At 38.3% G+C, this 72,089-nt stretch overlaps 1 protein-coding gene across 1 annotated transcript; it reads left to right on the top strand.

Annotated features, from left to right (window-relative positions):
• The first annotated feature begins 19,914 nt into the window (after positions 1-19,914).
• On the top strand, positions 19,915-69,540 carry LOC149812793 (alpha-mannosidase I MNS5-like). Its single transcript, XM_089990692.1, has 15 exons — positions 19,915-20,126; positions 23,487-23,529; positions 23,642-23,707; positions 23,811-23,872; positions 27,553-27,652; positions 27,907-28,089; positions 40,047-40,095; positions 40,173-40,352; positions 62,959-63,079; positions 64,719-64,800; positions 64,900-64,985; positions 66,011-66,111; positions 66,344-66,485; positions 66,695-66,845; positions 68,948-69,540. Exons 1-15 carry the CDS (start codon positions 19,978-19,980, stop codon positions 69,176-69,178), a joined length of 1,746 nt encoding a protein of 581 aa, XP_089846818.1. The 5' UTR covers positions 19,915-19,977; the 3' UTR covers positions 69,179-69,540.
• The last annotated feature ends 2,549 nt before the right edge of the window (positions 69,541-72,089 follow it).

The raw sequence follows: 72,089 nt of genomic DNA, 5'->3' as shown, positions 1-72,089 counted from the left end.
TTCAACATTAAATCCAAGATCAAAGCTGTGTGTGTGTGTGTGTAAGCATGTAAGTACTCAACTAACCTAGATTACCAAACTGCCCCAAGTTGGCATCCTCTAAATGTGAGAGAGTTTTTCATATTTTCCATCAAAGGGCTTAACCATGCAAATTACAAACCAGAAATACGTGTTTCTTTGCAAAGTTATTTTCCAATCAGAATGACAATTATTTGTCACCAGCAATTGCAATGGGCAGTTGCACAACGCACCAGAAATGAAAAGTAAACAATAAAAGCAAAGTTTGTGTTCTTGATGTAATATGTATAGAAACATAAATGCATCAGTCGTTTATTTCACTTTTACAGAAGAATAAGGAGCAGATGCTCTAGCAGTAGAGTGACTGCTGCTCTCAACCCCACATTCTCTTCCAGTCTTTGCTCTCAAAGATAGCAACGCCATCTTGGATTTTGCAACATTGACATGCTTTCCTGATGTGCAGCCATGGTCCACAGGAAACCTATGCTTCAAACATGTTTTCTTCTCACATGTCTTGCAGGTGACAGCATTGGAGAAGGTCAGCACCTCCTTGCATCCTTTTAATGGACACTTGGGCTTCTGCTTCAAGCGCGGATCACAACTCCTTGATGCCTTGTGTTTGTCCAGCACCATCTTCATTATCTCCACCCTGTCGTCGCTATTGTCGTCACCATCACAATTGGTTTTCTTCTTGTCTCCCTTTACCTCAATAGATGTTGAACACACATCACATACTACCACCACCCTGCTATTGTGCTCTGCTCTTGGGCATTTGTGGGATCTATAGCTCCTGTGTTCTAAACAAAAGACCTGTTGGACAAAATGGCACAATCTTACTGTTATTATGTGATTCATAACTTAAAGGTTAATTGATTACATGAAATTATGTATTACAATAAGTTGAGTTGAATATCTTGATGAATTTGATTTCGAGTCATCTATAGAAATCTTTTAGTTGATTCTGACCACCTGCCATGTGGATAATTTGCTATTCTATTGCATCAAATTAACCGTTTAGGACAGATTAAGCATAGGAATTACTCGTGAGAAAAAGCAAGCCATAGTCTGTGATCCTTTGTATTGGGTAGAAACCAAAGTTTTCTTATTTTTGACCAAGGTCATGGTTGGACAGATGCCCTTTCAAAGTCCTAACTCCACCTTTGTACTGTCTATCCATGTTTCATGACGCAAGATGGAATTACAGCTTCAACTTCTGCTAATTCGGCCAAATTGGTGGAAAGACAATGAACGCTTAGACATACGCCTGCTGTGATTCCACCAACTTGGCTGAAACCATTACCTAGAATTACAACTAGGAGAAACAAAAATTAGTCCTGTTTGGGAATTGGATTTGGGAGGAAGATGGGGATTCACTAAATCTCCAACACCCCACCTTGTTTGGCATACCAGATTTGGGAGATGGGAGGGGGAAATGGCCTCCCTTTTCAAATTAATTTCAACTGTCTTCACGAGTATGTAGTTGACAAATTCCTTACCATCACCCCTCGCATGTCCCTCCCAACAAGACTTCAGTCTTAAGCAATTCTGTGACTCCATACCTGAGCAATTCAAATAGGACCTGGAATTCTCTAGAAGTATTTTCTCCAAAAGAAAGAAAATGCAAAATTTCTAAAATTTATTCTCCATGACAGAAAAACAAGATATTGGTTTCTCCAAAAAAAATCTCTGATCAGAAACTCCCCATAAATAAGTTTCTCAACAACATAATTGGTTATGATATCAAAATATGTATAGCCAACTTGATCTTGACTCACCCAAGCCATCATAATAGACCAAAAAACAGGGCCCACCACCAATCTACAAACCTGACCCATCACCTATATCAATGGGCTTCAATCCTGGCCCTCAAATTTGAGGGTGGTGCTACAGGGGTGGGCTTGGTTTATGAGAAGAGATTGATTCTGTTTTAGATATGATTAAAAACATCAAAATATAGATGGGTTTCTGTTGGTATCATATAACAAGAGAAGATAGGATAAAAAATTTACCTTTTTGCATCCATTACAATTGAATGGGAGGAAATCTAGTTCATGGCATTCATCAAATTGGCAGTGCCTCCCCACATCAAGAAGATCTCTTCCTCCATCTCCCATCTTGTGTTTCTTCGATCTAATTGGAACAGATTCTCTTCTCTTGTTGAAGTTCCTTATACGTAAAAGAATGCTAGAAATGTGATTGGGAGGAGTTATTTATGGGTTAGCTATCTTGAGCAGCAAGTCAAATTGAGATGAGTTTACTTTTGAGAGACGGATTTCTTTGAAATTTCATACAAACGGCGCCCTGTTCAGGAAAATTCTAGAAAAACACGGTCTAATCCGTGAAGGGATAAAACCAATGAAAACGACATCGGAATTAGGGGTGTCAATGGGTCGGTTTGACCCAGACCCGACCCGTACCAAACCCTATAAGGTTAGGGTTCGGTAATAAATAGGAAGGTTTGAATAGCCACAATGGTTAGCTGAGCTAGCGCCCATGTTCTTCTTTGACAAAGCCTGATACTTCCAATACTTGCAAAAAAAAAAAAACCTGAAGGTAATGAAATTAGCTAGCAAATGGAGTATGATAGACATTGCTGTCCAGTTGAAGAAAAACAGCAATCACTCAGGGGGCGTTTGTTACACTCTCACCAAAAGGAAGCCTCTTTCCTTTGAAAGAGCTGTTTTGGAGGGAAAGTACTTTCCTATGAGGGAGGCACAAACCCATTTTGACTGAAAATCTGCGTTTTTGCATTTATTATGTAGGTCCCACCACATAATTCTTTCTCATGGACATGCTTGTTTTAAGCTTTGTAAGAAAATGGTTCTATTTCCCATGAAAGAGAACCTCCTTCATAAGAAAGAGCATGAAACAAATGTCCCCTTACAAATGTTTTAATTCAATTGGGATTTGTTTAGGAAGATCTGGGAAGAATAGTAAATATTTTGGCCTCTACTCTTTCTTTTTTTTTTTGAAGGCAAGCTGGGGTTAGGTGGATCCCTACCAGAACAACAGCTGCCCCATGTAACAGAGGGATTCGATCCTAGGCCTTCAATTTGACAGAGGACCCCGCTTACCACATGGGATACCACATCGATGGTGGCTTCTACTCTTGTCTGGACCCTCACATGATATTACGTTTGAACTCACAAGCCTATAATTTTTGGTGAATGACAGCAAGCCCTTTTTCTCTTTTTCCTTTTGTAGGGCGTGATGGGGGACAAAAGTTTGGGAAGGTCCAAAATACAGTATATATTATGCAGCCATTGACCTTTTAAATAACTCTAAAAGTGTCTAACTTACATTTTTATCTTCACTCTCACATTCCACATAATTAGACAAGCTTGAGATGGAATGATGGATTAGCTTATCTTATTTGTCATCTATAGATCGGTTTTTATAAAAATTGGTTTCTTTCTTAAATAGATTAGCCCACGGTTTGGTTTTAATTCGCAAGAAATGTGACCAAGTTCATGAACTCTGGTGTTTTCAATGCTAAACTTGGTATTTAATCTTGTTCACAAAGGGTCCACACACTTGGTTAGATGGTCAACTTAAATCATTCAAGTTGGAGGACATTGTGAGTTCGATACTTAGGATGTGCTCCCTTGCTGCAAGGTGAAGCCAACGAGAAACTGACCTTGATGACCAATGGATAGTATGACAAGCAGGCTGATGAAACAGAGAACAATGCTTTGCTGCTGACTTAACTTCCATATTAAACAAACCTACCTTATGAGCTCATTTGCATTACAACAAAAAAAAAGTACCACTAACTGCTGTTTTTATTCACAACTCACGCTAAGCGTCTATCAAGCTTGAACGAAAATGTATGCATATTAAGACATTTGTTTTGTCTGGTAAAAACATTTGTTTTGCTTGATTTTGTACTAAAATAATTATTTTGCCTAGTAAAAGCATTTGTTTTTACTGGCAAAATAAATGTTTTAATTCACATGTTGAGCATCCATCGTGTGTGAGTGAAAACACGTGTATTAAAACATTTGTCTTGGTTAATTTCCTATTAAAACATTTGTTTAGCCTGGTAAAAACATTTGTTTTGCATGGTTTCATAATAAAATATTTATTTTGCCTGATAAAAATATTTCTTTAGACTGACTTCGTATTAAAACTTATGTTTTGCCTGATGAAATCATTTGGTTTTCCTGGCTTCATATTAAAACATTTGTTTTCCTGCTAAGAACATTTGTTTTTAGCAGAAAAACAAATGTTTTAATGTGTGTTGAGCGTCTATCATGCATTAGTGAAAATTTGGTTTTACATTCTTATCCAAAAAAAGAAAGAAAGAATAAATCTATCTCATATCGTTTGGCACATCTACAATGCTTTTGGTGTCAAGGTACCGGTCTCTGTTAGTATCCACCATGAAAGTTTAAGAAATTATAACAAGCTTTTCCTCTTGCTCGTTTGACTTGATATCAGTCATCTTTCCATCTCAACATTGTCTTGCATATTGGTTAAACTTGCCACATACATAGTAGTTGATTTTTTTTATCGGTTCATTTTTTTATTATCATGAAATTCTTTTTATTTTTCTATGATTTTATTATTTTGCCACCTTTGTTACTAATCATATTAACTTTAGGAAAAACTCATTTAGGTCTCAAATTCATGAAGACGAGTTTCCTCTTCAATTCATATGTCCTTAAGAAGACCACCTAAAGTGATTTTCTCATTCTTATGTTTAATGTGATTCATATTTAAAAAAAAAAATTAGATAGTTTCTTAATGATGATTGCAACTTGAAACTCATCATCAAGATAGATACTTTCTTCTCTGATCTTATAAGCCAATATTGCATCCCGTGAATTTGAACAAGTATAGACTTATCATCTGCAATAAAAAAATTAACATATTGATCTATGAGAAACCTCTTATTGCTAGCATCTTCTACGTTGTACTTGATCTTCAAAGTGTTTCACAACTCTTTAGCTAACTCCAAAGAAAAATACGAGTCAAAGAGTGAATTAGCTAAGTGTCAAAATGTGACCTTTACATCAGTAGTTGTTTGTGTGTCATTCTCTCTCTCTATATATATACATATATATTTCTTCTGTTATTATGTCTCAACCTCTCAACCGGCAATAGTGGCACAGGGATTCTTGAGGATATAATCGATGTGTAGCTTGAACAACAAGAAGGAGACCTTTGATTGCCATCATTTAAAGTTGGATCCATCAAAGTAATCAAGCTTTTGTAGGTCATGCGCCAACAAATTGATGAAGATGGAGTTAGATGTTGAACCAGAGGCCATATTGAAGTTCTAAAATTGTTGAAACATGGTAGCTAAAAACAAGAATTTGAAAAACCGAGATCCCAAGCTTAGAGGTACATTCTTAAGAATGTTATCTTTAGAACTTCAATCACTCCACTTCAAGATTTTCAAATATGCGAAGTGGGTTTGTGCATGATTAAGTCGTCTGGATATAACTGGGCTTGGACCTCAAGAGTGTTACTACTTCGCAAGACCAGGTGACCTCTCTCACACATGAACTTGCAACCCAAACGAGAGCCAAAAGGATAAAAAGTAAGAATGTTTTAGAATAAGAAAATCTAATAATCAAAAGGTCAAAAAATGAAGGGTTTTATAACTTAGGAAGGCCAACAACGTTTTGGGCGATAAATGAGATTGAATTGCCATAAATCCAATGTTTTAAACAATGAACAAAAACAATTATGAACGGCCACTCATCTTTGACCAACGATTAAAGACCTCCAAAACCACCAAACAGTCACAAAAGCTCATAAACATCTTTAAATACTCTTAAACATACCAAATCAATTCGAGAAACTAAAAGTCAAAGTTGGTTTGATCAAAAAGTCAAGGTGGGCTTGGTTTGATCAAAACAAACCTAGGCACCTTTGAATGTGCATCGCACTGCTGTGAGTGTGCGAAGTGTGCCATCAAATCGCTTCAAGTGCTCTTATGTACGTACGCATGCACATATGTGTGATTGGCACATTCACTCCTGCATGTACCCCAAGACACAAGGGTTTTCAAAGTATTAAAAATAAAGAAAAAACTCTAATTAAACCATCAAAAATTTCTCTCTTAGATTTTTTTTAATATTTACACGGAGAAACCACCCTCAGAAACAAACACATAGCCGCATTGTCTTTGTTTGTCGTACTTACGGTCACTGTCCTGGCAGCATAAAACTTTGTACTTACGGTCTCTTCCTCTTAAATACGAGACTAAACACTTTTCAAAGGTATTTTGGTAAAACACAACAAATGAACTAAAACTTTATAAAGAATAAGTGGTATGTACATTCTCATCATAGAAAATAATTTATTTTGATAGTTTTTTCAACACATATGTGATGTTAGATTGACTCCAAACAACTAGTGCCTATGAGTTTCGACTCAATGATACTTATGAATGTGTGTACCGAAGACTTAACCTTCTTTTAACTATCATTGGATCTCTTTTCAATAGGAATGCTAGGTCAACTCTAGTTTGTAAGCAAGTCTTATTCACGTGGTATGGTAAATTAAAATATAATATCCACATTTTAAAAGGCTCCAAGTGGTCCTAGTTAACAAAAACATCAAGTCGTTCATAGATTGTAAGTTTTATGTTTTTTTTCATATTTATTGATAGAAGCCCTAGTTGGGTAGGGACACAAATGGTTCAGATCTCGAATAGCCAAATACATTGAAGAGTCTGATTCGGATCGGGTCAGAACAGTCAAAAATCAAAAAGCCTCCATCTAGGGATGGCAGTGGACCGGGGGACAACAGAGCTCCGCCCTACCTCGCCCCGTTTGGACCGGGGATGAAGGGCATGAAACAGAGATGGAGGTGGGGATGAAGGTTAAAATCTATCCCCGTGTGGGGATGGAGACGGGGATGGACTTACACTTTCACCCGCCCCGCCCCGTCCCCGTTTCAATCCCCGCCTTGCCCCGCCCCCGTCTCAATCCCCACCTTGCCCCGCCCCACCCCGCTTCGTCTCGTCCCGTCCCCAATCCTTCAAGGGATGACTATAAACCAAGGGAAAATGGAGCCCCGCCCCGCCCCACCCCCGTTTGGACCGGGGATGGAGGACATGAAACAGGGATGGAGGTGAGGGTGGAGGTTAAAATCCATCCCCGTGCAGGGATGGAGGTTCAAAATTTTTAAATGGGGAGGGGGTGGAGACCTTGTCCCCTGCCTCCACCCCGGTCCACTGCCATCCCTACCTCCATCCCAGACGCGGTCCCTTTGCTTTCATATTTGAGAGAGATTGACGCTCTGCCATATGACCCACCTTCAAGCAGTCAACACTCACTGACCCACTTTATCCACCACCGCAATGCTGCTTCGACATAAAGGCAAGGGACACCTAGCTCACTTTAACATCCTTCAAGCCAACCCACCTAGCCAGGTCTACAAGCCCTTGTGGGCTTGAGTCTTAATGAATGATGGTTGGTTTGGATTGATCCATTAAGCCTAGGGATCTAAACGATTTAAATTTGAATCGAATGCGGTCAGTACCATATCTGACTAATCCTATGTGGGCTAAACTTACGAATTTGAATTCAAAAAACTCATACCAGATTTGCTTTTCACATATTCGAATTCAGATATTTGATGGATTTGGTAGCAAAAAATCAAAGTCATATCCACATTCGATTATAGATGGATATGGTTTTGGGTTAGCAAGTGCAACTAAACATAATCAAATTTGGTCCGATATCAGATAAAATCTGATTGATTGACATCCCTAGTCAAGCCGAAATGTTGAGTTAGACAAATAGTTGCTAAGCATCATGATTGAGTCTAGGGATGCAAATGGGTTGGATCCAAGATGGAGGTTTTTGCAAATTTTGGTTGTTCTGGATCTGACTGGATTAGACTCTCCCATGTATTTAGCTGCTCCTGATGCGAGCCATTTGCATCCCTAATTGAGCCTTCAGCTGGTTAACTTCATGGCCGGAAAAGTCACTTGGTCAGCTGCTAATTCAGCAAAGTCAACTAAGATTAAACACCTAATGAGTCAAAAGTCAAAGGTAACCAATTTTTTGTTAAGACTTGGTTGGGTTTCCACACCACTTGACTTTGCCCAATTTATAACATGACTCAACTAAGTCTTGCTAAAACATAATGCCTATGTAATAGGGATTCTTCAACTTGCCCTCGAGTCGTGACCCTCTATATGCTATTTTGAATAGAAAATTGCACAAAAAATGGTGTCTCGTGTCCTTTTACCTGTGTCCTTGTAACATGGCATAATGCACACGCCTCATCTGGGTTTTGAGTTTTGACAAAGACATTGACCCTTCCCAAGTTGACTAAGGCCAGTTTAAGATTTTTAGTGATTTTCATTTTTCATTTATAATATGAGGTTAATTAACTTTTAATTTTTCTCTTATATATGCACTTATTAATGTGATGTGCTCAAGTCAATGGGTCATGTTCCCACCCAATCCATTGAGATAGGGATATAAATGGTTTGAATTTGGATCAGATGTGGTGAATACCATATCTGACTAATCAGATGTTGGTTAAACAAATTCAAATTCAAATTCGGATTCAGATCGAGAAAAGCTCATACCATCAGCTTTTTTACAACGGATTTGGATATCCGTCAAATTCAGATATTTGTTGGATTCAGTAACAAAATGTCAAAACCATATCCTCATCCTATTATAACCAGATATGGTTTTGGCTTACTAAATGCAAGAATTAAATTTGGTTGGATATCAGATAAAATCTATGTAAAGAGAGTGTTATGGAGGTTAAAAGAGAGTGTTATAGAAATCTAAGTAAGAGTCATGATAATGAGAATTTGAAGAAATATATGATAGCAAAGAAGGAAGCTAAAAAAGTAGTTTGAAATGCGAGGGATAAGGTATATAAGGAGGTTTATGACAAATTGGATACCAAAGAGGGCGAGAAGGATATTTATAGGCATACGATAGAGTACCTAGGGACGTTCTCTGGTGGACAATGATGAAGAAAGGTGTTTCTCTCAAGTACATTAGTATAATTAAAGATATGTATGAAGGAGTAGTAACCAATGTCCGCACTTGTGGAGAGGTGACAACCAATTTTCCTATAACGGTTGGGTTACATCAAGGATCTGCTTTAAGCCCTTTCCTATTTGCTATAGTGATGGATGAGCTTACGAGATCAATTCAAGAAAATGTGTCGTGGTGTATGTTGTTTGCTGATGATATTGTTTTGATTGATGAGTCTAGAGCTGGGGTTAATGCTAAGTTAGAATTATGGAGACATACATTGGAAGCAAGAGGTTTTAAGTTGAGTAAGAGTAAGACATAATATATGGAATGCCGGTTTAGTAAGCAACGAAGTAGTGATGGGAGTGTAGTGAAGCTTGGTGAGCAAGAAATACTGGTGGATGATTGTTTCAAATATTTGGGATCTATCATTCAAAAGTATGGAGAAATTGATGAAGATGTAAATCATAGGATAAAGGTTGGGTGGATGAAATGGAAAAATGCAACTGGAGTGTTGTGCGATAGTAGAATGCCATTGCAGTTGAAGGAAAAGTTTTATAGGATGACTATTAGGCCCGCTTTGCTATATGGTACAGAATGTTAGGCTGCCAAGAGACATCATATTCAAAAAATGAGTGTAGCTGAGATGTGTATGCTTAGATGAATGTGTGAAAATACAATAAAATATAAGATTCAGAACCAGGAGATACGTAAGAAGGTAGGCGTTGCACCCATTGAAAATAAGATGAGAGAGAATCATTTACGATGGTTTGGACATATTCGGCGAAGGCCTAATGATGCTCCCGTTAGAAGGATGGAGAAATGAAAAAATATATAAGTTAAAAGAGGTCGGGGTAGGCCTAGGAAGACTTGGATGGAGATGATAGGAAAGGATATAAATGATTTGAACCTCACCGAGGACATGGCATTGGATAGAAATGATTGGAGGAGAAGGATTCATGTGGAAGACCCAGAATGATTTTCTTTTTTGGTTCATATCGCTGACCCGAATTGTTTTGGGATGAAGGCGTAGTAGTTGTTGTTGTATCAGATAAAATTTTATTGATTAACATTTCTACATTGCAACGACTTTGACCAATCCAAGTCCACAGTTTGCTAACCATAGTTGATTTTTTTTTAATAACAAGGAAAAATCATTATGGTTCAGACAACCTTGTAACTATAGGCCTATCAATGGATCGGGTCTTATCAAAACCACCCCGATGTTAAGCTGACAATTCTAAGGTCTGGACCTTCTAATTTAGGTTCATTTCGCTAATCAAGTTGGACCCACAAAATCTTGGACTTGGGTCTAGTTTCAAAGTTTATAAACCACACTAAAGTCCCGCCAATATCCAATTGAGATTCGAAAGTTCCACATGTAAAAACATCTAAGAATTAAGAAATAGAGATTTTGCTAGGTCTGCTTGGGGTATGGATGAGGGTCCAAAACCACTTGGATCCAGCTCAAGCAATATTGTTGATAGCAGCTATCTGGGTAGGATTCTGAGACCCTATTAGTGGATGGGAGTTACATAATGTGCATAGGGAAGCTGACATGCGGGTTGGATCAGGTATTTTGGATAATTTGAGACCTGATTAGTCTGATTTTACAAGCACTTTTATAAGTGCAACAAACTAATAGGTTTGGTGTGGGATCTTTGAACCACATCCAGTGAAAATTAGTCAATGCAAGGGTTTTTACAAGATCCAAACCCAATAAAGGAATTGGATCTGGGTGCATCTGCAAAATTCATAAATTTTCTGATTTTTTTCAGAAAATAATGAGGGGTTATCCTGGTATTTTTATAGATTAATTCATCAACACTTAATTATCAATGATATTTTTGGATTTTTAGCAAGTTATTTAACATTTATGGGTTTTTAAATATCTTTGGATCTGGATCTCGATGGAAGATCCACAAGGACCAACCCCCCATGAAACCCAATTGGAAATATGCAATTGAGATGCCTAGGATCCACTGAATCTCTTAGTTAAATGAGTTTGGATGCAGAGAGTGATCCAAATTTGCAAAACACTGTAAGAAGAACTCGGATCCATTTGCTGGAACCAGTCCAAGTTTAGAATAATTTTGAGTTGGATCTTAGAAGAGATCTAGACTTCTCAAAACCTTAAGACTTAAGTTTGAATCCATTAGATGGATCCAATCTCAAACAAGTTAGGTCCAAGAGTGATCCAAATTGTTAAACTAAACATGTCTAAAATCGGATCCAAATAGAGAAACCAACTTGAGGACAATTAAACAAACGTATATATATGTATATCTATATATACATTATATATTTATAGATGAATATCAATTTTGATCCAAGATCCAAATAAAACCCAAAGTGGTCCTTATTTTAAACAAACATAAGGATTGGATCCATTGGGACCCAACCCAATAAAAAACCATATCATAGTAATATTTTAAACTCATGTAATTGGAATTCGATTTAAAATGGATCCGATCCAATCTCGATCCAAATCCATATGCCTTGAATTTGGAATTAAGAAGAAGGTTTGGATTGGATTTGGATTTAAAATCCAAATCACACACACAATATATATATATATATATATATATATATATATATATATATATATATATATATAGTGGGTAATGGATTGAATTGGGTCCAAATGGACTCAACCCAATCAAACAGTCCAACTTCCCACACTTTTAAAGTGTTTTGGGTTTTGGGTTGGATCCAACCCAAACCCAAACCACTTTAATACCCCACCGCGGGGATTATAAAAGAGAGGGTTGTGTATGTTCGCCCCCGATGATTCACTGAATCCCACGTCCGTGTTCGGGGGATCGAATGAGCGCCACGTATTCATGCACATGGGGCTCGTATTCCCGTGTATGTTGACATAACTTTGCATCGGACTCTGGTGCTGTTGCAAAGACTTAATCACCCTTACTTGCTTTTCTTGCCTTGAAATGACGGTTCGAGGAAATGACAAAAATATCCTCCATTCAAAAGTTGTGAAACGACGGGTGGGGAAAAGGATAAAAAAGTCCTCCATCCAGAAAGTTTGATGTTAACCATTTAAAGTGGAGACGTTCGCCTGCGCCATCTGCTGTAACAGTTGCTCCCATTATCAACGCAAACTTTGCCTTCGTCTCCAGTCGAGCTTTCCGCCTTGTTTTTTATCCTGTTGTACAAAACATTCCAGTGTCTTCTCTTCATTTCTGCTGTCGTTAGGCATCATGGAAGAAAGCAATGATTCACAAACATTCCAACAAGTGCCATTAAGGCACCGTGAGTAGCTTTTCATCTCATCATGCTATTGATGAAGAAGGCATGTCGTCTTGTGTGCCATTAAGGCATTGTTTGGTTATTGCAGGTAGATCTTGTTATTACGAAGGTTGGAAACTTATCGATATTTGTAAGACGCTGGGACCTGTTGACAAGAACGCTTGTTTGCAGATGCTAGGAAGGGCCTCTACCCCATCAGGTATCCTATAGTCACTCATCATATGCATTGTATCTCAAACCGCTGTATTAGTAACAGACTCTCATTTTTGTGAGATACATTTTTGTTAGTTAATATCGATTTGTTTGCTATTATGTTCAAGTTCTTCCTTATCGATTTGTAATTTATTGTGCGATATATTTATCGACCTTTTAGATAGTATGTTTTTGTATCGTCGAGTTATAAGTTATAAATACTGAACTGCCGTATCGATTTTCAATATCTGACAAATCGCTATACATATCGTTTTGTAAGATATTATATGTTTTGTAATATGTATTTGTAAGATATTTGTACACAGGCGATTTCCAAGGCTTTTTCCCTGTCTTCATCGTTCTCAATCTTAAGTATATTTTGGTATCTTTCAAAAACTTTAGATAGATGGGACTGGCGGATCACTTCTCTAATAGACAACCCATAGAACGACGGGGTATCTCTAATCTGATGAGGCGCAGACATTGCTAACCTGCACAACACAATACACGATCATCATCATTAGAAATCGTCGGAATATTTGGGTTCATAATACAAATCCTTGTATAAGAACCAATCTTCAGATTGAAGAAAGAAAACTTACATGAAACTCACCGAAACGATGGGAATTTGGATATTCCAACTGTAGAGTAAGTAACAGTAACAACTAATACGCAACAGTAGGTGGCAACGATGCTGCGACTACGCGTAAGACGGAAACAGATGCTCTGGTAAAAAGGAAAGGATGCTCCGGCAACTCGAGATGAAAGCAAAGAATCTCCGGTAGAGTGCTTAGAGCGAGAAAGGATTTTTTTGAACTATTTGTATCATACAACATAACGCTTGCTACATACGCAAACTCTGCGGAACGTTTTCCCGCGATATCGATGGAGGGCAGTTTTGTCATTTTCACGAACCAACGATTCAGTTTTTTAGAAGGAGGGCATTTATGTCCGTCCGAGGAAGAGGAACCGACGATTCAGTTTTCTAGAAGGAGGGCATTTATTTCTGTAAATTTTCAGCGATTTCTATTGTCATTTCATTCCCCATTTTAACTTCAATGATACATTACAACCACAATCATCAAAAGAAAGATTACCCAAGCTAAGAGTATTGAGAGAGTAGAGGAGGGCCTCACCACCCACCGAATAACAAAAAATACAACGACTCAACTTCAAGTGCAGTAAGGACCCAGAGTCGAATAAATTTAGAGGCAGCTCATCAGTAAGGACCCACAACAGTCAATGTGCAGGTCAGTCGGTGCTTAATGGAGCAATATAGGATCTTGTGATGGATGTGCACAGAAGCAGAAATAGAAGGGAGAGAGAGCGAGAGAGGGTTGATGAGCCCCCGGACCCCCCTCCTGTAAGGGCAAAAGGCCATGAACACGCTGGGAGGAGCCCTCAGACCCCCCTTCTGTAAAGGTAAAAGCTCTAAATCAGACTCCATAACTCTTCAAGTTGAATGATGCTACCCACACTGAGAGGAGCCCCCAGACCCTCCTCCCGTAAGGGTAAAAACTCTGAATCAGGCTCCACAACAGTAAATGTGCAGGTCAGTCGGTGCTTGATGGAGCAATGTATGATCTTCTAATGGATGTGCACAGAAGCAGAAATAGAAGGGAGAGAGAGAGAGTAAGAGGGTTGATGTTGATGGCCTCCTCTAGGGGAGATTTCTTTCTCGGATAATCCTGCAGTGCAGAGACTGGGTCTTAAATAATCATCTTCGGGGCACTTAAGTCTTTACAACCACTCCTTTTCAAGAACCGTCATTTTTTTTGCACCAATGGAGGAGAGGGTACTTAAGTCTTTGCAATCGCATCAAACTCCAACGCTAATTAATGCTGACAAACATGGGGATACGAGACGCACATGCTTACATACGTGGTGCTCTTTGGGACCCCCGATCATGAGATGTAGCTAACTGCCCTGTTCGGGGGGGGAACATATAACCTGCTTCGATTATAAAACCCCTTCTCACTCTCTATTTATTTTTTTTAAATCGATAGCACCTCTCTCTCTCTCTCTCTCTCTCTCTCTCTTTCTCTCTCTCTCGACACTCACTCCCTCCCCCTCTCCCTGCACTCTCCCTCTGGTGTCCCAGTAGAGCCCCCGACCACTGCAGGTAACTTCTTCTTCTTCTTCTTCTTCGCTGCTTCCCTGGGAGGCGGAGACAACAGCAGCTCCACCACCTCTCCCACCCCCTTTGGTTTTTCGTGGAAACCAACAGCATCATTGTTGATGCGTTGCCACGATCTGGCCGGAAAGGCTGGCCAGAGGCACCCCGAGTCCGAGTGCCTACACCTCTCCCAATGCCCTCTGTTTCGTCCCGACAAACCAGGGATGTTGTTGTTCCCTACCTCACATGAGCCGACATGCCCCCTCAGGTCTCGGGTGGGGTGGGGTGGGCTGCGCTTAACTCAGTCGAGCCCACCAGCTTCCTGAGCTGAGGTGGCTTCCTGGGTCTCGGATGGAGTGGGCTGGACTCGACTCGATCAAGCCCATTGGCTCCACGAGCCGGGGTACCCCTTGGGTCTCAGGTGGGGCTGTAAGGGGGCTCGGCTTAGTCAAGCCACTAGGCTGCCCCAGCTTAGGGGCTTTCTGCCCCTCCCTTAGCGTGTGGCTCGGTTGAGCCCCAACCGAGCCAAGCCCCCCTCTCACATTTTAGGGGCTCAGCTCGAACCCAACCAAGCTCGGCTTGGTTGAGTTCCAGCCAAGTCAGCCCCTTTTCTAGGGTTTTAGAGCTCGACTCGAGCTCAATGGAGCCTGGCTTGTTTGAGCCCTAGTCGATCCACACTGTGACTCTCTCTTGGATTTTGAGCTCGGCTCAAGCTCAAACCGAACCCGGCTCGGAGGAGCCCTAGCCAAGCCATGCAATCCTCTTGTGTCTTCACTTGGTCGGCTCAGTTAAGACCAAGCCAAATCTCGGATAAGCCCCCTCAAACTAAGCTGAGCCTAGCTCGATTCACTTCAAACCGTGTCACTCCAGTTCAAATCCAACCGAGCTAACTTAGTCCTATCTCAACCGAGCCAACTCGGTTCATTCCAAACTATGTTAACTCGGGTCAGCATGATAAGCCCAACTCAGTCTGGTCAACTCGAAATTGGTTCGGGTTTGACCCCGATGACGTTGTAGACACCACCTCCGCCAAAAACATGTTTAACCACCGCTCTTGTCGTAGTTTTGCAAAAACAACTTGAGTGTTTTAAACTTGAGCATCCACGGTTCCCGTAACTCAGGCATGAATATCGTGGCACGAGCAAGCTGCCACTTTCGCTCAAAATTGTTGAAAGATTGCACCCTTTTTAAGGTAGAGAAAATACATGCGATGATCGCGATGGTGCAATTATAATATATGTATTTTATATTTATGTAAAATATATATATATATATATTTATAAATATATGTACATATTATTATGCATATATACATATATATGTATGAGTTATTTAAGTACACAGTTTTGTGTACTCTCGCTTTATTTAAATTATGCATGCATTTATTTATGATAACATTTATATGGATGTTGCTTTGTTATATGTATATATATACATACATATATATATATATATATATATATATATATATATATATGTACGATTTACTCTAATATATTTTTCAATATACTCTTGCTTTATTTAAATTATGTGTGCATTTATTTACGTATGCAGCTTTGTGTATGCTTGCTTTATTAAATCATGCATGCATTTATTTACTATGGCATTTATACAAACACTGCTTTCTTTAAATTATGCATGAATTTATTTATGTGTGTAGCTTTGTGCATGTTGATTTATTAAATTATGCATGATTTACTCGTGTATGCACACTTTAATGTATGTATGCATGCTTTAATACTCTTTTCAAAAAGCACGTGTGCGAGATTTTATGCTCACATGCATAAGACATTTCAAATTATCAAACTTTACGAAACTTCAACTTTGCGTGGTTCAAATATTAAAGGTTAAAAAAGAAATATGTTTGATATGTTTCAGCGATACACAATCGAAATCATTTTTGAATAAGCAAAATGTGAAACTTCGATTACGTGGACCCCAGTCGCACGTAGATCAAGTTTCCTGATATGCATATGGAAATAACCTAAATCTACCTCGACTTGAGGATTTTGATATCGTTTTGATAAATGATAATCTCCTAGAATACCCCCATTGGCTTTCAAAAACAAAATCATTATTTTTTTTTTAAAAACCAAGTTGTTTATCATCACTGTATACTATAAGACATGCGACATGCGACATGCTTGTATATTGATGAATGAGTTGACGTTTATTACAAATCTAATAGTGCAATAATGTACCATTCTATGAAAAAATCACATGCAAATTCGGGGATTATCTTCACAATCTATATACTTTATCAGTCTCAAGATCAGGGCACGGTGAATGAGTTACAATAATAACAAACTTAAGAGCCTACCCAGAAAGGATAGATGTTGTCTTCATGAGCGAAACACATACCAATTATGAAAAGACCACTTTAATGATAGAAAATTCATTAACTCATTCTTACATAATGCCTATCTAGAGAGGATAGGAGGTACAAACTTCAATGAACAAGTTGTTAACAACTATGCTCTATGAGTGACAATGACTTGGTGTCCCCAGTCATTGAAGTTGGGGGACAAAGCTATCAATTATTATCCTAAGTGGTAGATTCCATAATTTCAATAGAAGCTAAGATGCATCCTTGTTTATTTTAGTCTCTACGGATTTCTTTCTCGGTTGCTATACCATCCCCTTTGGATTGAACTTAGCTAGTCTTTCAGATTATCAATGTATATAAAATAATAAAACCCTGAATCATTTCAGTTGTTTCTACAATGATACACTAGTCTTTCATAGTATCAATGATATTTCTTATATCAATGTATACACTAGTCTTTCAGATTATCAATGATATTTCTTATTTTTTTGAGAGGGTCGGGCTAATTAAGATCTCATCACGTGTGTGAGGCAACAAATCACCAACTATATGTCAAACTTATAGGTCTATACCTCAGCTTCATGCCTTTATGTGCTGGACTTGTCTATACACTGGCTATGGTCCTCTACACGCTGAATTACCTACTTACACTCTAGTCTTGCCCCCCCCCCCCCCCCCCCCCCATCCTCCATACAAACAAATGCACATGAGTAATATGATGAACTATGTCAAACAATACTTGAACCGTTCTTAGGACAAGTGTGGGACAAAAGAGGTTTTGTTTTAGTTTTAGAGTCACTAATCTCATGTGAGATGGACTTCCCTACTGCAGTGCTGAGTTTTTGTAACATATGCAGATGTGTTTTGAATGTTATGTCATAACCTGGCTTGGTCATCCTTTGATTGCAAATTACGGACGCGAATCAAGGATGACTCGATGAACAAATAGTGAATCGTCTAATGAGTCGACAGATCAACGAAGGTTCTTCATGAACGCCCTCAACAGCTTGGCCACACAGTACAAAACCAAGTACAAAACCAACGAGCTTCTATATGATTCGAGAAATTCATAAAAAATAAGAAATATCACATATTTGTCATAGTTTCATAAATATTTAAGTACGATATTTGCGATATCTGGAGATTTGCAAATAACTTCATGTGAGAGTGTGCAATATACGAGAAAACATAAGCTATTTACGAAATTAGTGGTAAGTATTTCACATATAAATTTATGTGATTTTAAGATATATGCGAAAGTATATTATTTGCGAGTGATGTTTCACAAATATTTTTACGCTAAAATATTTATTATATGCAAAATAATATGATATTTGCGATTTTTGTGGTTTTAGTTTCAACAAGATTTCACAAATAAAATTTATGCGAGTTCATGAGGTCTAAATTCGTATAAAAAAACCTGCGCTTATGAATTTAAGTAGGTGTTGGACATAGCCCATGGATGATACAATTTTATCACAAAAATACATAAATTCATAGTTGTGAATAGTAAAAGTGTCTTAAAGATATCGGATATTTGTGATTTTGGACACCTGGAGAATATAAAAAATTGTAGGGTTTTAGGGAATCACGTCAAATTAGTGGTACGGTAATTTTTCATTGTAAATTTGCATCTTGTAAAAACCTGTTAATATCTGAATTCTCAAAAAGTTTGGATCCAATTATGTTATTTTACTCTAAACTTAGACATTAAGGGCTACTACATATGAAAAAGATCTGGATATGGCAACATCTCAAAACCTGAGACCATGATCAATTCATACCCGGATTCCAATTATGCTAGATCCAGTTAGATTAGAGTTCGTAATACACATTCGTAAATGGGCAGGGAATCCAACCCAATCTGATTTCCCTAATTGCATTTGGAGTTGAATGTAATAAGTTCCCACAGATCCAGATCCGATTAGATAAAACGGCTAATCGGACATGAGCTTTACATACATGTAAAATGGATTCAGATGTAGAACTCTTTTATCGAATTGGAATCTGATTACTAATCAGATGCTACTATCTTTATGTAATCCAACTAAATGAATCGGGATTGAGTCCCATCTCTGACCCAAGTCTGATCTGTTGGCATCTCTGTACTTGAAGTCTTTGATCAAAACTAAATCCGATTCATTTGAGTCCATAAACAGAAAATGCCTCCGCTATTTTTGAATAATTGAATCCACTCACTCATAGGGTCCATACCAAGCGATGTTAACGGTTCAGATTCGAATCAGACATAGTCAATACCAGTGTTGTCAGTATCGGTGCGTATGGACCTGAATCGGCCGATACGTATTATATCACTAAAATCGATGCGATACTTACCTGAATCGACTATTTTTTAATAAATGTAAAAAACAGCTTAAAATTAATTTTTAGCATTATTTTAATGGCTTTAACACGTGCCATGTTCTGATTGACATGTAATATTTTTAATTATTTTTTGGCCGTTTCAAAACGATTCACTTGAAAATCGGTATAAGCCGATTCACCTAAATCGTTGGCCAAACCATATAGTCCGAGACACCGACAACATTGGTCAATACCATGTCCTAATGGATTGGAATTTGGATGGTAAAAAGCTCATACCAGATCTGCTTCTTTATAAGTAAACGGATTCAGATATCCATCAAATTCAGATATTTGATGGATTCAATAGCAAAAGATACAAACGATATCTACATCCGACTATAATCGGATATGGTTTTGGCTTACCAAATGCAACTAAATGGAATCCAATCCTGTTTAATATGGGATAAAATCCTATTCGTCGGCATCCCTATCCATACCTTTTTTCTTTTAACACACTGGATATGGATATCCATAACATAACCCATCTCCGTGTCCCAATTCCCAATCCCCATCACCTAGTAAGCCACCGAGCCAAGTAACAGACTCGCCTGATTCATCTGAAAAGCCCATACGAATCGGAAACGCCTGAGTCGAAGTTGGATCCAAATTCCCAGATCCAAGCATAATCAGTCAGCATGGCCTTCTTCCTCTTTCGGGTTCCGTCCTTATCTGCTTCAGCTGAATCTCAGAGAAGGACACCATGAGAATTCTTTGCTAGCATCGATCAAAAAATGCCGCCGACAACGTTTTCTTGCAGATTCGGCAGATGGGTAGTCGTTTTTCTCTTGATTCTGGCCTCCCTCGTGGGGCCAGCCGCGCCCCGAGTCGACCTCCATGGTGCCTCTAAGAAGATGCGATTGAGGGAGGAGGTCAGAAAGATGTGAGTCTTTCGTTTCGTGGATCCTTTCTTTGAGTTCTTTCTTGTGTTTTCTTAAGTGGGTAGTCTTTAGTTTCCTTTGTTGGTATTTGACTTTTGAACCTTCCTGCTGTTTTGCTCCTTCATTCTATTGGAATTTGATTCCATGGAGCATTTTTCAATGAATAGATTTGTTTAATTTCTTTGTTGGTATTTCTTGAGATTCATAATTATGATATGCCCATGCTTCCCTGGTCATGTCTAGAGGCAATTCATTGAATTTCTCCCATGTTTTTCATGAAAATTTGATTTTTGTATTAGTTAACTTCCTTGGGCTTATGTATCCTATGTGTGTTCCATATGATTCTTAGTGTTTTTGGCTCTATGGAGTGTCATAACAGTAACGGCAGAAAGTTTTTCTACAAAGGTTTTATTGAATTGAAACAAAAGAGGGAAGCCTTTAGTACCCCCTTACGAGAAACGCCTGAAGAAAAGTCAGGAGCTTGCAATATAAGCAAGAATCAGGAGTAGAGTTGATCATAGAAGGTTTGTGTAAAACAGTGGACCTGCTTAAGCTCCAACTAGACTTCTGCCATATAATGCATTTCTGCAATGTTGAATATAGTCTTTTTAGATTACTTCTTTTATATATTGCCCTTTCTCTTGCTCGCATACGTCATTGGAGAAACTGAAGATTGAGTAGATTTTGTGAAGACACTGTACAAGTGCGCTGCATGATATGGCATGCATAGGTGAAATTGGAGGTTAAACCTGGGGATCATTGATTTTCTGTACATTCTCTTGCTAGTTTATGCCTCGCCAGCATGTCTTCCATGCTGAAAGCTACTTACACCTATAAAGAGAAAGGAACAGAGCATACTTAATTGCAATTTGTTGGAGGAACTTGTTCATCAACTGCACCTAGAAGGTTGACTGCTTTTTCGTATGTGAATTTAGTTTCTAATGTGGTGTCATCCAGCTAGCTCATATTTCAATTTGTGATCTTTTTCAGTAGCCTTCCCTCTTCAAGCTCAGAGTAACATATTGGTTATAGGTGCATTTGGTAGCCTTTCTTTTGACACAGACATCTAAACTTCCTAGTGCTATAAACGATTTATTGTTGAAGGAAACAATACCCCATGAGTTTAGTGTATTAATGGTGTCAATTCTATGTAGAGCACTTGCCTATACCCATTCACAAATATATGATATGATATCCATCTATAACCTAGTGATCAGAATATTCAATCAAAAATTTTCTATGGACAGGAAAGCATTTAAATTGATCAGGTAATATTGCTGTTTTTCGTGCCATGCCCTTTTAACCTTCATAGTTTTTCTTTCTATTTCTAAATGAGAAAATATGATCAAGTTCTTGTGGGCCAACACATGATCATCACGGTCTCCTTGTCCTCTGTATGTTGGAGTTTTCTCAGCTTGGTAAATTAGAGTATGTAATGGACTACTAGTAATGGTCCACAATCAAGAACCTTGTGGCTATAGGGTCATGTAATGAAGCTGTTTTTCAGCAGTACGGAGATAAATTGATTTAGCTACTTTAAGTGTTGCCCAATTCATATGGGTTGGAGGGAGCAAGGTGGAGAACAAGGTGCAACAAAAAATCAGCAGAGTATCTGTTGCTTGCGAGGAGGGTAACCCAGAGTTGCCAGTCGAGGAAGTGGAAGCAGGAAGTGATACGGGAAGCGAGGCACTTTCAAAATTTTAAGAAGCGGGAAGTGTGGGACGACTTAGAAGCGAACCAAGAGTCATCTCGGAACCGACCTAGGAAGCAAACTGGAAGCGAGGGGGAAGCGAAAAAGGGAAAAAAAATAAAAATACAAAAAAATTGAAAAAAAGGGGGAAACGTGCTTCCCAAATTTTTTTGCCCTTCCCTACTTCATGTGATGCTTCTGGTAACTCGGGGGTAACCCTCATTCAAATTGTTATTGCCTGCATTCCATTATACCTCATGTCTATTATACACTGCCAATGAAGATTGAACTGTGCTTAGGAGTTAGGATTAGAGTTGTCAATCGGGGAAGCGTGAGCGGAAAGTAGGAAGCGAGGCACTTTCAAAATTTTAGGAAGCGAGAAGCGCGGGATGACTTAGAAGCGAACCAGGAATCGTCTCGGAAGCGACCTAAAAAGCGAACTGGAAGCGACCTAGAAAGCGAGGAGGAAGCAAAAAAAGAGAAAAAAGTAAAAAAAAATAAAAAAAACATAAAAAAATGAAAAAATAAGGAGAAGCGAGGGGGAAGCGAGCTTTCCATTTATTCTCCTAAATTGGGAAGCATGCTCTTTGGGGAAGCGCGCTTCCCCATATGGTATGGCGCTTCAGTAACCCTGGTTAGGACACATTATGAGAGATTTTCTATGGAAGATAGGCGGACTGGTTGGTAGTAGGAACCTGGTTTCCTGGCAGATTCACACTTTCCATGTGAAACATGAACATTAAAAGACTCTCTCTACTCAGCAAAGCATTGTTTGCAAAATGGTGGTGATGCTTGGCAACAGAGCAGAAATAATGGTCGACACATCTCAAATCAAAATATGGACTTCAAGGCCCTGTATGGAGGTGGTTCCCAACTCAGCATGGAACAGAGCATCCACCGTCTGGAGAGGTCTAACCATAGTGTTTGAGGAATTCAGATTGTAGGACATTCAAGGGGAAACAGGCACAATTTGAAGTTTTGGACAACATATGGTTTGTTGAAGTGGCACTGTGCACACTTTTCCCCTTCCTGTATTGAGTTGCCAAGCATCCAGGCTGCATGTTGGTGCAATGCTCTGGTCTGAAGACAGCAGGTGGTTCCTCACTTTCAGGTAAGGGATTTAGGTGCTTTTTTTATCATTATCAATCTCTACTGTCTCATATATGTGGATGATTTGCCATAAAGGCTAGTATAGTTAATGGCTGGTTATGCTTGATCTTGGGCATGGTTACCAAACTTATCACAATTATGGACTGATGGGCTTTGGTTTGCTGCAGTGATGGTTTGTTAGTTGTTGGAAATCCTATTCTTTAGGGAAGGTCTTATTAGTGTTTCCAGTAATGTACCTTATATACTATACTATAGGTAGGATTTATGCACATATATCTGATGTTTGTATATACACATATACAGTTATCCACTTATCTGTTTACTACGTTGAACATTGGTTTCACAACTCCTAGACATGGAGAAACTGGTGTGCTAGAGATTCACATTTTGACAGACAATCATAATTGATAATTGAACCGTCGTTTTAATGAACTCAAAGAAACTTATTATGTAATGAATTTCACTAACTTGCAGCTATCATGGGTTACTTGTTAAACTTGGTTCTCATTGTTTCTGAAATTGAATTTTTTGGTCTGACACCTAATCTGTTTCTCATTTGCAGGTTTTATCATGCATATGACAATTATTTGATTCACGCATTTCCGGTTAGTTAACGTTTCCTCATAGATTATAGTAAGTGCATCATTAAATGGTTTTATTCTTATTCTAAAATTTTTACATTGTATATTATATGATGTGTTATTTATTGTTGTATAGCATGATGAGTTGAAGCCTCTCACAAAAAGTTTTACCGACTCTCTTAGTGAGCTTGGAAATTTAAAGGTTTTAATTGCTTCCCTTAAAGTTCTTGTCCTTCGTCTCTATTTGAAAACTATTGTCAGAGGCATTCTTCTCACGAAAACCATTTGATTTTTGTTGATTTTAGCTTGAGCATTTGCCTGCAAATTACAGTGGATCAGCTTTGACTCTCATAGAGTCGTTATCAAGGTATGTGCACTTTGTAATATTGGTGCTTATATTCTTAATGTGTTTTTCCTTTTTTCTCAACTGAGTGTGTCTTATTGGATCCAAGTCATGTTTTTTTTTTCTTCTCATTTTGTTATCTTAGTTTCTTTCATTTTGCTTCACAAGGTGGTTTTGATGAAAGACCCTTTCAGTTGATTAATATTGGAAGCACTGTCACCAATGTCAGCGATATTTTGAAAATATCACGAGAAACATTGATATTTTAAGGTAGCCAATATTAAAGGAATATCTTGCAATATTTTCAAAATATAGCTAGAAGACAAAATATCATGATAATATCACAATATTTTTTGGAAAATTTCTTTTTTTTTTTCATATTTTAAGTTTTAAATGTGCATTTCCTGTTTTTTTCTTTTATATTTTTAAAACCTTTGAAACTTGTTTCTTTATATTCTTTGGAACAAAACAATGCAAAACTTATTATTTTCTTATCTTTTTGGTTATTATTTATATTTTTTCAAAATTTTAAACTCATGAGATTTTCTCAAGATTTTTCAACTTTTGAAAACATCTCCGAGAAATACCCTCGATGAGATAATACCTTGAAATAGGTGATTATGATTGTAAGTGCTGCTCTATTGAGAAACTACGGTCCCCTAAAAGATAAATATGTTCTAACCATGGGTTTGATGATAAGAATAAACTCAACTTGACAACTGCTATGCCTATTTTGAAATGTTTGATGATTAACTTATAATGCAACAGAAGCATTTCCATAAATATTGAGAAAATTAATCTTCTTTTCCCTTTGATAACCTCTATTTTCATTGGTTTCTCTGTTTCTATATTGATTTTTATTCGCAATTTACAAATGAAAGTCAACTAAAAAGTAAAGAATAAGTGGAGTTCTCAACTGGAAAATGATCAAATCAGAAACTATTGAGTTAGGTAGTTGATCCAGCTTCATGAAAAATTTGAAAAAAAAGGAGAGAAATTAAAAACTAGAATCCGTTGGCGATTTGACTCTGCCTCTATGGAGGGAAAGAATCTGAGCTATTGCCAAAGACTCACATTGGCTCATTGAAAACTGAAAGCATGCTCACTAAATGCATAAATCAGTTGGGCTTGAGCATGGTTTGAGGCTTGTTATTTAAATACATGGAGCTCAAGCCCAGCTCTAAACTTGTTTGTAGCCCCTATTAGCTACTTAATAGCTCAATGTATTTAATTGTTTTATATTTTTCCCAAAAGAGCTACCTAGAAGGATCCATTTGTTTGCATTTACTCTTATCAAATATTCTTTATCTTTCTCTTTAAGAATTCTCGAGGGAACATATTGGTACGACCATACGCATGGACAAAAGTTAGATGAAACCCAGCATATCATAGGCCGAACGAGCCCACTTAATCAATTCCAGATATAAACATGTGCATTTAAGTCAACAAGCAGGATGTTGGTGTATGCTTTTAATCACATGTGCATGGATGACTGCCGTACTCACTAATTGTCAATTTCCAATCTACTCTTCCCTATGTGAGCATGTAAGATTTATTTTAGTAGTCGAATTCAGCAAGAAAATTTCTCTACCTAAATTTCAGTTGCCATATGTATAGAAAAACGACCATGAACTTTTTAAGTTGTACATGTATATATGTATGTATTCCCATACATATATATTTGTTTCATATATATATATATAATGATGTAATAGGTAATACCCTCTAGGGATATTTTCATCTTTTTGTAATAGATGCTGTTCGCTAGGGACAGTTTTGCTTTTTCTGTTTTTCTTATTTTATTTTTATTTCTCCTTTATTACATTGTAGGGGCTCTATGGTCATTGAGACCATAGAGTCATTGGGAGCCCCAACGGTCACATTTATGACCGTTGGGAGCTCCCATTGACTCGTATGGGAGCTCCCCAATGGCGTTAAGCCTTGGGTTCTTTTGTATATAATGGGACTACTTGTCCCTATTTTTCTCAATGCTTCTCTTAAGCATTTATGCTCTATAAAAATGAATATTTTTTATGTTTTATGTTTTTCTATTTAATTCTTTAATGTATTATATGCACTTAGTGGTTGTGTTGTTATCCCATAGTGGACTTGTGCTTATGCACATTGTGATTGTGATCTTGTAAGCCCTTAGTGACATTGGTTTGTGCTTATACACTTTTGTAATTGTGATCTTGTAAGCCTTCAGTGGTATTGTTTTTTTTATTTTTCGCTATTTCATTACATGGTATCAAAGTCAAGAAATTCTTTTTGGCATTTTGCCTTTTTTGGGTCTTGAGATTCTTTGGTTTGAGTTTGTGCTTCGTGAATGATTCATAATTGTTGTGTGGCTTGGATTCAGGGAAAATCTAGACCCGGTATGTATCTTATATATTTAAGTATTTATTGTGTTATCTATTTTATGCATTATGCATAAGGAAGCACTTATTTGCTTTATATATATATTTGTTTTCTTTTATTAAAAAAAACTTTAAATGTTTTTTTTTTAAATTATCATTGAACTTGTTTTTATAAGGGATTATTTGTTTAATCTTGTGAAATTAGATATATACATGTTTTTTTTAAAATCATATTTGAATCTTAATTTTTCAAAACTTGCTTTATTTGATACATGTATACAATCCTATATGCTTGAGCATGCATTGTTGGTATTTAGATGCTTTTACTTGAAGAAGTCATGATTATAAATGTCAAATCATGTTTGTATTTATCATTAAACTTTGTTTTGTTCTTTATTTGAAAAATTGTCATATATTTTAAAATAATTTGAGAGATTTTAAAATAATAGTGTTGTGTGTATTTCACAAATATGATCTTATGAAATTTTGCTTAAACTTATGTTTAATCTTTCTTGGTGCATTAAAAGTAGCATATGAAGTATTAAAAATTATGATCTAACTTATGAATAAATAATTTTTATGTTGATATTTGATCCTTGTGCACTTATGATTGCCTTACATGATGAATAAGATTGTTTATTCGTGCATAAGGTATTGAGCATAATTTATTATGGGAAGTTTTGTTTATTCGTGCATAAGGTATTGAGCATACTTTTTTATGGGAAGTCATTCACTTTAATAAATATCTTTTATAGTTCTTTTGTGGGACAGTAGTTATGATATCAGGTGTTTTTCTTGTTGGTCCTTTTTGTGGTATTTATGATTATATTATTTTTCTCTTGGCATGTTTTGCATGAGATTTAAATATTGTGTTGCATACTTAGTTTTTAATAAAATATTAAGTCGAGGATAGTGGATGGGTGTTATATATGTTTCCCTCATGGTTCACTTTAGTACTTGTCCATTATGCATACCCAACCCCATACTGAATGAATAGGGCCTAACAAACGAAGTATTGTTTTACTTGTGGAACCAGATCAAGGCAAAGCATGTATTGCTGTTAAACCATTGTGTTGAATATATTCCTAAATCTTCCTGTGTTTTAGATGCTTTCATGTTTAAAAAGTTGATGGAAGTTTATCTGTGTTTGGTAGAGTAGGAGAACACACTCATTTGTTTCTGTTGATTCTGGAATAAATGAATCAGTATCTTAGTTGACAATTTTAATACTCAGAAGGAACTAAATTTGCGCTTTCTTGACTGGAGTTGGAAGAGCATGTTGGGGTTGGCTTTTATATACTGAATGCATATTTTTTAATTCTGTTGCTTTCCTGAATGTTTCTGCAGTCTTGTTGTACTGGGCAATTACACAGAATTCGAAAGGGCTGTGCTTTGGCTTGGTGAGAACATTAACTTTGATGTTGATGCTCGTATAAGTCTGTTTGAGGTGTGTATCTGGATTTTCTCCTCACAATGTTGTGATTTAATCCACGTAGAACTGTAGACATATTAGGTGATGGTGATAATTATCTCTAGTCGTTTAACACTTTTAATCGGTGATATATATGTTGATTCTGTGCAAGTAGGAACTATATTGTGATATTGTGTCGTTTATTAATTTTAACTTCCCAATAGGAAATATTTTGAGGCATTGTGCTATTACTGGTTAGTAATTTTAACTTACTCATGAGATTTTTTCAGTGCAACATACGAGTTCTTGGTGGACTTGTCTCTGCCCACATCCTTGCAACCGATTATATGGATAAGATGGTCCAAGGAAAGTATGATAACCAATTATTACGTCTGGCTGCTGACTTAGGGGAACGTTTGCTGTCAGCATTCAATACTCCGACTGGCCTCCCATATGCATGGATTAATCTGAAGGTATATGATGAAGGCATTCCTAAGTTGAAGGGCTTCATTTGTGAGAGTATCTTTTATAAGTGAGCTTTAAAGTTTCACAGCTTGGTATAGAAAAGAGAAATATTATCTCAATGATGATATTGCTACAGTATATATGTGTACATTTTTCAAACAAACATGCCATTCATGAAGATTTCGTGAAAAATACTATGTGAAACTTTATGTGATGGAACTGCCAATGCTTGCCATATTATCAAATTGAACAAGAGTTCAACTGTCTAAAATGTATATTCTTCTCCATCATATGTATACTATTTTTATAACTTTTATAAGTTTGCCTTTTTTTTGACTTCTATTCTGGTTGTCTGTTTTTTCTTTTGTAGCACCTGGAAATGTTAATGGTTGAATAACCAGGTGTTTGCCATACACTAGACCACTTGATAGGATTTCTTTCTTGCCAAGCCTTTTGTAACGATGTTAACCTGAAATGGGGACCTCACAGTTGACTGATTTATTTGGTTATCTTCCCTGAAATGTTGTTAAAACAAACCAATGGATGGTTGAACCTTATGATGGAGCCAAAGAACCTTCTAGCTATGTTCTTCTCTTTGTATTATAGTATAACTACAATAATTCATGACTAAGAAGTGCAGGTCTTATCTCTTTGGCTTGGGAATATACTTGAGTGTTAGACCCCAAGTGCTATCCCTGCTGCACATACAAATAGGTTTTTCTTTTCCTTGTTCTTTAGCATCATTCATCTTCTGGGTATTCAGTATCGTAAGGAGCATGAATCAATTTTTGCCTGTTTATGCCAGAGTATAATTGTTAAAGCTGTTAAATTATGTATCGATATTTGTAATCTCATATATATTTATATTCATATATATATATAGATACATATACATATATACTATGTATATATGTATATCTATCTATCTATCTATCTATCTATCTATCTATCTATCTATCTATCTATATATATATATATATATATATATATATATTTTTTTTTTTTTTCTTATCCACCCAAAAGGGTATTTCTGTAAATTCCTGTTTTACGCATATTCCATTTTGGAATATGCTTGTAACTTTGCTTTTTCTTTTTCCTTTTCTTTTTTTCCTTTTTCCTTTTTTTCTTTTTTGCTCTTTTGTTTTTTGTGCCACATAGGGAGGCTCCCCAAAGAGTCGTTGGGGAGCCTCCAACGGTCACATATGTGACCGTTGGGGGCTCCCAACTACTCTCTTGGGAGCCCCCTATGTTGCTTCTTTGCTTCCTTATAAACAGGGGCTTCCCCCTCTTGTATTTCTCATGGCTTTGAGTCAAAGCCCAAGTGCTCAATAAAGTGATTCCAATATTTTTCATGCCTTTGTGCATTTGTGAGTTTTTGTGAGTTGTGCTTTTGTGCACAAGTGTTCTAAAGTGTTCCTATTGTGCATGTGTGCCGGGTTTATTATCAAGAATATTAAGGTCTTGATCTTAGTATCTTGTTTGGAGATACTTTTACAAAAGCAAGTGAAACTCTAGTTGTGAATGGTGACTCTTCAAGTAAGTTGAAGTATAAAATGCTCTGTTTTCCATCAAGTCAAGACAGAAATTAGACAATATGGATGACTAGGTTGCAAGGAACTATATGCATTTTCCCCTTTAACATCTCGTTATATTTGCAAAAAACCTGTTTGTTCTTTCAGATACCATGCTTTCATATTATTAAGAAATGCTGAGATAACTATGCAATGAAAAGGGATCATGAGGTAAAGAGAAGATAATTAAGAGTCATGCAAAGAATGGAAAGCAAAAAATTGGGGTGATACTGTATCATTCTTCTAGCAATGTAACTTAGGTGATGCCTTTAGCATTATCTAGACTTGAGATTGCTTAATCTGAATAATCCAGAATCAAATCTGTTATCTGCTATCATTATTATTCTAGACGGACTCTTTACCTAAATGGATCAGCCACTATCACTATGATTGTTGGTTCTTTTGTAGTGACTTTGTAGTTATTTTTGAGGGAAGCATTTGGACATGCCATCTAGTTTGTTGACTTTTTGTGGAAAGCCTTTTCAAAAGTATTTTTGCTTCTAGGTTGAGTTAACGTCCGTTTATTAGGCCATGGAAATCTTCTTCTTTGCAGTTGGTCAATGGTGAATGGTCTCCCTCTTGGGGAGTGTACCTAATACAGATTTCTGAAAGAATCTGGCTGTTCCGGGCCGATCTTTCGGAATAGGACATGTGCAGTGCAGAGCTCTAATGAGTGAAAAATGCATTGAGTGTAGGAACGCATGGTATGCGTTCACTTGATCGGTGACGTGCGGTGGTAGCACGACATGCAATAGGCATCGGTATCATCGTTAGTGCATCGCTGTGTGGCGGCATAGACGTGGAGCGTTGTTTGGTTAAGCAGTGCCAACGGATCAGAGGATGTTGCCTTTGGGGATTTGGTTAAAGATCTCTCGGCTTGCAAGAGTGTCCCACGCGTAGCAGTTGGACGCACGGGGGTGCATGTGGGTTAGTGATAATTCTCTTAGGAATCACCTTAGGTGGTTCCAACCGAGTATGGTGATTCGGGGCTAAGCGAGTGAATGCCTAAGCGTTGACGAATGAGTCTGGGTGGTGCTCTTCGTTATGGTGTTCAATCATCAACGGGTCTTCGGACTGGGGGCCGCAAGGTCTTGTTCCTTCGGTGGCGAGGTTTTGCTATGTCGTGCGCATGGAGCCACAATACACTTCATGACACGCAAGGCCATGGCAAAGTTTGTGCCTCTTTCAGAAGTAATAGCTGGTATGGGACGGCTATGCACTAAACGACATGGATTACATGGAATGCGCTTTTGGAAATGCGCTTGATCAGCTTCCGCTAGGCAGCTACGTAGGGCCAATGAAAATGATTCAGCACATGAAAAGATGTTGGTACGTGGCCTTTGGCCGTTAGGCTGGCCAGCTTGGCATGTCGTGGGTTTGCGAAGCATTCTATGCCTGTGATAGAGCGATAGAAAGGCTTACGACGGTAAGGAAAGACCGTCGCGCCGTGCTGGCTTATTGAAAAAAGTAAGCCCGTGACAAATTGACATCAGAGCAGAAAGATTCACAGAGATCTTGTTGTTCATTGTGTGCGACACTGTAGAGGACAACGATGGTTTATCTTGGTTACCCAAATTTTCGCAGTTGAAGTATGGTTGACCGAGTACAGAAGCAAGATATTGATAGGATGGTATGAGACATCTTGTTGATGATAAGTAAAATTGTAAGGTTGTTGTTCAGTTGGCTAAGGGAACATAGATAATCCACAAGAGGCTCACAGGTGGAGCGTGGTGTTTGCCTTGTGCATACAGAGAATGCACGTTGGATTCGGTTGGATGGATTTGCACCTTTGGCTATGAGAGACTCAATTAAACTTCTAGATACTCTCTCAAGATTGTGGGTTAGCGGAGTGCCCACATTGAGCAGAATGCTCATTGTTTTGGTCCCTTAAGTTGGCAGATCCTCAATGGATTGTGTGTGCAGAAAAGTTGTTGTTCGTGGCTCATTGGTTCCTACGAGAACGTTTTGCTGACTCTGAGAGAGTTACAACGTGCTGACTTCGTGAGGGGAGTTGCAGTATTGGGGCAAAGTGCCCTTCTGAGGACGAGTGCCTAGGAAGACACTTTGAAGGACCACTTTGGGGTGATACGCAAGAAGGCATCCCCCACTTGAGGACTAGTTTGGACCATTGAAAAACCGCAAGTTGGTGCTTAAGGAAGTTAATATCCCTGTGACATGCATTGGTGGTCGTCTTTTTCTGCGAGAACTATGAAGGGCTTGAAATTGCCCTTGCTGGGGTTGGAAGGCACCCTAGCCATGAGCTTCAAGATGACAAGTTTGTCGTGCGGGTGAGGATGACCCGTTTGTGTTTGAGACTGCACTGGGGTCTCACGAGCAAAGAATGCTTGATGTTGATAAAGCAGAAGACCGCTGTCTAAATGATCGGTGATGCGTTAAGGAATGAGACTTGACGTGTTAAAGGTTACGACGATGGAAGATACAATCTAGAACAAGTTGAGTAGGCTGAAGAAAAGAGTAAATCAAAGATAAGTACAAAGGGAAACTGACATATCAGTGAAGACTGTATTCTTACCTGCACCAGCATTATCGAGGACGACAATGGTTTTGGGTGGGGGAGAATGTCCCAGGCTGATCTTTCGGAATAGGACATGTACATTGCGGAGCTCTATTGAGTGGAAAATGCATCGATTGTAGGAACGTGCTGTATGCGTTCGCTTGATCGGTGACGTGTGGTGGTAGCACGACATGCGATAGGCATCAGTATCGTCGTTAGTGCATCGCTGTGTGACGACATTGTTAAAATGTATCTCCAAAACCTTGTTGTAAGTATAAATATATATACTTATATACTTAGAGATACATATACATATAATATATTTTATGTACATGTATCTCTACATATATAAATATATATATATATATATATATTTATACATATTTTATTTTCTTACCTGAAAAGGGTATTCTTGTAATCTTGTGCATATTCCATTTGGGAATATGTTGTAATTTATTTTTGTATTTTGTATTTCTTTTTTTTTTTGTATTTCATAAAAGTGCATTGGGGGTCCCCCAATAGAGTCGTTGGGGGCCCCCCAACGACTCCTTTGGGAGCCCCCCCTTTGCACCCTTTTGCTTTGTATAAATAGGGGTGTTTCCCCTTGTAATTCTCTAAGCTTGAGAGTCTCAAGCATTTGCTCATTTTTATGAAATACATGCATTATTGCATGTTTGTTACTTTTACGCTTTTTGCGTATTTTGTTCAAGTGTTGTGAGAGTGTCTTCGTGCACTTCTTTTATAAAGTATTTATGCTTGTATGCGTATTGTCTCTTCATAGACAATTTAACATGGTATCAGAGCTTGGTTGGTGATAGAGGATTCTAGGATTCTCTTCTTTTCAAGTGCCTCGAAAAGCGTGCCTTCAGATCTTTGGAGGTTGGAGTGATGGATCTTGCTTCTCAAATATTTTAGAAGAATCTTGCGCAAGCTAGCATTTGAAATATTGTGTTGGTACGCCATTTCTCACTTTCTCTTTACTTCATAATGGGCGAAAAAGAGTCTCATTTTACTCTTGGCTTCAAATTAAATGGGTCCAACTATCATATTTGGGCCGGAAACATGGAGGCTCACATAAAAGGAAAGGGGCTATGGGGTTATGTGCAAGGCACAATTCCGGAACCGGAACCCAAAATAACTGTGGTAAACAGAAGTGAAATCAAGATTCTTGAAGGAGAAGAAAGGGTTAAAGCTCTTGAAGAGTATTCTAAGAAGCACGATGAATGGGAAATGAAGAATTTCAAGATTCTTTCTTGGTTCTTTTCATCCGTTGAAACTAAGATTAATGCCAACATTATTAAGTTCAAAAAGGCATCGGAAGCTTGACATTACCTTGAGAAAATGTATACATCGAGGGATCTATCTCATAAGTATTATCTTCAAAAGAAAGCTCTCTCTCTTACTCAAGGTGAAATGACCATTAGGGAATATTTTTCCGATCTTTCCTCCATTTGGGATGAGCTTGCCATGCTTGAACCAAAATGGAGTGGAGAGACAATTGAACTCCGTCACAAGCAACTTGAAGAAGATCGATTCTTCAATTTTTTGAATGGGCTAAGGCCCGAATTTGAGCAAATAAGGTCTTCTCTTCTATCCTCATTTACTCCTCCCTCTCTTGAAGATGTACTCACCAAACTAAGTGGTGAGGAGACTCATATGAGTTTATGTAAACAAGGATCAAGTGTTCTTGTGGTTCCTTGTAATCATGAAGAAAACAATGAGGTCAATGCCGTATCAAGACCCGGGAACAATGTTAAAACCTATCGTCCCCCTCATTTTAAACCACAAAATCAAGGTGAAAATGGTGGGCAAAGAGGAAAAAGGGACTATAGCAAAATTATTTGTCATTTTTGTAAAGAACCCGGACATATCAAACCCATATGTCCCAAATGGAAAAAGCTTCTCGCAATGGCTACCACCGGTGTACCACAAAAGGAGGAGGCATCATCAAGTGGGTCACTCTCTTTAAATCAAATAGTGGAAGCCCTTCAACCTCTCCTCAAGGGAGCTACCTCCGGTGCCGCCGTGTCTTCTTCATCTTTTTCAGGTAAAGTCTCTTGGCTTTTGGACTCCGGTGCATCTTTTCATATGTCCCCAAACATGTTTTCACTTTCCGATTACTCAAAAAATGTTTCTCTCTCTTTTGTTTCCACTGCGGATGGAACCTCTCTTGAAATTAAAGGAATAAGTAATTTTGAAAATCAAGATTTTTTTATTCCAAAAATTAGATTTATACCTAAACTAAACTTAAACCTTCTCTCTGTTTCTCAACTCTCGGACCATGGTTGCGATATTAAATTCTCTTGTGATAAATGTTTAATACAGGATCGCCGGTCCGGGAAATTGAATGGGGAAGGCTTTAGAAAAAGAGACTTATACTATATGGAATCTTTTCAAGTTCCAAAATCTTTTTGTAATGTGGCAAAAAACAAAGATATAAATGTATGGCACAAGAGACTTGGTCATCCTAATATCACCAAGTTGTCTTATTTACATTTTGCAAAAGACCTATGTAAAAGTTCTTTTTCTTGTAATGATTGTATTCTCGAAAAAATGCAAAGTTTACCTTTTGAGCAAAGAACTATGTTCTCTTCTAAAACTTTCGAAATTGTTCATTCGGATGTTTGGGGACCCACACCTGTTACTTCAAAAGGAGGCTTTTCTTATTATGTCATTTTTGTGGATGATTTTTTCAGATATTCGTGGATCTATTTTCTTAAGTTCAAACATGAAGTTTTTTCGTGTTTTAAAACCTTCCATTCTATGATCAAGAATCAATTCAACAGTAATATAAAGATATTTAGAAGTGATTCTGGAGGGGAATATCTCTCCAATCAATTTAAAGTATATCTTGAGGATCATGTAATTGTCCACCAAAGGTCTTGTCCTAAAACTCCTCAACAGAATGGGTTGGCCGAAAGAAAACATAGGCACATCATTGAGACCACTAGGACCTTTCTTATTTCCCAAAACATTCCTAAAAACTTTTGGGCAGAAGCAACTCTTGCTTCTGTTTATCTGATAAATCACTTACCATCTAGAATATTAGGAAAAATATCCCCTTTTGAGATTTTATATAAGTTTGAACCTGATTATAGTAGGTTACGAGTTTTTGGGTGTAAGTGTTTTATACTTACGGATAAGAATGACAAACTCTCTCCCAAGGCTATCCCTTGCGCCTTTCTTGGATATTCCGAAACTCAAAAAGGGTTTCGTTGTTATGATCTTCGAGATGATAAGTTATATGTCTCTAGAAATGTAACTTTTTTAGAAAATGAAAGTGGCTTTGAAAAAAATGTTTCTCAACAAGAAAATTTTGATTATTCCTTCCTATTTGACTTATTGTCTAGAAATGATGATATATCTAGTGATGATGATGTATCATCAAATCATGATGAGGAAAATGATGGTGATGTTGGTGGACATAACTCACTCAATGAACAAGAAAGTAAAATTTCAAGTGATCCAATAACCTACTCTCGTAGAAATCAAGACACCTTTAGAAGTGCTATGGACCAATATAGTGAACTTGTCCCTACCCTCGATCACCGAAGATCTGAAAGGAATAAGAGACCTCCAACTCGGTTTGTTTCTTTCGATTCTTTCTCACCCCGGTATAGGCCTTGTCTTAGTGTCATTCACTCTTATTTTGAGCCAAGGAATTTTGAAGAAGCTAAAAAATGTATAGAATGGCAAGAAGCTATGCAAAATGAACTTAATGCTCTTAAAAGGGTTGAAACTTGGGATTTCCAAACTCTACCCATAGGAAAGAAAACTATAGGTTGTCGATGGGTTTTTAAGGTTAAAACTAAAAGCGACGGATCTCTAGAAAGGTATAAAGCTCGCTTAGTTGCAAAAGGGTATGGGCAAAAGTATGAAATTGATTATGAAGAAACTTTTGCTCCTGTAGCTCGAATGGTTACAGTTAGATGTCTTATTACTATTGCATCTATTAAAAATTGGAACATTTTTCAAATGGATGTGAAAAATGCTTTTTTAAATGGTGATCTTAACGAAGAAGTGTATATGGATGCTCCCCCAGGCATGAAGATTCCTAAAGATAAAGTTCTTCGTCTTCGAAAGACTCTCTATGGTTTGAAACAGGCCCCCAAAGCCTGGTATGACAGATTTACCAGTGTAATGCTGGAAAATGGTTTCTCCTCATGTTATACCGACACTGCTCTATTTACTAGAAAATCTAATGTAGGGATTGTGATATTATTACTCTATTTTGATGATATGTTAATTACAGATGATGATGTTCAAGGAGTCAAGGGTATTAAGTCCGTCTTGACTTCAAAATTTAAGATGTCAGACTTGGGTTTTCTGACATATTTTCTTGGAATTGAGGTTGCCCATTCGCAACGGGGTTATTTTCTATCCCAGTCTAAACTTGCTTGTGAGATTATTGACAGATCAGGAATTTCTGATGACAAAGTATGCGAAACTCCTGAAGTTGTGGGAGCAAAAATGAAGATTGACGATGATGTTCCTCTAACCGATCCTACTCCTTACAGGTAGTTGGTAGGTTCTTTAATGTATTTTAGCATTACTCGACCTAATTTGTCACATGCTATACACATCGCCAGTTAGTTTCAACACACTCCTACAACCGTTCATATGAGTGCGGTGCTTCGCATCATCAGATATTTGAAGGGAACAATGAATAAGGGAATATTTCTATCTTCTTCTTCTGAATTAAAATTACTTGCTTATACTCAAGGTTTTAAAACCCGTGACTCGGAACTCAACTCGTGACTCGGCGGGTCAACTCGGTGACTCGGACCGGGTTTTGTTAACTTTTGATTTTAAAAGAAAAACAATATATAATTTGTCTGAAACCATGTTTTTGAGTAAACATAGTCTCCAAATGTCTGTAAGAATATAAAAACAACTGCAAAGAGCTATAGAGGTTTGCTTGAATAATTGAATTTGATATCTATACAAGCACTTTGACTAATTCATGACTTGAATTAGAGGATTTGGTCACCATGAGTTCAGTCTGCTACTACCTAAGGTTCCTAAAATGGCCAATCATATATGCTAGCTTGTTTTAAAAGTTTTAATTCCCTCTCTAACAAATCCATAAATGTAAAATAGGGATATATGTGCATATTGAAAGTTTACAGCATGCCCAATATCAACATAAATAAGCAATTTTCTCATGTATAAAACTATGCAGGAAATATATTAATGGCACAACTATAAAAAGACTACTAATATTTGAATATGTACAATGTTTGTTCACATAACAAATGGATGATGAAACCTAAATGTGACTTCCCATAGGCACAGTTGACCCTCCATATATAGTGAGAATCATTTCTTTAAAATATTTTGCTAGAATAAGTTGATAACACAGGGTGAACAGTAGTTCGAACAACATGGCGATTTTATTCTATGGATTTAAATGCTTTTTTATCTTTAAATGATTTTTATTTTCTTTTTTATACAAAATCTGGGGGTAACCCTTGTTAAAATATATGTACTTATATATTTCGAAACTGTAATTTGAAACTAAAAAAACAAATTTCAAACATCCCAAAACTCGCCCGAGTCAAGCCGAGTCAGGCCGAGTCAAGCCGAGTCAGGCCGAGTCAAGCCCGAGTTTTGGCAAACCGAGTTTGCCTTGTCGGGTTGACTCGCTGGAGGGCCGAGCCGAGCCGAGCCGAGTCAGCCGAGTCAACGAGTTGACTCAACGAGTTTTAAAACACTGCTTATACTGACTCAGATTGGGGAGGTGACCCTAGTAACCGTCACTCCACCACTGACTTTTGTGTTTTCTTAGGTGAATCTTTGATCTCATGGCGATGCAAAAAACAACAGAAGGTCTCTCTGTCATCCACTGAAGCCGAATATAGAGCCATGGTATCTACCACCATGAAAATTGTATGGATTCGACACCTTTTGGAAGATATGAGAGTGTTTATCAGAGAACCAACAAAGCTATGCTGTGACAATAAAAGTGCAATTTATATTGCCAAGAATCACACCTTTCACAAGCGAACAAAGCATATAGAAATGGACTACCATTATGTCAGAGAAGAATATTTGAAGAAGGTCATTGATCTACCATACGTGACGTCTGAGTATCAACTTGCAGACTTCTTCACAAAAGCACTATGTTCGCGAAGATTTCATTTCCTTCTTGACAAACTTGTGGTTATCGCACCGTAAGTTTGAGGGGGGGTGTTAAAATGTATCTCCAAAACCTTGTTGTAAGTATAAATATATATACTTATATACTTAGAGATACATATACATATAATATATTATATGTATATGTATCTCTACATATATAAATATATATATATATATATTTATTTATACATATTTTATTTTCTTACCCGAAAAGGGTATTCTTGTAATCTTGCGCATATTCCATTTGGGAATATGTTGTAATTTATTTTTGTATTTTGTATTTCTTTATTTTTTATTTTTTGTATTTCATAAAAGTGCATTGGGGGTCCCCCAATAGAGTCGTTGGCCCCCCCCAACGGTCACAAATGTGACCGTTGGGGGCTCCCCAATGACTCCTTTGGGAGCCCCCCCTTTGCACCCTTTTGCTTTGTATAAATAGGGGTGTTCCCCCATGTAATTCTCTAAGCTTGAGAGTCTCAAGCATTTGCTCATTTTTATGAAATACATGCATTATTGCATGTTTGTTACTTTTACGCTTTTTGCGTATTTTGTTCAAGTGTTGTGAGAGTGTCTTCGTGCACTTCTTTTATAAAGTATTTATGCTTGTATGCGTATTGTCTCTTCATAGACAATTTAACAGATATAGACGTGGAGCGTTGTTTGGTTAAGCACTCCCAGCGGATCAGAGGATGTTGCCTTTGGGGATTTGGTTAAAGATCTCTCGGCTTGCAAGAGTGTCCCACACGTAGCGGTTGGACGCACATGGGTGCGTGTGGGTTAGGGTTAATTCCCTCAGGAATCACCTTAGGTGGTTCTAACCGAGTATGATGACTCGGGGCTAGGCGGGTGAATGCCTAGACGCCGGTGAATGAGTCTGGGTGGTGCTCAATCATCAACTGGTCTTCGGACTGGAGGCCGCAAGGTCTTGTTCTTTCGATGGCGAGGTTTTGCTATGTCGTGCTCATGGAGCCACAATATGCTTCATGGCACGCAAGGCTAAGGCAAAATTTGTGCCTCTTTCGGAAGTGATAGTTGGTATGGGACGACTATGCACCAAGCGGCATGGACTACATGGAATGCGCATTTGGAAATGCGCTTGATCAACTTCCGCTAGGCAGCTGCGCACGAGGTGGTGCGCAAGGCCAATGAAAATGATTCAGCACATGGAAAGGTGTTTGTACGCGGCTTTTAGCCGTTAGGCTGACCAGCTTGGGCAGCTTGGCGTGTCGTGGGTTTGCGAAGCATTCTATGCCCATGACAGGGCGATAGAAAGGCTTGCGACGGTAAGGAAAGACTGTCACGCTGCATTGGCTTATTGAAAAAAGTAAGCTTGTGATAGTGACATATTTCCCTCATATAGATCTTCATTAAGAGACATCTTTCCTACCTTGGATGAAACTGCTTCAAAACAATTTCCTTGTGTCATGTATTGGTATGGTAATCACCTTAAGTGTTCATCATGGTTCAACTTCAGTCAGTTTTGCACTATAACTTGAGATTAATTCCAAATACAATAGGGAATTTACTCTGAAAAACTTCATACTATTTGTCTTTCATTAGATAATTCTTTTTCAGACATGTACTTTTGTGATTACATGTTTGATTGATGGTGTTGCATGTTACCACTTACATGATGAGGTATACTGTGTTAGTTTATTGATCTGATCTCTGTTGTTATCCATGTTTCTCTAAGCCAATGCTTTTGCATTTATCTGATATGAGGTTCTGCCATTGGCAGCACGGAGTAATGGAGAATGAGACAACAGAGACTAGCACATCAGGCTGTGGTGAGAAAATTTTAATTTAATCACAATGTGAAAATATTTGTCTTACTCTTTTCCATTTGTTACATATTGTATTTTAGGATCTCTCATCCTTGAAATGGGTGCTTTATCAAGATTAACGGGTGACCCTAGATATGAAGCGGCTGCTTTACGTTCTCTTCGCAAGTTATGGAGCATGCGAAGCTCTTTGAATCTGGTAGGGACGACACTAGATGTACTAACTGGGGAATGGATTGAATATTCAACTGGAATTGGAGCTGGTATGCATTGCTGATACTTTTCATTTCATTTTTGTTAGACCTAATTGTTCCCATATCTAAATAAGCATATGGTCTTGGTTTATTTTCTTTGGCTTTAGCGATTCTGAAAAAATCCATCTTGTCAAAATTCTATTCAGATTTATTGCATTGTAAATTTGTTTCTACAAGTGGTGTATTTTTCACATTGATCTTTCTTGTCATGTATTGGGCTAAATTTTCTGTAATGAAAAAGGGTAAACAATACAATAGAATGCTGCTTATGGGCTTACAAGAGCTCAAGAACAAGGACCACTTATGGATACACAAACACATTCACACAACCCACTAAGGGGCAAAAAAACAAGTAAAAAATATAAATATTATTGAGAGTGAGGGTGCTTGAGAACGCACAATCCATCCAAGGGTAATTGTAATGAAATACAAAGAAGAGCAATAGGATGCCTCTTATGGGATTTACAAACACACAAAAGTGTGCGTAAAAAAAGACCACTTATGGGTCAAATACAAGAACATAAGCACAAGGTCACTAATGGACAAGAAACAAACAAAAACTGTGTTATTGGGGAATAATTCCTTGAGACAAGCATATTTTATAAGAGGGGATTCACCCCCTATATATACACAGAAGGCACTCAAGGAGCCATTGGGAGTACTCTCAATAGCTCTTTGAGTCGTGAGTTATAAAGTCTATAATGCCCTTGACAAAAGGAAAGAAATACAAAAATAGAAAGACCCTAAAGTGCCCCTAATGAATACAACTAATAACATGCAATGAAAAGATAAAAATTCCCCTAATGGGTATTACCTATTACATCAATAATATATATATATATATATATATATATTGTTAAATTATATGTATAATTCTCTCTCTATATATATATTCAAGATATATGTATATATAACTATAATTAATAATATAATTTAGGTTGCCCACCAAGGGCATTTTGGTCATTTTTTATATGTTAGAAAATAGGTTTTCTTTATTTTCTTTATTTTTTTCATTTTTTGTATTTTATTTCTTTATGTAAGAGCATTCTTGTAAAATGCCTCCACATAGTTGTTGGGAGTACTCCCAACAGTCACAAATATGACCGTTGGGAGCCTCCCAATGTCTATTTGGAGACTCCCTCTTGGCTTCTTCTTGTCTATAAATAAGGGCTTAAGGCCCCTTGTATTAATAAACTTCTTTGAATCTTGTTGATGAATAAGTTCATTATTTTTAAGTGTTGTCTCTATTTTGATATTGTGTGCACTCTTGTGCTTGTGTAAGCCTTGGTGCTTTTTTTATTGTTCCATAGTGGGCTTGTGCATGTGCACTTTGTGATTGCGTTCTTCATAAGCCCTTAGTAGTTTGTGTGCTAGACCATTTGTGGGTGTGATTTGTGTCTCTTGAGTGAGATGTGTGAAGACTCCTTGTTTCATTACATGTATATGTATACACTTTAACACTCCCCCTCAAATTTACAGTGTAATTATAATGAAACCAACAAAATCTCAAAAGAGTGCGACAAAGGCTTCAATGAGATACCAATACAATAGTGGTCACTTATGAACCAAAAGAATTGACACAATGAAAATACACACCAACTCACAAAGTAAAAATATAATAGATCTTTCATTAACAAATGCTTAGAAAAGCATTAAGAAACACAATAGGGAGATCCTTTTTTATAAGCACAACAAGGGGCAAAGGGGGCAGCCCAACTAGGAGTTGGGCTATCCCCCAACAGTCATAAATATGACCGTTGGGACTAGCCCAATGACTAGTTGGGCTGTCCCAATCAGTCACATGTTACAAACTTCATAAAAAAAAACAAAAAAATAAAATAAAATAAAGAAATTACAACTCAACCCCTAGTGGATTGACCCTTATTACAAAAGAAAATGACTTAAATACCCCTGATGGGTATTTTGGTTTACATACAAATAAATAAATATATATTAACATATATATATAGTATATATATATGAATATATATTGGGTACACAATCTTATTAGTAATCACTGAAAGTTTGTCAAGCAAAAATTGAAATCAAGGGAAGGAAGCACTTTGGTGAAGAAGTCAGCCAATTAGAATTCTGATGCTACATATGGTAGAGTAATAGACTTCTTAAGATATTCTTCACGAACATAATGACAATCCATCTCGATATGCTTAGTGCATTCATAAAATGTATGATTGCCGGTGATATAGATGACACTTTTATTGTCACAACATAATATTGATGAAGATTATATATACACTCCCATATTTTCTAGTAGTCTTTTCTTCCACACGAGTTCAGATGTCATAGTAGTCATGGCGCGATACTCAACTTCAATTGACGATAGAGATACCTTCTATTACTTCTTGCATTTTTCAAGATATTAACGAATCACTCATAAACACACAAAGACCTATGGTTGAATGCCTATCATTGGGATCTCCTCCCCAGTCAAAGTCAGAATATGCAATTAATTCAAGAAAAGATGATGAAGACAATAAGAGTCATTTAGAGTCAATTATTTAATTATCGAACAATTCTCATAATAACACTCATATGCACAGAGGTAGAAGAGTGCTGAAACAGACTCGTTGTGTGAACTTCTTGAGAAATGTTAGGTCTAGTAATAGTTAAATAGGCCAAGGATCCAATTATCTATTAGTATGGAGTGGGGTCATTTAAGGGTGTTTTATCGTCTATCTTCATCTTAGCATTGATTACTTCAGGAGTATCCACCATATTTTCATAAGGGATTTAAGACCTATCAATTATCTCAATAGAAAACTTAGATTAAGCCAGTAAATAACCATGGGGAGAATAGGCTACTTCTATCCCCAGCAAAAATCTAAGAAATCCTAGATCAATCATTTCAAAATTTTGCTTGAGAACATACTTAATATAATTTACTCCTTGTTTGTCTCCTCTAGTTATGATCATGTCATCAACATATCGAAGTAGGATGATGATACTTGCATCAGACTTTAATAAACAAAATAATGCCAATATAACATGATGTATAACCAAGCTTAATCATAACATAACTAAATCGATCACACGAGACTTTAGTAGCCTATTTAAGACCATAAAGTGCTTTCTTTAAGTGAAACACTTTTTTAATAAAAACCTCATATCTTGGTGGGGGATGCATATAAACTTTTTCCTTCAATTCACCATTAAGGAGGACATTCTTGACATCCATTTGGTAAATGAGCCAACATTTAATGGCATCTACTTTCATAAGATTTCTAGTGAAGGTCATCCTAGCTATTGATGCGGATGTTTCATCATAATCTATACCATATTCTTGTGAACAACCTTTGACCACTAATCTAGCCTTATGCCTCTTTAAGTTTTCATCACTCTTGGTTTTTACTTTAAACACTCATTGACAACCTATTGTCTTCTTTCTATGAGAAAAATCTTTTAGTTCCTAGGTTTTGGAATTTTTAAGGCTCCTATTTTTTTCATTCATAGCACTTATCCATTGAGGATAATTCTTAGCTTGGTTGTATGAGGAAGGTTCAAAGTAAGGAAAGAACTTGACTAAACAAACTGATGCAGAGCAGGACCCGACTGGGTCGGTACCACGTGACCCAGACTTGCAGGTGGCACCACCCGATCCACTTCGGGGGATAGATGGTCGGACCCAGGAGCTAAATCCGATCCGGTCCACGGCACCACAATACAGGGTTGATGTACCCCTGCGTACCTACTCCAGAAGAGCGCAGACACGGATGACACAGGCCCAATAGCACACAAATGTTCTTTCGGGTCCGGGTCTGGACTCGAGACCCGAATCCAGCTGAAGCTCTTTAAATAAGCTGCCTAGGGTTTTGTGAAAGACAGAGAAGATTGAGAATACAACAACTTTATTCTTTTGTTATCGCCTACTCCATTTTCCCTTTACAGTTATTGTCTTTTGTTTTCCATTTACTGTTCGTTCTCCCATTTATTGAAATCTTATTGAAAATAAAACAATATAAGCCACACCGATTTTTCGGTGGGCATCTATTCTTTTCTCCTTCGAAGAACGCTGCATCAAAGTGGTATCAAAGCGGGCGTCCACCTTCATCAGCGAAATGACTCTTGAAGCGGGGACCGATCCGGTACGAGGCGAGGAGCGTGAGGAGACTGGCAGCGAAGATCCAATGCTGCACGTGATGGACGTGCTGACAAAAATCCAGGAGAATATACTGCACATGAATAAAGATAACGTTGGCCTGTCGATGCGACTGGATGGGTTTGATGAGCGTCTGACAGCCCTTGAATCATACAAGGAACCGTGCGCAGCACCAGACGTATATCTCGTTGACGGCGCGTCCGCAAGCTTGAGCCCCAATCTTTCAGAACCCTGTCAGCCGACGCAACTCCAACATGGTCGTGTTGCTGCCTTCTCACCGATTCCAATACCCACCTCTGATCCGTGCATTCTCCAGCTGCACCAGGGAGTCCCGGCGAGCAACAACCCCCATGTGGGGGTACCTCACCCCAGGCAACGAACACCTGTGATGGTGCTGTGAAAATATCTCAAAAATGAGATAAAGTGTGCGATAAGCACAACACCACCAATGTGCACAAATGCACAAGAACACGTAGAACAAATGTACACAAAGGTACAATAAAGAAACTCAAATGCACAAAGGCATACAAAATATAAAGAATTTTATTGAGAAGAATGGAGAACAAAAGCTCCAAGAAGTGCATTTTACAAAGGGGGAACTCCCCTATTTATAAGAGGAAAAGGAGCCTTGGAGGGGCTCTACTAGCTGTTGGAGCCCCTCCAACGGTTAGAATTCTAACTGTTGGAGAGGCTCAACAGCTAGTGTTGAGCCCTCCAAGTTGACTTTGAGTCAACAAAAAATAAAGACAAAAAAGTGAAAAGAAAAAAGAAAAGGAAGAAAAGTAAAAATACAAAAAGAATTACAACATATTCATAATTATGAATATGCGCAAAAGGAAGAGAAATGACTAAAATACCCTTGCGGGTTTTACAAGAAAAAGGAAACATATATATATAAAGATAGATACATATACATATATACATGATGTATATATGTATATGTATCTCTCTTTATATATATATATGTAAATATTTACATAAAGAGAGATACATTTTAACACCCTCCCTCAAACTTAGGGCACAATGACCGAAAGTTTGCTAAGGAGAAAGTTGAATCTTGGAGAGCAAAGCGCCTTGGTGAAGAAATCTGCCAACTGATATTCTGAAGTTATATAAGGAAGATCAATGACTTTTTGTAGATATGTCTCTCGGACATAATGGCAGTCCATCTCAATATGCTTTGTCCGCTCATGAAACGTGTGATTCTTAGCAATATAGATTGCACTCTTATTATCACAACACAACTTTGTGGGTTCTTGAATTGAAATCCCCATGTCTTGCAGCAACTGATGAATCCAGACAATCTCCATAGTTGTAGACGCCATGGCTCGATATTCTGCTTCGGTGGATGATAGAGACACCTTCTGTTGTTTCTTACATCTCCATGAGATCAGGGATTCACCTAAAAAAATGCAAAAGCCTGTAGTGGAGTGACGATTATTTGGGTCACCTCCCCAATCAGAGTCGGTATATGCAATTAAATTTAACTCAGAAGATGAGGAAAGGAAAACTCCCTTGTTTAAAGTTCCCTTTATGTATCTGACAACTCGGAGAAGGACACTCATATGAACGGATGTAGGAGCATTCTGAAATTGGCTTGCAGTATGCACACCATGAGAGATGTCCGACCTTATGATGCTAAGATACATTAGAGATCCCACAAGTTGCCAGTAGGGGGTAGGATCCTCCAAAGATTTCCCATCATCGATCTTCATTTTTGATCCCACAATTTCAGGGGTCTCACAGATTTTATCATCAGTAATACCTGATCTGTCAAGAATCTCACAGGCAAGTTTAGTTTGAGACAAAAAATAGCCTCTATGAGAGTAGGCTACCTCGATACCAAGAAAGTAAGTCAGATACCCCAGGTCTGACATTTCAAACCTTTCTTTTAAAGTGGTTTTAATATTTCTGATGCCCTTTATGTCACTACTTGTTATCAACATATCATCAACATACAACAATAAAATCAGAATTCCTGCATCAGACTTTTTGACGAACAGAGCAGTGTCAGTGTAGCATGAGGAAAAACCATTTTGAACCATCACATCATTAAATCAATCATACCAAGCCTTAGGGGCTTGTTTTAAACCATAAAGCGCTTTTTGCAAACGAAGGACTTTCCCCTTTGGTACGTTCATACCAGGAGGAGTATCCATGTAGACTTCTTCATTAAGGTCCCCATTTAGAAAGGCATTTTTAACATCCATTTAGTAAATATTCCATTTTTTAATAGATGCAATGGTGATCAAACACCTTAGGAGCAAAGGTTTCTTCGTAATCGATGTCGTATTCTTGACTATATCCTTTTGCGACAAAACGGGCTTTATATCTTTCGAGAGTGCCATCACTCTTGGTTTTGACTTTAAAAACCCATCTACATCCTATTGTTTTCTTTCCTTCTGGAAGACATTGAAAAACCCACGTTTTGGCTTTGTTGAGGGCTCTAAGTTCGTTGTCCATGGCATCCCTCCATTCTATCATTTCCTTAGCTTCTTTAAAATTTCTAGGTTCTTGATATGAGTGAATGGCACTAAGACATGCCCTATGCTTTGGAGAAAAAGACTCATAGGATATAAATCTAGAAGGATTTTTCCTAGATCTTTCAGTTCTTCGGGAGTTGTTGGAAGATTCACTAAGGTCACTATATTTCTCTATTGCACTTCTAAAAGTGCTTTTATCTCTATGTGTATAGGTAATTGGTTCATTTATCATTTCTTCTTCATCATGAATGGTTTGAGGAATACTTTCACTTATATCCTCATTCTCATTTAATTCATCATCGCTAAAAAAATCTTCATTTCTAGATAATAGTTCAAACAAAAAAGAATAATCGGCATTATCTTCATGAGTTTTGTGTTCTTCAAAACCACTTATGTTTTCTAAAAAGGTTACATTTCTTGAAACATATAGTTTATCATTCTTAATATCATAACATCTAAAACCTTTTTGGGTTTCTGAATATCCCAAAAACGCACAAGGAATAGCTTTGGGAGATAATTTATCATTCTTATCGGTGAGAACAAAACATTTACAACCAAAAATTCTTAACCTATTGTAATCGGGTTCTTTTTTATACAAGATTTCATATGGAGATATTTGATTCAAGTTTTTGGATGGAAGTCGGTTGATGAGATAAACCGATGCAAGAACCGCTTCGGCCCAAAATCTTTTTGGAATTTTTTGAGAAATTAGCAAAGTTCTTGTAGTTTCAATTATGTGTCTATGTTTTCGTTCGGCCAACCCATTTTGTTGAGGAGTTTTGGGACAAGACCTTTGATGAACAATCCCATTATTTTCAATATAACTTTTGAAATCATTTGAGAGATATTCTCCCCCGGAATCGGTTCTAAGAATTTGTAATTTACTATTGAATTGATTTTGTATTAACATGTGAAAAACCTTAAAAGTAGAGAAAACCTCATGTTTATGTTTGAGGAAGTATATCCAACTATACCTTGAGAAATCATCCACATAAATAACATAATACGAAAAACCTCCCTTAGACACAACGGGTGCCGGTCCCCAAACATCCGATTGCACAATTTCGAAAGGCTTAGTTGAAAACATAGTTCTTTGTCCAAAAGGTAAGCTTCTCATTTTACCAAGAATACAATCATTACAATTAAAATTGTCTTTACATAAGGTTTTAGCAAAATGTAAATACGAAAGCTTGACAATATTTGGATGCCCAAGGCGTTTATGCCAAACATTTATATCCTTATGTTGGGCAACATTACAAAAAGAGGTTTTTGGAATTTGAAGAAATTCCATGAGATAAAGATCTTCCTTCCTAGAGCCTTCACCAATCAACTTCCCGGACCGGCGATCCTGTATTCAACATTTATTTGATGAGAATTTGATATCACACCCATGATCCGATAGTTGAGAGACGGAAAGCAAATTTAAATTTAGTTTTGGTATAAATCTAACTTTTGGAATAGAAAAACCTTGTCTTTCAAAATCACCAATTCCTTTTATTTCAAGAGAAGCCCCATCCGCGGTGGAGACAAAAGAGGGTGACAAATTTTTTGAGTATTTAGAAAGTAAAAAAACATTTGGAGTCATATGAAAGGATGCACCCGAGTCTAAGAGCCAAAGAGTCTTACCGGGAGGAGAGAAGGTGGTCATGGCGGCTCCGGAAACGGATCCCTTGAGGAGTGGTTGAAGAGCTTCCATGATTTGATTGAGAGACAAAGTAACATGATTGGAAGTAGAAGGACCTTCCTCCTTGGTTGATTGGAAAGTAGTAGACATAGCCACCATCTTCTTCCATTTAGGGCATACCGGTTTAATGTGACCTGGTTCTTTGCAAAAATGGCATATGATCTTACTATAATCTCTTCTTCCATAATGCCCACCATTTTCTCTTCCTCCTTGATTTTTGTTAAAATGAGGGAGTTTATAGGTTTTAACATTATTCCCCGGTCTTGAGACGGCATAAGCACCCTCATCCTCATCTTTAGAGGGAACGACCAACACACTTAGATTGGTTTTATTCATTCCCAATCTAGTTTCTTCTCCACTTAATTTGGTAAGCACATCTTCCAAAGGAGGGGAAGAGAAAGAAGATAAGAGAGAGGATCTAGTTTGTTCAAACTCGGGTCTAAGCCCATTTAAAAAGTTAAAGAAATGATCCTCTTCTAATTGTTTGGCCCTCAATTCAATAGCCTCACCACTCCATTTAGGTTCTTGGAGGGCAAGCTCATCCCAAATAGTGGATAACTCGGCGAAATACTCTCTAACGGACATTTCTCCTTGTTGAAGGGTTAAAGCTTTCTTTTGGAGATAGTATTTATGGGACAAATCTCTTGAAGTATACATTCTTTCAAGATATTCCCATACTTGATATGCCTTTTTGAACTTTAGAATGTTGGCATTAATTTTGGTCTCAACCGAAGAAAAGAACCATGAGAGTATTTTGTAAATTTTCATTTCCCACTCTTCATGCTTCTTATTGTAATTTTCAAAAGCCTTTTCTCTTTCTTCTCCCTCAAGAACCTTGATCTCCCCTCTCTCAAGGATAGTAATTTTTGGTTCGGGTTCGGGAATAGTTCCTTGAACATATCCCCAAAGACCCTTTCCTTTTATATGGGCCTCCATATTCCCGGCCCATACATGATATTTCGTTCCATTTAATTTGAAGCCAAGAGAGAAGTGAGAATCATTTTCGCCCATTAGAGAGGATACAAAGAGAAATAAATGCGTACCACAATGCGAAATGAGTCCCTTCTTGATGTAGGAAGCTTCTAAAATATAGAATGAAGAGTCGAGTCTTCACTCCAACCACCACAACTTAATGGCATGCTTTACGAGGTATTCCAACGAAGAGAGAAAAAAGCACGATCTTCTTTTCCTTTAAGCCTAGCTCTGATACCATGTGAAAATATCTCAAAAATGAGATAAAGTGTGCGATAAGCACAACACCACCAATGTGCACAAATGCACAAGAACACTTAGAACAAATGTACACAAAGGTACAATAAAGAAACTCAAATGCACAAAGGCATACAAAATATAAAGAATTTTATTGAGAAGAATGGAGAACAAAAGCTCCAAGAAGTGCATTTTACAAAGGGGGAACTCTCCTATTTATAAGAGGAAAAGGAGCCTTGGAGGGGCTCCACTAGCTCTTGGAGCCCCTCCAACGGTTAGAATTCTAACCGTTGGAGAGGCTCAACAGCTAGTGTTGAGCCCTCCAAGTTGACTTTGAGTCAACAAAAAATAAAGACAAAAAAGTGAAAAGAAAAAAGAAAAGGAAGAAAAGTAAAAATACAAAAAGAATTACAACATATTCATAATTATGAATATGCGCAAAAGGAAGAGAAATGACTAAAATACCCTTGCGGGTTTTACAAGAAAAAAAGGAAACATATATATTTACATATATATATATATAAAGATAGATACATATACATATATACATGATGTATATATGTATATGTATCTCTCTTTATATATATATGTAAATATTTACATAAAGAGAGATACATTTTAACAGGTGCCGCAGGTCGGACCGAACCTGCCGGACCCCAGTGCTACACTAGGCTCACCTGCAGGTCTGGGTTCGTGGCAACGAGTCCCTACGACCGCGTCGCAAGTCGACCCGAGCCAGCAGGGCCCCAACGTTACGCTGGGTCCACCTGCAGGCCCTGGCTTGTGGCATTGGTTCACGAGGGCTGCGCCACAGGTCGAACCGGGTCGGCAGGGTCCCAGCGTCATGCTAGGCCCTACCGCAAACCCGGGTTCCTCAGCTCGACCCGGGAAGGACTCACTCTTCCCTCCCGACCCCGTGCGGGGAGGGCCCGTGGCAGCACACTCGTAAGCAGGTGTTAAAATGTAAAACTGTACATATATGTATATATAATAATATTATATATATGTATATATAATAATATTATATTATTATATATATATAAATACATTTTTCATTTTAACAGCAGGAACAGGTGGGCCCCCTAGATTGGGCCGAACCCGAGAGGGTCTGGACCAAGATTCTCCTCAGCAGGGATCGGGCCCGGTTCTCGGGGACCGACCATTGGGTCCTTGGGAGCGGGTCTGGGTCTCGAACTCTCTTACCCGACCTACCCACTTGGATCTGGTTCGCGGGTTGTCCCGAATCAGATCCCACCCACTGTTTTTGCCTCCCAAAACATGTCCAATGCCGACCCAGACCCCTATCGGACCCGGACGGAGCTCCAGTTTGGATTTGAGCCGGGTCAAAACTAGACCCATAATCATATGGATTGTGGATCGAGTTTAAACCAAGCCTTTCACCCCCACAACTCGATCCTCGATCCAACCTATCTACATCTGGGTCCGACGAGTAGTTTAGGAATAGACCCGATCCACATCCCATCGGGCGAATCAACCCAACAATATACCTACCAGACCTTGTACCCAAACCCGAACCAACCCAACCCTGAACCAGAATCCAATCCAGTATCCGACTCAACACCAGTATCCTAACCCAAACCCATATTATGCCATTCCTACCCACCTAGAACCCGAGACCCACTAGACCCATCCACCTTACCTTGGACTTCCTGTCATCCTGGTGCCCTAGCACCGGCCGCAGATGGCTCCCGCACACGGGCAAGCCAGACCGAGGCAGAATCAGCAGGGATCAGCATGACCTGAGCGCCGACCACCCATCGGTGCAGTTTGTCAGCACCAACACCCAGGCGAGCAGTACCGCACAGAGGGCGATGAAGCAGTCTGGGACGATGACGCTTTCTGGAATGACTATTCCGCAGGAATGGTGGAGACTCGTCATCAGAGAGCACCCGAGCACCCCTCCACTTACGGGGTGAAGCTGGATCTTCCGAAATTTGTGGGGCGCTTCGATACGGAGCAGTTCTTCGACTGTTCTTATGCCGTGCAGTTTTTCTTCGATTACCACACCGTCGTGTTTCTCTAGCATCTACTCGGTTGAGGCTAGCACAAACATGGTGGGTTGAGCTGCAGAGGTCGAGAGAGCAGCAGGGACTAGAGCGCATACAGTCGTGGGAAGAGATGCAGAGATTGATGCACTCAAAATTCGTGCCTTCAGATCACGTCGAGAGAGCCTACAAGGAGTACTTGACCCTGCGTCAAGGCACCCGAACTGTGACGGAGTACACTGTTGAGTTCCATCGTCTTTCCCTACGTGTGCAGGTCGAGGAAATTGCCCGCCAGCAGGTCATGAGGTACATTTCTGGTCTTTGTCTTGCTATTTCTGACGATTTTAGTTGTATCACAGTTGAGACGTTAGATCAAGCAAACAATTATGCCATGTATGTCGAGGAAAAGTTGAAAAAGAGGCAGAAATATAGGACCTCCCGTAGTGACTAGTCCAGTCGACCAAAGTCGAGTTTCCCAACCAGGGGAGCAATCTCCCCTAGAAAGGACTCAAAGCCTAAAGCAGACCTTAGCAAACTTGACCAGTCAGGCCCCGCATACAATACCCGGTCTAAAGTCAAATCTAGTGAGTCGACCATTCGCTGTTTTAGGTGTCAGGAGTTAGGACATGTCACGTCTAAGTGTCCCACGGTGAGCAAGAACACTCATCTCGTCGAAGGTATTGTGGAGTCAGCATCTGAGAGCGAGAGTGAGTCATTGGTTGAGGACGAGGATGAAAGGGAAGTTGTAGAGTTCGATGGTAACGTCGAAAATTTATTGTTCATCCGTCATGTGTTGACCGCACCCCGGGAATTGGCCCCATCAAAATGGTTAAGGAATAATATTTTTAAGAACCCGGTGCAACTGTGAGGGTCACGCGTGTGATGTTATCATTGATACTGGAGCATGCGAGAACATGGTGTCTGAGAGTTTAGTGTCTACCTTGAAACTGAACACCGAGAAACTGTTCCAACCCTATAAGATGACCTGGTTCAAGAAGGGGAACGAGGTCCCCATCACCCAGCGATGTTTAGTCTGGTTTTCCATGGGAGAACATTACCACGATGAGGTGTGGTGTGATGTAGCTCCTATGCACGCATGCCACATCCTTTTGGGACGTCCCTGGCAGTTTGATCGCAAGACAACTCACGATGGCTGCAAGAACACATACTCTTTTATCTTCAAGGGCCATAAAATAGTCCTTCTCCCTATCAAGGAGACCGGTTTTCCCACCGTGGATAAGCCTGAGCGAGTCCCCAGGCTCGCGGGCCTCTCATACCGGCCTTTCTTGAACCATTGTTAGGAAGATGGCTATTGTTATGCTCTGGTGGCAAAGCCGCTGATGAGTTCATCTGTGTCCATTTCCGCGGACGTTGCCTCTCTTATAGAGGAGTTTCGCGACATTATGCCAGATGACTTGCCTAACGGGTTACCTTCGACGAGGTAGTCCAGCACGCCATTGATTTTGTGTCGGGATCGAGTCTCCCCAACCTCCCCGCATATCGCATGAACCCATCCGAGCATGTCAAGTTATTGAGACAGGTTCAGGACTTACTGCAAAAGGGCTTTATTCGCGAGAGTGTTAGCCCTTGCGCAACACCCACCCTGCTCACTCCTAAGAAAGATGGGTCCATGCGCATGTGTGTTGATAGTCGTGCGATCAATCGCATCACGGTCAAATACTGTTTTCCCATCCCCCGTTTGGATGATATGTTTGATATGTTATCTGGTGCCTCCATTTTCTCCAAAATAGATTTAAAAAGCGGGTATCACCAGATTCGTATACGGGAGGGGGATGAGTGGAAAATGACCTTCAAGACACGTGATGGGTTGTATGAGTGACTAGTCATGCCATTTGGGTTATCTAATGCCCCAAGTACTTTTATGAATATGATAACCCAAGTGTTGCGTCCGTGTATAGGAAAATTCTCCATTGTCTATTTTGATGATATTTTGATTTACAGTTCATCTTTGTCTGATCATTCGAGTCACCTGCGCCAGGTCTTAGAAATTTTGAGGAGAGAAAAATTGTATGTCAATGCAAAAAAGTGCGAGTTCATGACGTCCAGTGTCGTGTTTTTAGGTTTTATAGTGTCTTCCGATGGAGTTAAAGCTGATCCTGCGAAAGTCCATGCGATCGTAGATTGGCCTACCCCAAAGACTATCGGAGAGATCCGTAGTTTCCACGGGTTAGCCACTTTCTACCGTCATTTTGTGCGAAATTTCAGTACCCTCATGGCCTCTATCAGAGAGTGCCTAAAGGGTACTAGTTTTCATTGGACGCCTGTCGCGGAAAAAGCTTTTATGGTCATCAAGGAAAGAATGACTAGTGCCCCTATCTTAGCTCTTCTCGATTTCAATGCAGTCTTTGAGGTTGAGTGCGATGCCTCTAAGGTGGGAATTGGCGCCGTCTTGAGTTAGAACCGTCGACCTGTTGCTTTCTTTAGTGAGAAGCTCACTCAGGCCAGGTGCCAATATTCCACTTATGACATCGAGTTTTATGCCATTGTACAAGCCCTTCGTTATTGGAGGCATTAACTCATTTATAAGGACTTTGTCTTGTACACGGATCATGAGGCGTTAAAGTACCTGAATAGTCAAAAGAAGCTAAGTGCTCGTCATGCTAAGTGAGTCAGCTTCTTGCAAGAGTACACATTTATGATTCACCATCAGTCTGGTACGCTGAACAAGGTGGCTGACGCTCTTAGTAGGAAGAATAGCCTTCTGATAACTATGTCAGTGCAGGTCATTGGGTTCGAGCAGTGCAAGGAGTTGTACCCGACAGACCCGGATTTCCAGCAGGTCTGGGAACGGTGCCTCTCCCTTAATAGCACAACTGACCCAACTTTTTCTATTCATAACAGTTACCTTTTTAGGGGTAATAAGTTATGTGTGCCTGTCTTCTCCCTTAGACTACAATTGATTTTCGAGTTGCATGAAGGGGGACTAGTTGGGCATTTTGGTCACGGTAAGACGTTCGCATTGTTGGATGAACGGTACTTTTGGCCCAAAATGCGTAAAGATGTTGTCAAGTTTGTTCAGAGTTGTCGAGTGTGTCAAGTGTCCAAGGGTCGACGTCAAAATAGCGGCCTGTATACCCCGTTGCCGATTCCTGAGCGACCTTGAGAGCATGTGTCCATGGATTTTATTGTGGGTCTTCCCAGAACCTCGCGCCGTTTTGATTCCATCCTAGTAGTAGTAGACAAATTTTCCAAGATGGCTATTTTTGTCCCGTGCAAATGGACCACTGACGCCTCGCTAGTCGCCTCGTACTATTTCAAGGACGTGGCCCGTTTTCATGGGTTGCCTTACACGATCACCTCAGACTGTGACACCCGTTTTATGAGCCATTTTTGAAAATCGTTATGGGCCTTATTGAAGACCAAACTCCAGTTTAGCAGTGCATATCACCCCAAACAGATGGCCAAACCGAAGTTGTCAACCGCACCTTGGGAAACCTGTTACGGAGTTTCGTGGGGGAGAATGTCAAAACCTGGGACCTCGTATTGCCTCAAGCCGAGTTCGCATATAACAACTCCATAAACCGGTCTACAAGCAAATCTCCGTTCCAAGTGGTTTACGGTCGGTCACCCACCCATGTCGTTGACCTTGCCCCTGTGTCTGGTATTCCAGACCCTGCCCCAGATGCATTTGATGCCGTCAAATATATGCGTGATATTCACAGACAGGTCCGAGCTAAACTTGTTGAAAGCTACGAGGCCTACAAAGCATTTGTAGACCAAAGTGGATGTGATGTCCAGTTTCAAGTCGGTCAGTTAGTTTGGGTTTACTTGCGTCCCGAGCGTTTTCTCGTCGGTATCTATAGCAAATTGAGTCCTAAGAAGTATGGTCCTTTTAAGATTCTTCAGAGATTGGGTCTGAATGCCTACCTCCTTGAGCTGCTCGACGATTGGCACATCTCGCCTGTTTTTAACATGTCTGATCTATATGCTTACTGTGGTGACAACAAGTCGTCAGAGCCGACTTCTTCCCAACCGAGGGAGAATGATGCAGAGCAGGACCCGACTGGGTCGGTACCACGTGACCCAGACTTGCAGGTGGCACCACCCGATCCACTTCAGGGGATAGATGGTCGGATCCAGGAGCTGGATCCGATCCAGTCCACGGCACCACGACGCAGGGTTGATGTACCCCTGCGTACCTACTCCAGAAGAGTGCATGCACGGATGACACAAGCCCAACAACACGCAGATGTTCTTTCGGGTCCGGGTCCGGACCCAAGACCCAAATCCTGCTGAAGCTCTTTAAATAAGCTGCCTAGGATTTCGTGAAAGGCAGAGAAGATTGAGAATACAACAACTTTATTCTTTTGTTATCGCCTACTCCATTTTCCGTTTACAGTTATTGTCTTTTGTTTTCCATTTACTGCTCGTTGTTCTCCCATTTGTTATTGAAATCTTATTGAAAATAAAACAACATAAGCCACATCGATTTTTCGGTGGGCATCTATTCTTTTCTCCTTCGAGGAACGCTGCATCACAAACTCTATATTTAGGAGTAAAGGTCTCATAGGATACAAATCTATCTGGAGGTCAATGTGTTCTTTCTGATCTTCTAAAAGTGCTTGATTCTTGATTTTTAATGCTAAAATATTTTTCTAGGGCATTGGAATGTCTATCACCTCCTTGTTAAAATATGATATGCGTATGGATCTGGATCCAGATCCATACGCACGTTATGTTTTAACACATGCACAATGCCATTTCATTAATGGCATTCCTGGAAATTTCATGTTATCTCAACTATCGTATTTTTTCCCTATTTATAAAGTTTAGGGCTGGGAGGTTGGGTTAACGAGCACCGCCCCCAGCCATTGTGAATCTCCCTCCTCTCTCTCTCTCTTTTCCTATTTTCTGCAGGTTGCTGAACCCTACACAAAATGGGGTTGCGGAAAGGAAACACAGGCATATTGTCGAGAGTGCGATGAGCATGTTACATGATAGCAATGTGCCCGTTAGTTTCTGGACAGAAGTTTTTCATACATCTGTTCATGTCATAAATCGTCTTCCTATGGCACTTCTGGATCAACACTCTCCATATTATACTTTATTTGAGCAACATCTCTCTTATGATGAGTTGCGTGTTTTTGGTTGTGTATGTTATGTACATATTGATTCATCTCTGCGAAATAAGTTTCAGGACAAGGCCGTTAAGTGCAGATTTGTTGGGTATGCGGATCAAAGGCTATCGATGCTATGATCCTACTACAAAACGTATTAGGACCTCTAGGAATGTTGTTTTTGATGAACAAAATTTTCAGGTAAATGACTCTGAAGCGTTGCCATCTCGAGAAGTAGAGGTATATGATCCATGGATGAGCGCAGATCTTTTTGCTAATACAGGAGAAACATGTCAGGTGAATTGTCCTTCTTTTGGCTTGAGCAGGGGGTTGGATGACTCACAGATGCGTGTTGAACCATCTCTAGTAAAACCAACCCCAGTAGAACGCTTCTCTGGACATATATACACTAGACGAGACAAAAATATAAAGCAGAGGAATGTGGAAAGCATCGCTAATGATCCGGCTCAAAGGCCGTCACGCATTAGGCATCCTATTCAACGATGGGTGAGTTATGAGACCTTTTCTCTTGATTTCCAGTTGTTTATGTCTCAGCTCACAAAACAGGATGAACCCACTTGTTTTAATCAAGCTCTTCAATCTCGTCATTGGACTGAAGCTATGAATGAAGAAATAGAAGCACTTCATGAGTGCCAGACTTGGGAAATAGTACCTCGGCCAGAAGGAAAGAATATAGTTGGCTCAAAATGGGTTTATAAAACAAAGTATAAGCCTGACGGAAGTATTGACAGATATAAAGCGCGACTTATTGCTCGAGGATTCACACAACAATATGGTGAAGATTACGATGAAACTTTTACTCCAGTCGTTAAAATGGGTACAATTCGTGTCATCATATCCCTAGCAGTCGACCGAGGATGAAGGCTTAGTCAGATGGATGTTAAAAATGCATTCTTGCATGGAACTTTAAAGGAAGAAGTGTATATGGAGCAACCTTCTGGTTATGCCGAAAAGGATCCTACTGCCTGGGTGTGCAAACTAAGGAAATCTCTGTATGGGTTGAAACAGGCGTCCCGTTCTTGGTTTGAAAGTTTCTCTATGCAAATTCAAAGCTATGGTTTTAGAAGATGCTTTCTGGACCACTCACTCTTCATTTACCAAAAGACAGACATCGTTATACTTCTTCTTATATATGTTGATGACATTGTGATCACTGGGAGCTTAGATAATCATGTGCAAGACGTGAAGCAGTTTTTAATGAAAACTTTCAAGATGAAAGATTTAGGGGAGTTGAGGTACTTCTTTGGTGTGGAAGTTGACAGGCAACAAGACACATTGACACTCATGCAACAAAAATACACTTTTGATCTTCTAGAAAGAGCCGGGATGACGAATTGCAAACCAGTCAGCACTCTGAGTGTATTACATCAAAGGCTAAGCTCTAAAGATGGCCATCTTTGTGTCAACCCAACAACGTATAGAAGTCTTGTGGGGATGCTGCAGTACTTGACCTTTACCAGACTTGATATAGTTTATGCTGTCAATCAGGTATCCCAGTTTATGCATGCTCCAACGGAAGGTCATATGGAAGCTGTGAAGCGCATTCTACGATATTTAAAAGGAACTATAGGAGATGGTCTTGTTTATCGCAAGAACAATAGAGGGCATGAACTCATCACTTATACAGACGCAGATTGGGCAGGGGATCCAGATGAGAGACGATTTGTCTCTGGATATTGTGTATATATTGGACACAATTTAGTGTCCTGGAGCAGCAGAAAACAAAAGGCAGTGGCACGGTCGAGTACAGAGGCTGAATGCAGGTCGATGGCTGCAGGCACGGCAGACGTTTCATGGATTAGACACTTATTGAGTGATCTTGGAGAGACAATTATTCGATCATTTCTTCTATGTGACAATCAAAGCGCAATAAACATTGCATGTAATCCTATTCAGCATAGCAGAACGAAGCACACTGAGATTGATCAACATTTTATACGGTAGAAAGTCGAGATGAAAGGGATAGAACTACATCATGTTCGAACAGAAGATCAAGTGGCAGACTTGTTTACCAAGGGGTTAACAGGACATCAATTTTGGCTATTGAAGAGCAAGTTGTACATGCTCCAAGACCACGTACAACTTGAGGGAGGGTGTTAAAATATGATATGCGTATGGATCTGGATCCAGATCCATACGCACGTTATGTTTTAACACATGCACAATGCCATTTCATTAATGGCATTCCTGTAAATTTCATGTTATCTCAGCTAGCGTATTTTTTCCCTATTTATAAAGTTTAGGGCTGGGAGGTTGGGTTAACGAGCGCCGCCCCCAGCGATTGTGAATCTCCCTCCTCTCTCTCTCTCTCTCTCTTTTCCTATTTTCTGCAGGTTGTTGAACCCTACACAAAATCTTATACTCCTCTTATCCTATATTGAATAACTAGAGGTTTACCATCTTTGTCATGAGACTCACCACACTAAATGTCGGATTGAGGTTCATTACCAACATCAATATCAACATTGTTATTCAGTAATCCATCATTACATTTAGAAACTAATTCCAAAAAGAGTAAGCATTTTCTTTCGTGGGCACATTTAGATCAAAGAAACTTTCTTGCTCTATAAAGGTAACATTCTTTGAAATATAGAGTTTATCATGTTTAAAATTATAACATCTAAATTCTTTTTGAATTTCACCATAACCAAGGAAAACACAAAGAATGGCTCTGGGTGAAAGTTTGTCATTTTTATTTGTAAGAACGAAACATTTGCATCCAAAAATACTTAATCTGAGATAATCAGGGGTAGTTTTATAAAGTTTTTCATAGGGAAAAATATTTTAAAGTTTCGTTGAAGGAAGTTTGTTTATGAGGTAAACAACAATAAGCTCAGTTTCAACCCAAAATTGTTTTGAGACATGTTTAGAAATAAGCAAGGTTCTAGTGGTTTCTATTATATGCTTATGTTTTCTTTCGGCCAAATCATTTTATTGAGGTGTGTTTGCACAAGATCTTTTGCAAGATGCCATGATTTTATAAATAGTTTTTAAAGTTATTTGACATAAATTCTCTCTCTGAATCTGAATGGAATATATAAATATTAGTTTTAAGAAGAATTCTAACAAGGTTATGAAAAGTTTTGAAAGTTTCAAAAACTTCATACTTGTGCCTAAGACGCTTGTTTTATGACATGGGTGTTCAGAGTACAAGAGCATCACGATTATGCTACGACAACAAAAGTTTTATTTACATCGCCAACAATCAAACATTCCACGAACAAACCAAGCACATCGAGATGGATTATCACTATGTACGAGAGAAATTTATGCACGACATCATTGATCTTTTCTATGTTTCTTCAGAATATCAACTGACAGACTTCTTTACCAAACCTCTCGCTGCTCCTCGATTTCACTTTCTCTTTGACAAACTTTCGGTTATCCAACCGTAAGTTTGAGGGGGAGTGTTAAATTATATGTAATAACCTAGGCTAACTAGGAATCTTTGTTATTTTATTTTTAGTTTAGTTAGCATAGGCCTAGTTTAGTTAGAATAAGATTTTTTTTGTCTTACTTTTACTTTATAGTCTTTTGACTAGTCAATATTTGACTTGGTCAAAAAGATAAAGAGACGTTGGGCTCCCAACGGCTCTATTTAGAACCGTTGGAAGCCCAACGACTCCCTCCTCCAAGCCCATTCATTGTGTATAAATATGGGGCTTTGCCCCCTCATAATGTAATGCTTTCTCTAGTGAGATTCGCAATCAATAATATATATTTTTTTTCTCTTTTTTGTTGCATACCCTTTTTTGGGTATTTTGTATGAACCTTTGTAGTTCTTGTGAGTGTTCTTTCTCGACACTTTGGTTGGAGCTCTTTAAAGTGTTGTTTGGTGGTGATCCAAGAACTCATCTTCTTACACGCGCCACCCATGACGGAAGATGATGAACATTTGAGAAGCTGTTGTAGGGCTTCTACTAATTAGGATAATGATATAGTTCAAACGGATTTGGAATCTCCATTGGTTCCATTCTTATCCTCGTATGATGCATCCATGCACGCTGCTCTTCACTCATGCTTTCCTTTAGATTCAGGGCAATAAGGCTTAATGTGTCTCAGTTTTTCACAATTATAGCATATGTTCTTCCTTATCATTACGTTGCCTCCCAAAGTTGGGTCTTGTGAAGTGAAGAGGCTTGTAGGTATTAGTTCTTTGGATCACCAAAACATTATCTTTAGGTTCCTTGGACTCGGTTATAGTCTTCAATCTAGTTTTTTTCGTACATACTTCGGCCAATATTTCATGAAGAGGTGGAAGCGCATCTTTCTCACGATGAGTGATGGTGACCCTTATATGTTCGAATTCAGGTCTAAGGCCTTGTATAAATTAAAAAAATTTGCTCTTTTAAGACTTGTTTTTTTCTTTGATGAGCATCATTGGGTGTGTCCCCAATAGGCTCCAATTTCGCCATTTGGTCCCAAAGTCTTTTTAAGGATCCATAGTATTCACACACTTTTGTCACCTTGCGTACACTTATGGATCTCGTTATGTATTTCTCATTTATGAGTGGCATCTCTTTGGGTATACGTTTGTTTGATAAAAGTCTAAGCCTCATCCGCCCTTTCAAATTCTAAGATATTCACACATGGTTCCTCACACATACTTCCCATGAAGAGAGATAACACTTTAGCATGGCCTACTTCCCATGCCTTATAGGTATTTTTGTAATTCAAGAGAGCTTTATCTCTCTCATTTCCTTTGAGGGTCTCTTTTTTAGATGTACCATCTTCTCCCACAACAACTTTGGTAAGAATAGGTTGAGGTTCTACATTAGAACCATCAACCAAGTGCCACATTTCTTTTCCAACTAGAATTCTCTTTACCGCAGTGGCCCACATGTTGTAGTTGGTCCCATCAAATTTGATGGGAACAACGGTTACAACTTTCTTGTTGACCATGAAAGCAAAAAAAAAAAAAAAGAGGGGGATAAGAAGGGAGTTGAAGATGGTTAATCACACTCTTCCTGAAGCAACGAATGGGCACTTCTTCGATCTTCACGGTCTACTACGCTATCTTCAAATACAAATTACAATCAAAGAGCACCAAGACTCTGATACCATGTAATGAAAGAGGGAAAAACAATACAATAGAATGCCTCTTATGGGCTTACAAGAGCTCAAGAACAAGGATCACTTATGGGTCAATACACAAACACATTCACATAACCCACTAAGGAGAAAAAACACAAGTAAAAAATATAAATATTATTGAGAGTGTGGGTGCTTGATAAAGCAAAATCCATCCAAGGGGTAACACCCCTTTATATACAAACAAAGGTCCACATAGAGCCGTTGGGAGCATCCCAACGGCTATAAATATAGTCGTTGGGTGCTCCCAATGACTATATGTGGTTTTTTACTAAAAAGACCAACACAAAATAGTAAAAAACAAAAACAGAAAATTAAAGAAAAGGAAAAATACAAAGTGACCAAAATGCCCATAATGGGTATTACCTATTGCATCAACATAATATATATAGGGTAAATATTGGCTACTAGCCTACTAATGAAGGTACAAAACTAATGAGCTAGAAATCATAGGTGCAAGTTGTATTGACTCAATCTAACCACATAGATGCGTTCAACATTGTTTGTTTGCTAAGGATCAAGCCTTGGATCGTGTTTTTCTGATGTTAAAATGTGATCTTTTGAATTATGAAATTTTGGCACATCGTGGTCCATTGATTTTTGGATTCCTTTAAAAACCTAATTACTTGTCATAATCACATGATTCAAAACAAGTTTCCTACTAAACAAACCATGTAGATCACATCCGTAACCTTTGATCTACAAAAAATCAGAAATTTAAAAAAAAAAGTGATTTCTACTCATTAGTTCCATACCTTTATTAGTAACCAATATAAATATATATAAATAAATAAATAAATAAATAAATAAATAAATAAATATATATATATATATATATATATATATATATATATATAAACTTAACATTTTCCACTGCTAAATGAGTTAACACACTCTTATTTTGAGTCGTTAATGATACATTGTAGGTGTTGATTCATTTTATGAGTATCTTCTTAAAGCTCATATTCTTTTTGGGCGAGACGAATTCTGGGTCATGTTCCATTCTGCTTATGTTGCTGCTCAGAAGTACTTCCGTCATGGACCATGGTGAAGCTCTATCTATTAACTTGCTCTTTCAGAGTGATCATTCTGGTTTAGCATTTTGTTATTTTCTTAACTCTTTGAACAATATGGATCTGTTAATGGCTTTCTTCTACAGTTGAATGCTATTTAGTTTGTTCTATGCAAAAGGATGTAATGTTTCTTTCAGAGAACATCTGCTTTTTACAGTATCCATGTGGTTACTCACTGAAGTGATATGATTAGGTCACTTGAAGGATTACTTATCCATGGCCGGAAATGGTGTATATTAGAAAATGGCTTCCAGGAAATATAAAGCTGCATAATAGGCAAAAACGTGCATCATTAGCAATCCAAACCTGTACATGCACAATAATTGTTATACTACATAAACAGATTCTGACACACACACACACACACATGAGAGCACACATATGCGTGCTCACACACACATAAACACACAAACACACTCAACACCCACCATATGCCCAGGGCCAACTTTCTGTTACATGGTCTAGAAAGAATGGTGTTGGCGTCTCTGTGCTGTTTGTTCTGTATGAGGAAGCTGAAGCCATTTCTCCATTTTCATTGTTAATCAACTCTGTGCTGTTTGTTCTGTATGAGGAAGCTAAAGCTATTTCTCCATTTTCATTGTTAATCAACATTAGGCAACTTTTTTTATTTATCGTTATCATCCTTATCTTTAGTATCTGAGGTCTTATTTCTTTTGTTGTCAAGGACAAGTCCATTAGAATTTGTTAGAGGAGAAAGGAAATTGAGGACAACAATGCTAAGAAGTCAACCTTCCAAAAATAACTTGTCAAGACCAAGCCCTGGCTTGGCATAAGCATATTATATCTACTTTTGTTCTACTGCTATGTGTAAGAAGTTTTGATGTGGGAACTCCTGTTACTGCATATCCTCCTCGTATGATGCTTGTGTGTTACATATTCAACTTTCTTCAGCTCACAAGGGCTCCGCTCATTTGGTAGGGGTGACTTGTAAATGTGACCAAGTTCACGAGATGTCACAAGTTTGAAACCCACAGGTGGCATCCCTTGCCACAAGGTCGAAGCTGGATGTACTCCCCAGTGGGCAGGGGTGACCTCAAGGGTTTTACCAACCGGAGGCCAGCCAATGTGCTGTCAGTGACCGGGGGGGGGGGGGTCCCTTGGATTGTCCAAAAAAAAAAACTTTCTTCAGCCAGTTCCATTTTCCTCAAGTTTGGCCATATTTAATATTCTATCAGTTTTTCACATTTCTTAATATTATTGATGCTCATTCCTCTAAACAGTCCATTGTCTCTGTACTCAAACATAGCAAATCAACAGCATGCTTCTGAACTGACTGTCATGTGTCTATCCATTGTAAAATCATGATTAAGAGGATTGATTTTCTAATTTGTGATGCCTGCTATATCTACTACTGCATCTATTGTAGAATGATCTTGGTTTTAGAACGAGGTTACAAGTTTTCATTTTAGAAAGGCATTGAGAAGTTTCAAGCTTTTGCATTGGTGATGTTCCTGGATTTCTGCTCATATTGGTAGTGGACACAAGCTATCAATCATGATACTGTCGAGTGCATTTTGTTAAGGAACTTTTTCGGCTTTGGTTTTAATATCTGTTATGCACTTCCACAAATTCATGGTTGGTACTTGTTTCAGGTACCATGAAGCTGATATGAAGACAGGAAAAGCAACTTATTGGCAACTTACAAGCCTTCAAGCTTTTTGGCCTGGTATTCAGGTCAGTAAGTCTGAACCTAAACTTTTTTATTGGTAATCTGCTGAGAGTTGAACTTGAATCCTTACATGTTTTTGACCCTCTTATGCTTATCATGGACAGATTCTGATTGGCGATGTTGCAGCTGCCAATTCAACACATCGTGAGTTTTTTCATGTGTGGAAGAGGTTTGGGGTGCTTCCAGAAAGGTACATCAAAACTTTAGATTCTCAGTTGTACTTCAGAAAAAAAACTCATGTTTCTTGGTTGTTAAATTTATTCTTATTTCTTTATTTGTTCATTTATTGTTTTATATTGTTTTCCCCTGTTGTGTTTGCACTAGTATTATGCTACCTTATGCTGTAGCTTGCAGACTTGCAGTTTATAAGGTTTTTTTTTTTTCTGGTTCAGTTTTCCATGTTTGAGGAATGTTATGAGATAGACTGAGCTTGTTTCAGTTAAACATTCATGTAGTCCTTTGCTCTTTTATTATGTCTTTCATTTTGATTTTCCATCTTTTTTTTGACGTTTTATTTCAATTAGCTTCTATGATTTTTTAATGGTTCAATGAAGGTGTTCTTTATGCTAAAGGGTGAAACTCAGAATTCCATCTAAAACCTGCAAATGTTATGGTGACAGATATAATGCAGTCTACATCTACAGAAAGTCTAAACCAAATTAGAGAATGTTTACCTCTCTAGTCTCTGCAGTATTTGTAAATAGCTTCCAAGGAGCCTTTTTACAGCCAACAACAATATGCCGTATGATGGCCTTCTAACGAATTGTAGATGGGATGTTTATGTGAGTGCCAGACTTTTAGTGAAATAAGCAAAACAAGGCTATTCATATTGAGCCTTTCATTGTCTAATCTGCAGGTGTAGTCTCATGTTTACAGATGTAAATGCCATGATAGTGTAGTCGTATCTACATGCATTATAACTTGATTGCACAGAATATTGATAGAACATATAAAGAATACATGAGGAAACAACAAAATGTAAGGTACGGTTTGGTAAATACCATCAGGACTCTGTCTATGTTACAAACTCAAAAGCATGTAATGTACATTAAATCCAGAAAATAAAACTTAAGACAGGCTCAAGATTCATTTTTTTGATAGAAATTTTGGGTTATGATTGATCTTTCCACTTACTAAGTTCTTATTTGTAACTTAGCACCTCTAGTTCCCAGGTAAGTATTTCTTTTTCTAACAAGAACTTATTGGCCTTTATAGATACCTGCTGGACCGGGACATGTTGCATCCTACAGAGAAATATTATCCTTTGCGCCCTGAGCTAGCAGAGTCCACATTTTACCTTTTCCAAGCTACCAAAGGTATGAATATTGGATTCCAGACTCAGCACTGTTTGGCCATTTTTGGTTTGGCAGCTCCAACTTTACCATAATTCATTGTTGGTGTCATCAAAATTTATGCTTATCATTTGAGCGACATTTTACATTTTACCTGCTTAAAAAATGCCCCCTTCAAGCTCCACATTCTTCGATTATGTCTTAACATGCTTCTTCATTTGTTGTTTGGCTTGCTTCTTCTTTGTTATATGAACAGATCCATGGTATATGGAAGTTGGTGAAACAATCATAAAATCACTTAATAGGTATACAAAAGTTGATGGAGGATATGCAAGTGTTAAGGACGTGACTTCCATGCAACTGGAAGATCATCAACATAGTTTTTTTCTTGCTGAAATGTAAGTCATAACATTGTCATGCTGCATATATGCTTTTTCAGATTTTTATTTTATTTTATATCTTTTTTCTAATGTCATTCTATTAGGAATATATCCATAATGCTGACTGCCGCCTCCTATCCACGTCCATCTGCATGAATACTGCACCTGTTCACTGCAATATGTCATCTCCATTGACACGACAATTAACTAACGCATGCCCTTTCCAGGTGCAAATATCTGTATCTTCTTTTTGATGACTCATTCTTGGCTGGTCGAAATTACATATTTACAACAGAGGGTCACCCTCTTCCTGTACGAGGTGCTTGGCACGAGTGGCTTCCTGAGATCTACTTGCCGACTGGGTTGGCTGCTGTTAAGGTGCCTCATCCTTATATGTTTGCCATTTGTTACCTGATAATCAATTCTATGTGATTCATAAATTCCGTCCACTGATTTAAGTAATTTTTTCTTAGCAAATATTTGATCTCTTACCAGAAAATAAAAAAACTAATGTCCAGGTTTCTTTGATAATTTCTGTTTGAGAGGTGAACTATCAGCTTGTTGATCAGTTTGAACATATGGTTCTCAGCTTAGCATAGTGTTTTCTTATTTTCATGTGATTGGTTAGGTATTTACCTGTCAATATGAAGTTTCTAAAATCTATGGGCTTGGGGTCTTCCTTGTTTCATGAATGTTTGTTACCTTGACAGCACCAAATATTTTTTTTTGTCACTCTTTAAAGTTATCTTCTAGTGAAATGAGTCAATTTGAGCTTGGCTTTATGAGAGGCTGTGGCTGAACTAAAGTTCAAAACATGCCAAACTCAGTCTTGAGCTCAAACACATTGAGCCTAAATTAGCCAAACTTGAACAACACAAACTCTGCTCAATGGCTTGTTTACCATATGCCACCTATGGCCTATGGCCATGCAAATGTGATATTAAAATTAATCTTCCTCTAGGAATGATTAGCTTTTTCTCATAGGCTGGAAATGAGTCAATTAGATGGAATTGACCTTCCCAGATAAATCCCTAAACTAGATTGCTGTTTTGATATATTTTTCCATGTGCACCCGGAATATTATGTGTAGGTGTCTCTATCTCTGAGTAGGTAAGAACTAGATATAATTATCTGGAGACCTTGTCCTTGATGACAATGTCCTTGAACTACTTCTGGAAATTTATGGCAGTACCTTATTGTTGAAGTTTGTGATATGCAATACCAAACTATATCATATGTAAACAACATATGTCAAGGTATCTTATCTTGGAGATGTTACTTAATGGCTAATGCAGATAACTATGAGCTTAAATGGGTCCTTGGTGTGGCCAAAACTCTTCCGTTAGTGGGATTTGCCTGCTAATGCAATCTCTAGGCCTGGATAAAGGTGGATGGTTGATGTTAACGGTGACTGTCTATGTATCTTTCATCATATCTTTCACACATTTGTCATATCTTGTGAAAATAAGTTGCGAGAGAAACCCAAATCTCATTTATTACTAGAAAACATGCTCTAACTGAATAATAGGGTGATAACATCTTAACCAAGAGACATAGGTTGAAATCCCATAATTGCTGCTTCAAAAGACAGAAGAAATCAATAGAGAGTGCTAATCCTTTTTTTTTCTGTTCTTTTTCTCTTAGGCAGGTTGCAGGATGTCCTTTCACAAATATTATCATTGCAAGCTGTTACCATCTCTGTTAATGTCTATATGGTGACAGCAACATGCAGGCAAACCATTTTTCTCTGAAAAATTGGCAGTAGACATGGTAGGAAAAGGTTTCACATGTTTTGCCAAATCCATAGTGGGATACTTTACAAAAGTCTTCCATTTTGGACTTCCAGATATGTTTCAAACACGTGTTGGTTGATCTTTGGCATATTAATATATTTAAGATGGTGGTTCCATCTTTTCTTTTCAGTAACTGTAGTAGGAAGCCGTCTTGGTAGGATATGTCATCTTTAGATTCGTACCTCTCTGACACAACAAACAAGAATTCTACCAAATTTACCTAGATAAGCTTTGTGACTAGCATGCTCCATTTTCTCCTGCTTACCTGTCAGACATGACATGTCTGCACGAGCGAGACTCTTTAAGAGGGTTTTGGATTCTCTGTCCCATGTGTTTTGGCTTTTGCACATACCTTCCTCGTAGGATGGCTTCAGAATCTTTGTGGGACAGGTAAGTCCAACTTGTTATTGAGTTTGCCTGATGCTTGTTTGTTGGTCACTCATGACCTCTTATAAGATCTATAGCTTTGTATTTACCTTCTTTTGATCATCTCTTTTGCTATTTTTTGTTCTTGAACAGCATGGTGTTTGATTGTTGTTTTATCAAAGGAAAATTACTTCATGGTCCATCTTTTCATATTTGTAACATAGTTTTGTCAAAGAGAAATCAATGGTGTATATTTGTGGCAAAAAAATTTAACTTGTGATACGAGTATTTTGATATTTTCTCTATTGTCTTCTAACGTAGTGTAAGAACCAAGCAGCATGCACAAGTGCGACGTCACAGAAGCTCTGTCCAGCCATTCTGATCTCACCAGGAAACGGTGAACTCCCAATGGAGAGTGTTTGCCATGTCCATGATTCTCGCCGGGACCATAGGTGCGAGACCAACAAAGATTGTGGCATTGATTCCATTACTTGCAGAAAAAGAATGTGTAGCTTAGCAGGGTACTGTGGTTTATGGTTGCTAGAAACTTGAAATTCTTCCCACTGCCTAGTATTTCTGAGAAATGGTAAGAGGGAAGGGGGCAAAGAATGAGTTTGGTATAGAGCTAGCCACAACACAATGAAGAAAAGACATCAAGAGTGCTTCCAATGATGTGTGCAGGTCGTGGTTGCTTTTGGGATGGTGCTCTTCAACCTTTAATGTGTTCAAACGAGTATTCTTTATGATTTGCAAAAAAGAGGAACTGCCCACTTGATAAAGTTGTACCAGAAAGTTTTGTTCCCTGTTTTCTGATCTGTATTTTAAAATCCATTCATTCACAAAATAATAGTTCATCTTTATTGTGTATCAAATTTTCTTGCTATGAATGAAATGCTTTGAATAATCATCTACCATTTTATGATTTGATTGATACTCTCTCTCACATGAAGAATCCATTGTGCCTGACCTAGTTTAGTAACTCACAGAATCTGGCAATATACGAAAACAGATTTTGTTTGGTCTGGAAGCCAATCAAATTTCACAACATATGGCTATTAGATTTGATCTGACATCAGGTTTGTAGTATTCTCAGTTGATGCAGATGCTTTTAAAGAGTAGTGGTAATCTGACTAGGAATAATATCTAGAAGTAAAAACCAGCAACCTGGTCTAGCCATGTGTGCAACCTCAGGGGCAATCAAAGAACTAGATATCTATTCAGGTGAATATTGAAAAAAAAATATGAAACTTTCAAGTGTGCACAAGATTGTTGTAACACCTTTTAAGCTAGCATCATATTCATGTACTGGTTTTCTTTACTTCGTAGTTTACCAAAAACTGTGTCCCCCCTAATATATGTAACAAATTAAGGATTGAGCGTGGTAGTCATAGACTTCTAGATTCCAATGTAGCCTGAAGATAACCCCTGGTGATTAACATCTTGATGTGTGGTTGCCATTTTGCAATGTTCTCCCTCATCTGTAAGATTCATTTAGTGCAGCATTTCATGATGAAACCTCAGTTGTGGGGTCCATTTTGTGTTTACAAACATATCCCTTCTGGCAAAGAAAAAGAAGAGAAAGCTATGCTCAAAGGTTTGGGGTGAATAACTTGATTTCTATCAAGCTATGTCACAAAGACTCTCCCTAGAGGCCGCGGCACCTGATGCAACTCGGGTGCAGCACCCGGTGCAACAAATACAAAATTTTGCTGCATCGGTTGTGGTCAAACATTTTTGGGTATTGCACCCATGATTACATTTGTCCAAAATGGACTTGGTCAATTTTGACCGAGTCTATTTTGGTCAAAAAAAGTGGGGGGGGGGGGGGTATTATGGCACGATTGCACTCTCCCTGTCTGACTCTCTCCCTCTCCAACTCTTCTCCATCTCTAACTCCTCTTCCTCTCCTCTTTGGACGGCGGTTGTAATGACCCCAACTCATTCTCGTTAAAAAGTGATTTTTTTTTAACAATTGCGTAAACCAAAACCCAAGGATCTGGGGCCTCATAGACTTAACACATTCCAAACCACAAGGGATCTTACATTGAACCAACAATCAAATAATTAGCTTTATTAATCACTAATCAAAGTTTAAGAACATAGTCAAATCAATGTCTAAAATTATAGAACCACATTGTCCCAAACAAAATATCAGAAGTAGTCATGCAGTCTCGTAAGCTCCATATGCCAGACGTCCTTACCATTGGGCATCAGGTCCTGTAAAAAACATAAATAATACTAGATAAGAATCAAAGATCCTTGTACGATTCTTCTAAAAATTCAAATAGGCAAAAAACAATGTAAATCAAACTCATGCAATTTTTCAAAGAAAATAAACTACATCAATCTTACAATTCAATTACCATTTATGCATTTAACAACAATTGTCATGCAATAAAAATTGTCATGCAACAACAATATCTCACATGAAATAGAACATGTAATAATACATGAACTAATATAGAACATTAAATATGCATGATTCCAGTGCACATGCATGAATACATTATTAAGTTATTATTAAAATTTTCTTTTGCATGCATGTCCCTATTAAATGCACACAAAATTTTAGTTTCGCCTTTCATTAAAACCCGCGAATACTCAAAACGGGCAATTTTTTTTTGAAGTTCAAGACAGGTTCTCAATTGTAGCTTAACATACAATTTGTATTTTATTACTATATTTTACATTTTGTTCCTCGACCGATATCAGGAATCAACATCATCCATCAAAATATTAAAAATCAACATCTAATATCGGTAAACAAAAAAAGTCAACATCCACTGATGCCACTTTCTTGGTATACTAATAAGAGCAGCTGTGTCTACAGCACCACCCCCATACAAAGTGGCTGAAAACTCTTTAAAGCCGTGGTCGAGAGGCAAACCACCATATCGGGTTCAGAGGTACAATCGCATACAAAGTTTTAGTACATTTTATATATTATCAAACCTCATTTTCAACACTGCCACACCTTCATGCCCTCTTTTTGTTTCTCACTAGCAACGACAGGAAACAAGATGTGGGTTCGTCAACAAGCGATGCATCAACTAAGCTTCAACATCGAAGAGAAAAGTGTTGTGATTGCTAGCATGACAAGCAGGCAGATGAAATGGAGAACCATGCTTTGTTGTGGACTTAACTTCCATGATAGACAAATGCAACCTATGAACACATTTGCACAACTAAAAAAAAGTAGCACTAAATGCTATTTTTATGCAGAACACATGTTGAGCGTCTATCATGCCTAAGCAAAAATGCACGCGTATTAAAATATTTGTTTTGCCTGTTTCAAATTAAAACTTTTGTTTTGCTTGGTAAAAAAAATTGTTTTGCTTGATTTTGTACTAAAACATTTGTTTTTCATGGTAAAAACATTTGTTTTCTCTGCTTTCATATTAAAACTTTTGTTTTACTTGGTTTCATATTAAAAGATTTGTCTTGCCTTATAAAAACATATTTT

Source organism: Nuphar pumila, chromosome 16 (genome assembly GCF_984573655.1).
Source record: "Nuphar pumila chromosome 16, dmNupPumi1.hap1.1, whole genome shotgun sequence".
Taxonomy (NCBI): Eukaryota; Viridiplantae; Streptophyta; class Magnoliopsida; order Nymphaeales; family Nymphaeaceae; genus Nuphar; species Nuphar pumila.
This window is presented reverse-complemented; position numbering and strand designations above follow the sequence as displayed.

Coding starts and splice junctions, on each gene's coding strand:
- LOC149812793 (XM_089990692.1), top strand. CDS start 19,978: ATGCCGCCGACAACGTTTTCTTGCAGATTCGGCAGATGGGTAGTCGTT. Junction 40,096..40,172: donor GACTAGCACATCAGGCTGTG/GTGAGAAAATTT, acceptor ATTGTATTTTAG/GATCTCTCATCCTTGAAATG. Junction 64,986..66,010: donor TTTGGGGTGCTTCCAGAAAG/GTACATCAAAAC, acceptor TGGCCTTTATAG/ATACCTGCTGGACCGGGACA.